This window comes from Lepus europaeus, chromosome 17 (assembly GCF_033115175.1).
Source record: "Lepus europaeus isolate LE1 chromosome 17, mLepTim1.pri, whole genome shotgun sequence".
Classification (NCBI taxonomy): Eukaryota; Metazoa; Chordata; class Mammalia; order Lagomorpha; family Leporidae; genus Lepus; species Lepus europaeus.
The window spans coordinates 71,914,258-71,983,489 of record NC_084843.1 but is presented as its reverse complement, the minus strand read 5'-3'; the positions used below and the strand labels follow the sequence as shown (position 1 = coordinate 71,983,489).

General features: G+C 51.4%; 3 protein-coding genes and 1 pseudogene across 6 annotated transcripts in view; 2 read left to right on the top strand and 2 right to left on the bottom strand.

Annotated features, from left to right (window-relative positions):
* Window positions 1-3,999: 3,999 nt before the first annotated feature.
* On the top strand, window positions 4,000-8,709 carry LRIT2 (leucine rich repeat, Ig-like and transmembrane domains 2). The gene is made up of 3 exons (XM_062214301.1): window positions 4,000-4,109; window positions 4,400-5,181; window positions 7,952-8,709. Exons 1-3 carry the CDS (start codon window positions 4,000-4,002, stop codon window positions 8,707-8,709), a joined length of 1,650 nt encoding a protein of 549 aa, XP_062070285.1.
* Window positions 8,710-15,697: 6,988 nt separating this feature from the next.
* On the bottom strand, window positions 15,698-40,229 carry CDHR1 (cadherin related family member 1). Of its 2 annotated transcripts, XM_062214267.1 has the most exons (17): window positions 40,152-40,229; window positions 39,568-39,663; window positions 38,517-38,662; window positions 37,670-37,720; window positions 36,370-36,459; window positions 35,166-35,252; window positions 33,220-33,336; window positions 32,234-32,377; window positions 30,598-30,676; window positions 29,512-29,612; window positions 27,075-27,278; window positions 24,808-24,960; window positions 21,764-21,928; window positions 21,232-21,299; window positions 20,415-20,643; window positions 19,485-19,745; window positions 15,698-17,803 (listed from the first exon to the last, which is right to left on the bottom strand). In XM_062214267.1, exons 1-17 carry the CDS (start codon window positions 40,204-40,206, stop codon window positions 17,261-17,263), a joined length of 2,589 nt encoding a protein of 862 aa, XP_062070251.1. In that variant the 5' UTR covers window positions 40,207-40,229; the 3' UTR covers window positions 15,698-17,260. The 2 variants fall into 2 exon arrangements, with proteins under 2 accessions (XP_062070251.1, XP_062070252.1); XM_062214268.1 differs by lacking the exon at window positions 24,808-24,960.
* Window positions 40,230-59,140: 18,911 nt separating this feature from the next.
* LOC133776258 (NADH dehydrogenase [ubiquinone] 1 alpha subcomplex subunit 11-like) lies at window positions 59,141-59,593 on the top strand (annotated as a pseudogene).
* Window positions 59,594-67,551: 7,958 nt separating this feature from the next.
* Window positions 67,552-69,232, bottom strand: part of GHITM (growth hormone inducible transmembrane protein) — a 12,385-nt gene continuing 10,704 nt past the window's right edge. For all 3 annotated transcript variants that reach the window (XM_062214216.1, XM_062214215.1, XM_062214214.1), the window contains exon 9: window positions 67,552-68,954. In XM_062214216.1, coding sequence (XP_062070200.1) covers window positions 68,870-68,954 — 85 coding nt within the window. In that variant the 3' untranslated portion in view covers window positions 67,552-68,869. The remainder of the gene's footprint in view (window positions 68,955-69,232) is intronic.

The following is a 69,232-nucleotide window of genomic DNA, read 5'->3' as shown; positions in this document are numbered from 1 at the left end:
TGATGGTCCCACAGCATACCACCCTTGAGGTTGGTTGGAATCATGACTTCATCAAGTCTTTTTCTGACTATGACATGGTGGTTGTGTTCCTGTTGTCGAGGTGGAGGGTAGATTAGTTACCTGCAGTTGCTTGTCTAAGTGCAAAAAGGCACAGAGCAGAAATTGTGTCCTGGAAAGTGGATGTAGGCTAGCAGTCAAATGGCTCCAAGGGTCCCTTGTTCAGTGGACAAGAGCTGGAAATTTTTACTTTATCCATTGTATTGTCTAGAAAGACAGCAATCAACTGACAAGCACTTGGGCTTGTTTTATTTAGTTGCAAGAGTCTTGTGGTCAGAATAGGTTAGGCTTATGCTTTAAGCTTCAGTGGCTTAACACGAAAAGGTGCATCTCTGCTCTCATAGTCTACTTGAGTTGGTGGGGGACATGGATGGAGGGAGGGTCCTGCCTCACCTGCTCAGGGACCCAGGCTAATGAGGGCTGCACCCTCTGGAGTGTCAACATTTGGTGTAAGCAGGAAAAAGAGAAACCTGGAGGATCATGTTGGGACTTTTCTAAGGTCATTTCCACATAACCTTTCTTTAGCTGGGCAGGAGTGAGGGGCCTGCCAATTTTAAGGGGGCTTGGAAGTGCTGTCTTCTTTGTGTTTCCCACAGGTGCCTGCAGGGTGTGGGAGCCCAGGGCCCATCTCAGATGTGGGTGGTAGCACATGGAGGGGTGAGAAGAGGCCGGAGCATGAGTGAAAGGGAAGGTAGCGTGTCTGCTCCTTGATGAGTTGCCCAGTTCTCTCCCTGAGTTATGCTGAAGTTCTGCTAAGACTGGGGAAGGGAGTGGCATTTTCCAATTGCATAGACAGGATTCTTTCTTATTAGAGTTGTAGTAAGACAAACGGGGGAGCTGCCTCCAGCAACCACTCACACCAAACTATTTCAAAAGCACAGAGTAACTCATCTCCCATGAACTCTAAGGGCCAAGTTTGTAAAAGCATCCTGCAGAGGAGAGAAGGGGACAATATTCTCCCTCTCTCTCTCTCTCTCTCTCTCTCTCTCTCTCTCTCTCTCTCTCACACACACACACACACACACACACACACACACAGACACCCCTGGTTGTTAGAGTTCTTGGGTTTAGCCTTAACCTCAGGTTAACTAAGCGAAATGACATGACCCAAGCTAACCTTAATTATGCTAATTTCCTGCCTTAAGCCCTAGCCTAGGTACCCTTTATGCCCTTGTGCCACATAAGGAAATCAGAGGATGGGGAGTCAAGAGAGAAGAAGAGGTCCAGAGATAGCCAGTAGTTGTTCTTTTTTTTTTTTTAAAGATTTATATATTTATTAGAAATTTAGGCTTAGAGAGAAAGAGGGAGAGAGAGGGAGAGATATCTTCCATCCATTGGTTCACTCCCTAGATGGCCGCAATGGTTGGAGGCTGGGCCAGGCCAAAACCAGGAGCCAAGAGCTTCTTCAAGATCTTCCATGTGGGCACACAGGGGCCCAAGCACTTGCATCATCCTTTGTTGTTTTCCTAAGACATTATCAGGGAGCTGGATTGAAGTGGAACAGCTGAGACTTGAACTGGCGCCCGTGTGGGATGCTGGCATTGCGGGTGGCAGGTTTACCTGCTATGCCACAATGCCATGTTGTTCATTATGAGCCTCTGGAAAGTTGAGAACTGGATTCATTTGAAAAGGTTGGCATGGGATGGACAGAGAGAAAATTGTAGGGGAGAAAGCCTCTCTAAGTGTTTGTATTTTGGGCGAAGGGGAAGGAAAGGAATTCACAGTGCTTAGTGATATCTGTAGGTAGAACAAAGTAGTTCCATGGAGCAAGCCTGACAACATGGCAAACTTGGCAGAAGACCCTGGAATAAAGAGTGCTCATCAGAGTTGTTCCCATCAGGCCAGACTGGCCAGGCCCTGTTGTTCTCCCCACCCTCAGTCACTGGATGTAGCCTGCCTTGGAAAGGGCATGGCTGGTGCCTACTTCTTGCTGAGCGTCAACCCATTCCTTTGCCTGCCACAATCTGTGTGCTCACAGAATTCTTGTTTTGTGTGTTTACCTCCATAGGAACTCCAAAGATCTACCCGGATTGTAGGGGAACTCAAGCAAACATATCTGGAGAGGGTGGAAAGCCTGGTGGGTAATCAGCTTAGTTGGTGACCCAATTGCCCCCTCACTGGTTGGCTACTAAGCGGATTTTATTCACTGAGGCCCTTTGTAGGGTATAATGTATATCATGAGCTTCAGGAACCCATGATTTTCAATATTCATTTGGAAGTGCCCCCAGTTAATGGGGAAGGAGGTGTTTCTGGTTTTGAAGAATCTGTTGGCATGGGAGGTGAATTCTTAGGCTTCTACTGTAAGCTGGGTGTTCTTATTTTATGTCATCTTAAACTTTCTGAGAAACACTGTGAAGTTTTATTAATATCCTCACTTTGTGGAGGAGAAACAGGCTCACCAGGTGGGCATTGTGGTGCAGTGGTTTAAGCTGCCACGTGGGACACTCATATCCCTTATTGGGGTGCCAGACTGAGTTCTACCACCTCAGCTTCTGATCCAGCTTTCTGCTGATGCGTGCTGGGAGGCAGCAGGTGATAGCTCAAGTGCTTGGGCCCCTTGACATCCACAGGAGAGACCCAAAAGGAATTCCAGGCTTGTAGCTTCAACCTAGCCTGACTCTGGCTATTGTGGGCATTTCGGGAATGAACCAGAGGGTTGAAGATCTCTCTCTTGCTCTGTATTTCAAATGGATGTGAATAGAAACTGAGGCGCACAGAAGTTAAATGACAACCCTAAACTATCAAGATTTGGGAGCATAAGCAAGAAAGAAAGAAAGAAGAAGCAGGGTCTATATCAGTTTCGCTCACCCCTGCATTCCTTGTGCTTAGCAAGTATGTGGCTCAGAGCAAGTATCCAGCATCACACGTATCTTTTTGTATGCATGTCTTTCCTTTTTGTGGTGTGAAATACACAGCATTCAGGAAAAATCCAAGCAAAGAAAAAAGCTCTGGTTTCATCAGAAAATGCCATCTGTGTTTGAAACTGCTCCATAGGCCTCTCTGACTCTGGTCATCTAAGCTGCAGGTGCAGCTGTCTTGATGCAGAAGAAGCAGAGCTATACCATGTGAGGTGCTGGGGAAGAACAAGTGATAGCAATGGTCACAGAGTTAATTGTGAGTCATCATCTGCTTTCGCTTTGAGAAGATGACTGGAAATGCAAGTGCCAGGAGCCAGTTGTGCATGATGACGTATCAGATGGACTCTGGACAAGTATCCCCTACTGTGGTGTTCAGTATAGCATTACTTGGTTATTTCTCTGACTTCTTTATAAGAGACTGAGGACAGACAGAACCAGGGTGACTTAGAGCTTGCTTTCCTGACTCATGAACCAGACAAAGTGGTGGCGTTGTGCTGCAGCAGGCGAAGCCACTGCTTTCAATACTGGCATCCCACATCAGGGTGCTGGTTCAAACCCTGGCTACTCTGCTTCCAGTCCATCTTTCTGCCATTGCATCTGGGAAGGTAGTGGAAGATGGTCAAAATATTTGAGCCCCTGCCACCCATGTGGGAAACCAGAATGCAGTTCCTGGCTCCTGGCCTCAGCTTGGGCCAGACTTAGCCATTGAAGCCCTTTGGAGGAGTGATCTAGCAGATGGAAGATCATTTTCTGTCTCTCTCCTCTCTCTCTCTCTCTCTCTCTCTCTCTCTCTCTCTCTCTCTCTCTCATTCTCTCATTCTTCCTTTTAGACAAATAAATAAATCTTTTAGAAAAGAATCAGACGAATGGTGAATTTTGTAGTCTTAGTTAGGAGACATAGCTCCCTCTGCATGCGTTTCTTTTGAGCTTGTGATCTGGACCATCACAATCCTCAGAGCCTCCCAGGGCTTTGCCACGGCTGTGCTGACCTACATCCCCAGGGATTATTCATAATAGGATTCGCTACTCAGAAGCTGGGACTAAACTTACTCAAAACACACAAGGTAGTTTCTTATGGAGAAATATGGCCTCAGTGTTTCGTGACTTCCTGCTGGTTCTTGTCTTGTTGGATACACAAGCAGCCCAGCCTTTCTGTCTGCGAGGATGCACCTGCTCAGAGGAGAGTTTTGGCAGGTGCGCTGTGTGGGCAAGATGCCAGAGGGTTAAAGGGGCTGGGAATTCCTTGGGGATGATGTAGAGTGGAAGCAGGCCTAGAATTGGTGGGAAATCAGCAAAGTACCTATGAGGGCCCTTCCAGTCATTGCTGGGTTTTAGTGAACTGTTCATTTTTACCAAAAAGGGCCTGACCCTTTTATCTCAAGTGAATAGTTTTCATCTAATTTGCATGTCTAATGCCAGAAACAGCCGATCCACTTCTCAGCTCCTTGATGTTCTTCTGAAAGCTTTTTTGGTTTCTTGTACAGGACTCTGCAGTGCATCTCTGTCTCTTTGAGTGAGCTCCCAGGGAACCTTCCTGAAGAGTTCAAGCGAGTGAGAATTGAAAACTCCCCCTTATTTGAATTGCCCCGAGGGTCTTTCATTAACATGAGCACCTTGGAGTACCTTTGGCTCAACTTTAACAATGTCACTGTGATCCACCTAGGAGCCCTGGAGCACCTGCCACAACTGAGGGAGCTGAGACTGGAGGGGAACAAGCTCCGGTCAGTACCATGGACAGTGTTCCGTGCCACCCCTCTCCTGCGTGTCCTGGATCTCAAACACAACAGGATTGATGTACTCCCTGAGCTAGCCTTTCAGTTCTTGGTCAACCTGACCTATCTTGACCTATCCTCCAATAGGCTTACAGTGGTATCCAAGAGTGTCTTCTTGAACTGGCCAGCCTACCAGAAATGCCGACAGCCTGGGTACACAGGTGAGGTTCTCTCCAGCATGGTGCTGGCACTGCATGACAACCCCTGGATTTGTGACTGTCGCCTTAGGGGACTTGTCCAGTTCTTCAGGTCTATTAGCCTCCCATTCATCCTGGTGAATTCATACATGATATGCCAGGGCCCTCTCTCCAAGGCAGGACAGCTTTTTCACGAAATTGAGCTCAGTGTTTGCATGAAGCCACGGATCTCAACTTCTAGAGTCAAAGTCACCATCCAGGTGGGACAGAATGTGACCCTGAGATGCTTGGCGCAGGCCCGGCCCTCACCCACCATTGCATGGACTTACCCTCTGAGCATGTGGAGAGAATTTGATGGTAAGTGACACGCACCATCTCAGCATATCTAGGGGGTAATGGACAGGTCTATAGCAACCTCACCCTCATTGGAGAAGCTCTAAGATGGCTCAGTCATGAAGCACAGTACAGGTGAGATTGAGTTCTGCCTACATTAATCTCATTGCAACACGTAAGATTCCAGGATAGTGTTCCATTGTCAGCATTATTTTAATTGTTTTTTTCCAAAGACACAGAGAAAAAGAGAGAGAGTGTGTGTGTGCTCCCATCTACTGGCTCACTCCCCAAATACCTTCAATAGCCAGGGTTGGCCTGGGCTAAAATCTAAAGCTTAGAACTCAATCTAGATTTCCCACATAGGTGGTAGAGACCCAACTATTTAATTACCTGCTGCCCCCAAGGATGTGTGTTAGCAGGAAACTAGAATCAGGAACAGAGCTGGAACTTGAACCCAGGCTCTTTGATATGAGATGTAGGCTTTTCAAGAGGTATCTTACCTACTGCTTCAGATGCCTGCTCATATCAGCATTATTTTAATGCATAGAGATCTCTCTAGAATGTATGTATATATACACAAATAAATACATATACTAGGCTGATTTAGCATGTTTTATAAATATTATAGATTCATATGTGAACAAGTTTTTTGAGTGTTTTCAAAACAATATACTACATATTTTAGAATTTCTGATTAGGATGGATTTTAGAGATTATCATCACTTATTTCCTAAAATTTCCCAGGTATAAATTGAGGTACCTACTTGAAATAAGATTTCTAAGCCTCTTCCTTGGAGATTTGAACTCCATGCGTCCAGGGTAGGAACTGAGAATACATATTTCAGTGAGTGTCCCCTCCCTGCCCCTGCTAATTATTACCAGCAGGCAAGGTTGGGAGTACTAGATACTGACTGCATTTTGACATTACTGGCCTGGAGTTGTAATGCTAGGGGAGGTCTGGGGAGGGGAGGTGAACTCCACGGGCCTCAGGCTTGGGACTCAAACCTTCCTCTCCTTCCCTGGAGCTCTGTGCTCTGCTTTCATCGCTCAACTGGAATCAACTTCAAAGACACCTGTAGGGTGGGCATGTCACAAAGCCAGGGATGGCCTCCCCAGGGTATCTCAAGATGCAAGACCTTTGTGGATTCCTACATCTTTTTCTGTGCCCCATCCAGAACACATCTGCCTAAAATGTGAGAATTGTAGCTGGTTGCCTAAGTAGTTGTTGTACATGGTTAAAAGAATACTCAATTAACCACATTTTTCACTCTTCCTCTTCATTTTGCTGAATTGAAATTAAATGCCAAAAAAAAAAAAAGGAGAAATGCAGGGTTATTGTCATAGTGTCTTTGAACACCATCCAGAAATTGTCTGTCTTTGGCAATGTGTTACAGCTATCCACCGCCCTCCACCCCCAGTAGTAACAGCAGCTAAAGCTTACTGAAAACTTACTGTCAAGCTTATGGGTAAACTGTTATCCCATTTTGTTGATGAGCAGATTAATGCCAAGAGAATTTAAGCAACTTGCCTAGGACCAGTATGCAAAGGTTCTTCAAAAGGTTTGTGGCAAATGGAATTAGGCAATACATTTATTTGGGTGCAAGCATTTTTTATTTATTTTTATTTTTTATTTTTTGACAGGCAGAGTGGACAGTGAGAGAGAGAGACAGAGAGAAAGGTCTTCCTTTTGCCGTTGATACACCCTCCAATGGCCGCTGCAGCTGGCGCGCTGCGGCTGGCGCACCACGCTGATCTGAAGGCAGGAGCCAGGTACTTCTCCTGGTCTCCCATGGGGTGCAGGGCCCAAGCACTTGGCCCATCCTCCACTGCACTCCCGGGCCACAGCAGAGAGCTGGCCTGGAAGAGGGGCAACCGGGACAGAATCCAGCGCCCCGACTGGGACTAGAACCCGGTGTGCCGGTGCCGCAAGGCAGAGAATTAGCCTATTGAGCCACGGCGCCAGCCACATTTTTTATTTTTAAACCCATGCAGAGTTTTTTCTTTTTCTTTTTCTTTTTTTTTTTTTTTTTTTTTTTGACAGGCAGAGTGGATAGTGAGAGAGAGAGACAGAGAGAAAGGTCTTCCTTTTTGCCATTGGTTCACCCTCCAATGGCCGCTGCGGCCGGCGCATTGTGCTGATCCGAAGCCAGGAGCCAGGTGCTTCTCCTGGTCTCTCATGCGGGTGCAGGGCCCAAGGACTTGGGCCATCCTCTACTGCACTCCTGGGCCACAGCAGAGAGCTGGCCTGGAAGAGGGGCAACCGGGACAGAATCCAGCGCCCCGACCGGGACTAGAACCCGGTGTGCGGGCGCCGCAAGGCGGAGGATTAGCCTGTTAAGCCACAGCACCGGCTACGTTTTTTAATATGTGTTTTTCATGAACTTTTTAAAGATTGCCTCAAATTGAGCAAGGAATAGGAGCCCGGGCACTTGGCTCCGAGGCACTGCATATCTGGGAAGTAGGACTTTACTCTTGAAATAAAGTTGTGACACGTTAGAAGACTATAGCATTAGGCTCAGCAAGGCCAAGGTAGTTTGGTGGGAGCAGCTACTCAAGCTGAAAGTCTGATCTCCAGAGGTCCGACTGGGTTCCAGATAACTTGCTGCCTCTGAGCAACTTTCAGTAAGGGAAGTTGGATGATTGCTTCGATCCTCAACCTCCCACATATGTGAGTTGAGAACCAACTGGGAGGCAGACACCTGGCATTACGTATGTGCTCAATCAGCGATTACATACACCTGGCATTGCTCGGCACTATCCCGCTGGCTGGTAACTATTTTGCTCTTTCCTCCAGTGGTGACCTCTTCTCCTGCAGAAGATGCTGCTCTGTCAGAGCTGACCATCCCTGCTGCCCACATTGTAGACAGTGGTAACTACACTTGCCTGGCCTCCAACTCCATGGGCAGGAGCACCCTCATCATCTCCCTCCAGGTCCTGCCTCCCCGGGCCCTGCCTGCACCCCTCTCTCCTTCTAGCCCCTTGGAGGGCAATGCCTACGTGGACCTGCGGGTCCTCAAGCAGACAGCGCATGGGATCCTGCTGCAATGGCTTGCGGTGGCTGACAGCTCTGAGGAGGAGTGGTTCACCCTCTACATCGCGTCGGATGAAGCTCTCTGGAAGGAAGTCGTCCACATCGGCCCTGGAATCAACACGTATGCCGTGGAGGACCTCCTCCCTGGCACAAAGTATGAGGCATGCATCAGCCTGGGCAGCCAGCCCCCGCACCAGGGCCGGTGTGTGGTCTTTGTCACCGGGAGAGACAGCGGCGGGCTGGAGGGTCGCGAGCGCCTCCTGCATATCACAGTGGTCCTGTGTGTTGTGTTGCTGGCGGTGCCTGTGGGCCTCTATGCCTGGGCAGCCCAGGGCTTGTGCAGCTGCCGGGAGTGGGGCCTGTACTGCTGTCCTCGCCACAGGAAAGTCCCCAGGTGCCCCCCTGCAGCCCCACAATGCGGGGACAGCTCCTTCCAAGACCATTCAGTCATCTGCGAGGACCCTGAGGGCCACAGAGACACTGAGGTGGATGAGGAGAGAAAAGAAGGAGACAGCGGCTGAATAACCCAGGCTGTGGGGTAGAAATGGTGTAAGCCTCTGGCCCTAGAAACCAACTCTCCCCAGCAGCTCAACTGTTTATTGAGCATCTACTGTGTTCCAGGCACTGAACTTGACACAGGGGTTTAACAGAGAAAGGGGAATGCAATATTTATCTTCATGGAACAAAGCCAGTGGCACTGTGTCCTGTTAAAACAAAGCCTTTAGGGCTGGTGTTGTGGCACAGCTGGTTAAGTTGCTACTTGAAATGCCAGCATCCCCTATGAGCATTTGTTCGAGTCCTGGCAGCTCTGCTTCCCAGCCAGCTCCCTGCCAATGTGTAGGGAGAGAGTGGCATAAGATGCTCAAGTACTTGAACCTGTGCTACCCAGTGGGCAATCTAGATAGAGTTCCAGGATTCTGGCTGTGGCGTGGCCCAGCCCACGCTGATGTGGTCATTTGGGGAGTTAACTGGTGGAATGGAAGATCTCACTCTCTTTCTCTGTGTCATTCTGCCTTTCAAACAAACAAACCTTTAAATTAGTTGTTTTGTTATACACAATGGCTGGAAATGAACAGGTGCTACTCTTTGCATAAACATAGCCCTCTAACACCCCTAATATTTTAAAGAATATTTATTTTATTTATTTGAAATAGTTACAGAGAGAAGTAGAGTCAGATAGAGACTTCCGTCCGCTGGTTCATTCCCCAAATGGTCGCAGCAGCTGGAACTCAGCTGATCCGAAGCCAGGAGCTTTTTCCAGATCTCCCATATGGATGAAGGGGCGCAAGGTCTTGGGCCATCTTCTACTGCTTTCCCAGGCACATTAGTAGGGAGCTGGATCAGAAGTGGAGCAGCCGGGACTCGAATAGGCACTCATATGAGATGCTGACACTGCAGGCTAGGGCTTTAACCTGCTGTGCCACAGCGCCGGCCCCTACCCCTAACATTTATGCATAATGTTTTATATCTATTATCTTGTACGGGAAGGTGGAATTCTACTCCTTTCTATAGGTGAAGAAGCTGAAGCCTGGAAAGTTCCAGCAATTTGCCCAGCATCACCCATGTGGTAGGTGGTAAGGAACCACTCAAAGTTCCAATCCCACTGATTCTGCAGCTGTCCCTTTTGTTCAGAGTACAAATCTGAGGCCACTTAAGTGTGATGCTCCCAAGAGTTACCCCGTGGGGTGAGGAGAGTGGTGGGTGCTGTGAGTCTCTTCCTGTGGGTGTTGCCCCTGTGAGCAGCTTGGTGCCATCAGCACCAAGAACAAGGGATGAGTCGCAGCCCAAGGGCTCGGGCACTGGGGGCTTCTGGAAGGCATAGTCGCAAGGGGCTATTCCTAGAAGGAAAAGAATTGACAAAAAATCAGATGAATCTATCATTAAAATTTTTAAAAACTTATTTTCATTTTATTTGAAGAACAGAGAGCTAGAGCTAGATGGATGGTAGATACATAGACACAGCACAAACAGAGAGGAGTCTGCCATCCACTGGCTTACAAGAGCCATGGCTGAGTCAAGCCAAAGCCAGGAGTGCAGAATTCCCTCCAGGTCTCCTATGTAGGTAGTAGGGGCCCAAGGACTTGAGCCATCATCTGCTGCCTTCCAAAGCACATTAGAAGGGTGCTGGATCAGAAGCAGAGCAGCTAGTACTTGAAACAGGCACTTCGATGTGGGACACAGCATCTCAAGTGGTGACCCAAGCTGCTGCACCCCAGGCCTATGTTCTCACTTTTGTTCACAAAAAGGAGTCTACACAGTCCTGATTCTCACCTCATCCCCTAGGATTGTAAGCTCTGGGCTTATGTTTTTCAGCCCTATGTCTCCAAGCCTTAGTGCCGAGTGTGACATGAATGAGGGAGTAAGTCTTCCTTCCTGTTGGTGCCTGAAGCCATCCTGTGCGACCCAGGAGGGGTGGACGGTCCCTCTTAGCTGTGCTCCCACGGAGTCAGGAGACCCCGCAGATCCTGGAGTCCGTTCACCCCTGCCTTGGGCAGCCCTGAGGGTGGAGATATGTTGCAGGATCTAAACCCACGTCTGCCTGCAGTTTTTCCCACCAGCCACAGCAAAGAGCCCTGAAGTGTGCATGGATGAGCCGGCCTCCTGGGACATACCCAAGGCGTTCGCCCTTCTCGCCAATTCTGCTCATTTCAGGCACCACTTCCTCCAGGGAGCCTTCCTTGACTTCTCACCCCTGGGGAAGAGGAGCAGTGAGTTGAGCAGGACAGCACCATGTTCCTATTCTATGCGAGTCCTTGGGGCAGAGCCTGACCTTCTTCACAATGGCCGTGCACAGCCTGGGTTGCACTGTGGTCGATGTTGGTTAAATAACTTTCTACAAATTGAAGGCAGGGCCAGCGCTGCAGCACAGCAGATCAAGCCACCGCCTGTGACGCCAGCATCCCATATGTGTGCTGGTTCCTGTCCTGGCTGCTCCACTTCCAATCCGGCTCCCTGATAATGCACCTGGGAAAGCAGCAGAGGATGGTCCAAGTGCTTGGGCCCCTGATACCCACGTGGGAGACCCACATGGAGTTCCGGGCTCTTGGTTTGGGCCTGGCCCAGCCCTGTCTGTTTTGGCCGTTTGGGGAGTGAACCAGCAGATGGAAGAGCTCTCTTTCTCTCTCTGTGTCTTTCTCCCTGTCTCTCCCTCTCTCTCCCTAACTCTGCCTTTCAAATAAATAAATAAATCATTTTTAAAAAAGGAAGACAGTTCTAATATTTGGATCCACCATCCCCTGATTTCTTCACTGATTTTCTTCTGATCATTAGAAGAAATTTTTATTTTTTAATGGAGATTTCCACTCATCAGATATGAAAGAATGTAAAATCTCCCTTTTGTCAACGTTAACAAATTTTAGGATCTTGTTGTTTTATTTCATCTGGCCCTTGCCCTGAGCTATTTAACTAAAGCCAAAGCAAAGCTTCACACCAGAATGTCCATGAAAATGAGGGGAGTGTTTTTTTTTAATATTTTATTTATTTATTTGACAGGTAGAGCTTATAGACAGTGAGGGAGAGAGACAGAGAGAAAGGTCTTCCATCCGCTGGTTCACTCCCCAAATGGCTGCAACAGCTGGAGCTGCGCCAATCAGAAGCCAGGAGCCGGGAGCTTCTTCCAAGTCTCCAAAGCGGGTGCAAGGGCTCAAGCACTTGGACCATCTTCTACTGCTTTCCCAGGCCATATCAGAGAGCTGGATTGGAAGAGGAGCAGCCGGGACTAGAACCAGCGCCCATATGGGATGCTGGTGCCACAGGCAGAGGATTAACCACAGCACCGGCCCCAGGAGTTTTTAAAAACATAATCACAATGTCATTGTCACTCCTAAGATCACACATTTTAAAATCGTATGTGCATATATGCATATTCACATATGCACAATGTGTACACCACACATGCATAATGTGGTAGAGAATTTGCTTCTGTGAAGTTTCCAGTGGGGAATCCTGGAAGGAGACTGGTTAGAGCGGGGCAGGTGTTGTTACACCCAGTGGCCTCTGGGTGTCTCCTTTCCCCGGAGCTAGGGTGGTCACAGCAGTCTGGAAGCGGGGAGGGGGGACGCGCGTCCTCACCTGAGCTCCAGAACAGCCAGCTTGGCAGTGGGCACAGGACGGAGGGCACAGGGGAAGGGAAGGACCACGCGACAGAGCGAGCACAGCGACGAGAGGCAGGGGCACACTGGTGAGGGCAGTGTTCAGCTGCGCCTGGGCATATGGAAATTTAGGGGGAGGGAATATGGTCTAGAGAGGATTTGTGGGAATCTGATACTTGTTAGGACACAAGGGCTGCCTGGATGGTCCTTACCTCACGCCACCATTTCACCTGGACAGTGGCGAGAAAGTGATGCACCTTCAGTAGAAGTAACACTTTTAATTTGGATCTTTTCCCAGGCGAGCGGCCATGCAGCCGATCCTCTCACCGCGCTGGGAGTGGCAGTGAGCAGGGTCGCTCCGCCGTGCGCTGTGCGGCTAAGCTGGGATGGGATGCCGGTTAGGTGGATCCAATGCATTTGAAACAGGATATTTTCAACCCAGCGATGGGTTCATCAGGACACAACCTCACCATACATTGAGAAGCACCTGTACTCAGATCCAGCGGACGGATTTAAAAAAAAAAAAACAAAAAACAAAAAAAAACAGGCTCTGAGACCCTGTGCCAGGGGCTTCCGTTTTGATTTTGCTTCTACCTGGCTTTGAGACAAGTTACTAAGTTTCCTCACCTGTAAAATAGGGATAATGATGATGATGAATTAATTACATATAAAGCTCTCCGTGTTGGGCACATAATAAACCTTTGGTAAATGTCACGGTAATCATTACTGCTATAGACTGGGGCCATCGGGAGCATCAGGTCTTACCAGGGTTGCATGTGTGTGGACATTTATCCAAAGTGGCATGATTTCTGTGTTTTTCACTCAGGACACATTTGTAAGGAGGGCTAGTTGCTTTTTGAATAAAGCTAGCTCTGATCCCAGGCTTCTGATATCAGCAAGTTGAGGGAGGAATTTTGTTCTTTTTCTCCTTCCATCTTTTTTTTTTAAAAATGTCCAGTTTTCTTCTGTTTCTTTTTAAAGATTTGTTTATTTGAAAGTCAGAATTACACAGAGAGAGAAGGAGAGGCAGAAAGAGAGATCTTCCAACTGTTGGTTCACTCTCCAATTGGCTGCAATGGCTGGAGCTGTGCTGATCTGAAGCCAGGAGCCAGGAGCTTCTTCTGGGTCTCCCACGTGGGGGCAGGGGCCCAAGGACTTGGGCCATCTTCTACTGCTTTCCCAGGCCATAGCAGAGAGCTAGGTCAGAAGTGAAGCAGATGTGACTCGAACCGGTGCCCATACGGGATGCTGGCACTGCAGGTGGCAGCTTTATCCACTATGCCGCAGCGCCGGCCCCCCTTCTGTCTTCTTAGAGTCTAACTAACACCCAAGAGAGGGCCTGGCATAGATGATACACTGCAAACATGTGTCGCCGCAGGAATGACCGAGTATCTGAGTAACGGACAGCCGAAGGGGTGCACTGGCACAATTTCAGAATGTCACACAGATGTCCCCAGCATCAGCCTGCCGCTACTCCATTTTGCTGATCGACTTCTGCTGGCTTAAGCCACGACCACCTCATCCTGGAAACTGGACCCTTCAGAACCCCTGGCAACACCCCCCAAGTTATTTCTGTGTCTTCTAAGGGGTCCTCCATGTGTTCCCACACCAGTCTCCCTGCCTCTGTCCTCCCAGTCCAGCCTTCCATGGTCAGGGAGGGGCTGATGTTAAGCCTCTGCTCACGATGCCGGCATCCCATATCGAAAAGCCAGTTGGAGTTCTGGCTGCTCTGCATCTGCAGGGGAAAATGGTCCAAGTACTTAGGTCCCTGCCACCCAGGTGAGAGACCTGGGTAGAGTTCTAGGCTCCTGGCTTTGGCCTCGTCCAGTCCCAGCTCTGGCCATTGTGGCCATTTGGGGAGTGAACCAGTAGATGGAAGCTCTTTCCCCCACTGTCACTCCCTCTGCCTTTCAGATAAATAAAATCTTTTTAAAGAAGACTGTAAGAGAAGTGTCACTGGTTTGCCAATAGAGACCGATCTTCATGTCAGGTGCACTGGTCCAGGATTCTCTCCAAGCTTCCAGTGCTCAGAGAGAAAGAATTCCCGAAGTCCTCAGTGTGGCTCCTCCCTGCTCCTGCCACACTTGGACAGCAGGGCTGAGGGCCAGCTGCTCAAGACAGAGTCCCACAGGTTCCCCCCAGGGACTGCCTGTCTCTTCCTTGTTCCTCGGGTGAGGACACCCACACTCAGGCTGCAGGCAGTGCAGGACCCAGGTGCTGTAGCATCTGCCCCACTGCCCTCCCCCACTGCCCCATATACTCTGCCCTTCTCCTAACACAGGCTCCCAGGACTATGGATAGGTGGAAGCATGGTGGGCGAGGCAATGGGAAGGAACCTTCAGTGCTCGGGTATGTGGGCCATGGCCAGCCATCCTCAAATACCCTCTTGCACAACTAAGAATAGCAACTCTCTGGGCCATTATCCGGAACAACAAAGCTGGTGCTAGGTGCTTTGCATATATTAGCTCTTGTCATCCTCACAGCCATGATTCTTTGCACCCTGTACTGATTATAAAAGTGAGGCCCAGAGAGACTGGATTTAAAATCACACTTAAGTGGCGAAACCCAAATTCAGACCCAGGGCTGTGAAGCTGTAAAGCCGTGTGTTAGTTCTCGTAATTAGAAAGTCTGAACTCAGCCACAGGGTGGTGGAGCCACTGCAGATTTCTCTGAGTCATATGGGCTAATGTTTCATTCTCAGGGGCCAGGAGAGAGGGCGTCTGCCCAGGTTGCTATTCCTGCCTCCCTGCCCCTTACCTGGGCTATGACCTCCATGCCAGCTTATAGGTGGAGCCGTGGCCCAGTGTAATGGAGGAAGCAGTCCCTCAGTGGCAGGATTCGCTAGTGCACTGGGACTTGGCTGGCCCCACCCCAGGGCAGGCTCCCTCCAGAGCTGACCACATTTGCTGGGTCCATTCGGCTTGGCCAGATCCCCCTCCTTTTCCCAATGTGGCTGATGCTGGCCACTAAATTTCCAAGGTTGGCTCTGCCTTGGTTCCAGTTCCGGGCTTGTCCAGAAGTGCCTCCTGCCTCTCAGGGACCAGGGGGTGGGCTGAGCTTCCAGCCCAGAGCTCTTTACAACCACTGTCCCAGAGACGACACTGCTTGCCCAGCCATGCACACACCAAGCCTCCCGGTTCCTGCCCTTGCCGGTTGCACTCGGAGGCAATCCCCTTCCACTGGCCACGCTCCGGCAGATAAGCCTGCAAACGGGCTGGGTCTGAGGTGGACACGTGGCAATGTGGACCCCATTTGCAGCCCTCCTTAGCATCAGGTCTAGCAGGCAGGGGATAGATCCACCTACCAAGGGAGCCAGCAGGCAGACTGAGCCTGGCTGTGTTTCGGGAAGACTGAAAAGATCGCACAAGTCAGAGCACAGAAACGCAAGCAGGGAGCAGGAGAGCGGCTTGCCCTTTGCTGAACGGATTTTATTTGCCATTCACACAAGATGTTCTGTTGACTGCATGCAAGTCCTAAGGATGCTGCGTTCCCTGCAGCAGCCATGCCTGATGCACCACAGCCTCTCCTGAAACTCTGGCTGCAAAGCACCTGTGTCTGCTGACACCTCTCAGTCAATACCATCTGGGCTGGGAAATGCAGACACCTGGCAGGGGGTCTACACACTGGCACACCTGAGTAACCCCTCCAAACACAGACTCAGAAACCAGGAAGAACACACGTGCATAGAAGCTGCTCGCATAAAAATCCGATGCATCCTAGACAGGTTTTCAGCGAGAGCAGGCAAAATGCAAAGAACCAGTCCACTTGTCTATCTGTGGACACAGCTGGATCTCCTTATAGCAGGGTCCTTCAGGGGAGGCGCTGGGTGATTTCAGTCCTGGGGAGACTGGCACACACCAAGGATGAGAGCCCTGGCTGGAGGGACACGCCCAGGAGCCTCGAATGCTCAGACTCCATCCCTGCTACCCACCTGTTGCGCAGCCTCAGGCAAACCACTCCTCTCTTGGGAACTCAGTGAAGCAGAGCCTTGGACTGGGTGCTGCTGTGCAGTCCGGTTCTCTCTGACAGTGGCATGGGGTGGTGAGAGGAGAATGGAATGGGAGATGTGTGGTTCAAGCCAAGTCAGCAGCCAGCTCTGACTACTGAGGACCTGTGGCAGCTCCCACACCCAGCCCAGCGCTTCTGGCGGGCACTCTGCAGAGCAGCAGCGAGGCTCCTGATGTGTCCTTGGAGGAGCTGCACCCAGAGGCTGGTCTGCAGGAACCACGTTGCTTTCTTGCCACTTTGCACTCTCACAGAGGGCCCCTGATGCTCTTCCAGATGCTTCTGGGGCTACCACTGTGGTTCCAGCTCAGACAATTTCTGGGCTCAGGGTCTTCCCAACTGGAGGCCCATCTCATGCCTCTGAGTCCCTGGTCCCACACGGGCACAACAGGAGCCTGCCATCTCTCCCCATGTACACTGCCTCCCTGTGCTCACAGCTTCAGGCACGGTCCTGCAATCTGCACAAATTTTCATTGCTTCCTTCCCCTCCCTTTGCCTGCATTTGCTCTCCTGTGGCTGCAGGGCTCACTCACCTCCAGCCTTATGCAGGGCTGGACCCCCATTGCCTGCTCTTCCCCTAGCTGTGTTTCAGGATCTGGGCGGCAGTTGGCCTTGTCCTAGGCAGCCCTGACCCTGCCCCTTGGTTAATGTTATTCAGATCCCAGCGGGACACGAGGGTCTGGGTGGTTTGGGGTTGGTGAGTGAGTAGGAGATGCTCCTTGTCAATTCCCAGTCTCTAAGGGATAGGGATCATTGTAGCTGTGTCCAGGATTTAGGGAATAGGCTAGTATTTGTCAAGTGGATCCCGTTGCTCAAGAAATTGTCTGCCCAAGGCCCTGTCTAGAGCCCTGTATAAGGGGGGGGGGGGAGGGTGTCACAGCATTGTACAAAACAGGGGTAACTTTCTGGAGCGGGATGTGAGGACACAGTAGCAGAGTGGACAGAGTTGGGGGGAGAGGAGACTTCAAGACAGAGTCTAGAAGTAAGCCTTGTTGTCCCTACTCTTCTTCTCAAACTTTTGCTTGAGCTCAGAGACCAGAGTTGACCGGATGGGGCTCCCCGAGGCCTTGGGTTCTGGTGGTGATTGTTGAGGTTGCTGGGGGGTCAGGGATCCAGAGACTGTAGGCACTGTCCAGTGGGCTGCACCTGTGTCGGGTGCCATACTGGGAGGCGGAGGCAGAGCTGGAGCTCTAGGGGGCAGTGAGCTAACTGGGCCGTGGTTGTCGTCGCTCTCATTGGGAGGATCCTCCTTGAGCATGAACTTGGTTGCAGCTTTGGCCTTCCTGGACTTGAGCCACTCGACACGGACAGCGTGGGGCGCAGGGCTGGGCCGCTTGCGGATCACACGCCGCACAGGCAAGACCTTGTTGGATTTCTTGTTGCGCCAGAAGGTGGCGGTGGAGATGAGGATGGTGATGGCCACGACGATGGCCATGATGCCGGCCAGCACACCCACAGCTTTCATGGGGTTGTCCTTGGTCTGTATCAGGAAGGCAGCCATGGGATCTCGGGACAGCGTCTGTGAGAGAGAACCGTGCTCTGTATTCAGTTGTTCCTGCCTGGGCTCTGGAAGACAGAGCTCAGACACAAGCTTCCTTAAGCCTGATGGTTTCTAAACCTTCTGGAAGCAATGTGGAAGGAAGTACACAGAGCGAGAGCATGGTACAACTCACTGTCTAGAACAATACACTCCAATAGAAGGTAATGCAAACAACCTCTATTGAAGTCAAAACTCCGGCTTTACTGGACTCTGGCCTTGAGACAGTAGAATATTATGTGCTTTTGATTGGGGGTGGGGGAGGGGAGGCAATATCTGCCTGAATAGAGCAGGTGCCCTTTCAGGGTTGACTTTATGCCAGACTCTGAGCTTGTTGGGTAGGAAGTTAGAAATTAGCCTCTGTGTGTGTGTGTGTGTGTGTCTGTCTGTTTGGAGCCCAAGGGAAACATAGCTCTGCAGAAAGGAACGGAGCAACCTTGGAAGCAGCCCTGTATTTTACAGTACAAAGTCCCACCCATACCCTGATAACCTTCCAGGCGGTCCCAGCCTTCCCCCCAAGGAAAGCTCCCCAGGAGAATCCTCTCTGCCCAGCGCCAAGTGGCCTACCCAGCCTGATGACAGTGGCAATAAAACCTTCACAGCCTTCTCCCAAGGCAGGCACCCTAGGGGCAGCTCCTCTGCCCAGCTCAAGATGGGCTACTTGGTCTGGTAGCACTGAGTACTGAAACCTCGGGAGGAATTTTACCTAATTTGTCCAGGAGAGGTGGGGGAGAGGAGAAACAGCAAGAAGAACAGGACCCCACTGCCTTATAAACCCCAGTCTAAACGTGAACTAGGCACTCTCTCTCAGATTCCATCTGGAGAGGTGCCCATCTGTTCTGACGGACGCCCTACCCCACTGAACCTTGCTACCTTGCTGAGTGCTCCTCTGTCTCATGTCTCAATTCTTTTTTTTTTTTTTTTTGACAGGCAGAGTTAGACAGTGAGAGACAGAGAGAAAGGTCTTCCTTCTGTTGGTTCACCCCCAAAATGACCGCTGTGGCCGGCGCGCTGCACCGATCCGAAGTCAGGAGCCAGGTGCTTCCTCCTGGTCTCCCATGCGGGTGCAGGGCCCAAGCACTTGGGCCATCCTCCACTGCCTTCCCAGGACACAGCAGAGAGCTGGACTGGAAGAGGAGCAACTGGGACAGAATCCGGCGCCCTGACTGGGACTAGAACCTGGGGTGCCAGCACCGCAGGCGGAGGATTAGGCTAGTGAGCCATGGCACCGGCCTCAATTCTTTCTTGGATGAATTTTATTCCACTCATCTCCGCTAACAAGCTCACAGCTACATAGTCACGTAATGATTTCATTTCTGGCTTTCGACACCTATGCGAGGGAGGCATCATCATTGCTGTTACACAGGAAACGTACTGGTGACTTTAAGAGCAGAGGGCGGGGAGCATGGTGGGAGCAGCAGGATGATCAATCAGGTCTGGAAGCCCCACCAACATCACAAGCCTCAATGTCACATCCTTAAAAAGCATTAAAGCAAAGCAGACATTCTGATTCCAAAGTTTGTGTCTGCTGGCACGGGTGGCCTTTGCTAGCATGGAGCGTCCTTTGGAGCAAGTGTGGAGATGACGGCTTTGCCTCTCTGTCTTTGCTGCAGGTCTGAGCTGGCCCTCCGCCCCCTTTCCCGGACCAGGGCTTTACACCCACCTCCGTGTCTGTAATGTCAATCTTGAGCAAGGCCGTGGTGCTGAAGGATGGTGAGCCGCGGTCCTTGGCCTGCACCTCCAGGGACCACGTGCAGTCCTCCCCGCTGGGAGTGATGTTGTGCAGGACATCCAAGGAGCTGATGGAGTTCTTGAGCCGGATCTCCCCTGTGTGTGCGTCAATGTCGAATACATTGGCCGGCTCGGCATGGGTGATGGAGTAGTCCACCAGGTTGTTGGGTTCCTCTGCATCCTGGTCTATGGCCTGTGCACAGGGAGGGACACACAGCACTGGGCTTTGGGGACAATATCCAAGGAAAGCAGCTGAACTGACATGTCACGTGGGACTTGCTGGGTTGATGGGAAATTGTCCAGATCCTATGAGGAGTGGGACAAGTTGGAAAAGGAAAAGAAGGTGTGCCCTGGTATAAGTCAGGGTCTATGCTGGGTCCTCTCTCTGGGTCCTATGATCCCAGACTCAGGACAAGTCCAGGAAGTGGGTATTGGAAAAGCCATAGTATACTTGCAAAAATGAAAACTTGGATGCTAAGTGACTTGCCCAAAGATGCAGAGGTAGAAGCTGGGATTCAAACTCAAGTCTGTTGGGTGTCAGGGTTCAGGTGTTTTTCGGAAGAGAGTGAAGTGCAGTGGGAAAAGCATTGTTCTGACAGCAGTGGCGCAGCTACATGAACTAAGCAAGTCAAGCACTTAGCCCCTGTGAACCTCAGAGTTTGCATTTGTAAAGTGGGGATGTCTTCCTCCTCAGAGTTACTTTTGGGTTGGGGTGGCAATGGGGATATATAAAGGACCTTGAAGCCCTTTGCCCAAGCCTGGAGTACAATATTTTATTTTAAGTGAAATTCCTAAGCCCCAGTGTCTCTCGCAGCCACTGGAACCAGACTTTCGGGGGAGGCGAGCTGCCTCTGAAACCCACCTCAATCCTCACGGGGGTCCCCAGCACCATTGTCTTCTCCTGGATGCTCTTTCCAAACTGGGGGTAGTGGTCATTGACGTCCAGCACAGTGACACACACCTCGGCCAGACTGTACCTTCCCTCCGTGTCCTCTGCCTTCACATAGAAGTTGTACCTGGAAGTGGCCTCGGCGTCCAGGCTGGCCCAGGGCTGGGTGTAGATAAGCCCAGTGGATGAGTGGATCAGGAACCTGCCAGGCACAGAGAGCAGAGGCACGGTGTGTAGAGCACACATGTGTGGATAAGCATGCATGTGTGTGCATGTGCATGTACACACACTCACATGCACACATATGCTCACACGTGCACGCACACACACATATGTCTGCAGTGGCGAGCTGCCTCTGGGAAGGAGCAGGGAGGCATCATGCAACTTCCTCAAGTTGCCCCACCTGCTCTCTCCCACTCATCCTTGCAATCTGATGAGGGAGGCAGATCCTCCCATCTACTCACCCATCAGTCACTATGGAGTTCAATAACCCAAATCACAGCCCTTCGCGCTGCAAGGAAATGGCCTGCCTCCTCCCCAGCCAAGACCCGCTCTCCTGGCTCCTGAGGCCATGGGTCTTAGCTCCAGGCTGTGACCATGGCCTCTCCAGCCACCTGAGTGCATCCCCGACACCTGTGCATCAGGCTCGCCACTGCTTCCTACACCCTGGAGACGGGGATGTGTGCCTCCTCTACCCAGGCTCTGATCCTGCCTTTGCACAGACCCTCTGCACACGCAGCCTTCCAAATCCCTTACCCAAGGCCATGTCTAGAGTTCTGGATCTACTTACAGGTCTGCCTCAGTCCCATAGATGGAGTATTTGACTTCGCCCCAAGGACCTGTGTCTGGATCCACTGCCTGCAAGAGAGAAAGCTCCCAGTGGCACCTGCCCAGGGCACTCCGCAGTCCTGTGTCTGTGTGTTGCTTTCAAGGGCAAATCCAGGGGAACCTGGGGTTTGCCCAACTTGGGGGATGCTGATCTGGAGGCTGCCCTGGAGCCCTAGTTTTCCTCCAAGGTCTTAAGCTTTGGAGGAATCAAAAGGCTTAGAACAAGAATGTATTTATTGCCCCTCGATAAATGAGGGAGGAAAAGGGGCTGGGTCTTGGGCCTGTGCTTGGGGTTTGCACATACGTCCTCACTGGAGACATGGGTGGGAGGGTTGTTTTCCCCACTGTATAGATGAGGAAGCTGAGACTGAAAGGGCACGGAGCTTGTGCAAGGACGTAGCTGATGTGGGTTTTGCAACCGAAACTGGAGCCCACATCTGTCCCACTTCATGAGGGCCCACACCCTCCAGCCCCTGGACCAGTCCCCAACCCACTGTGACAGCCACCACGTTGGTGCTCCCTGGGGCATTCTCGGGGATCCTGGCAATGTAGTAGTGGGAGGTGAACTTGGGGTCATTGTCGTTGGTGTCCTGGAGCTGGATCACAACATCTGCTGTGGAGCTGAACTTCTCTGGGGTGTTCACTTCCACGGCCAGGAGCTGCGGAAGCAAAGAACACGAGGCCTTGTCTGGGTAGGAAGTCACCTAGGGCATACTTTCCTGCCTCTTGGCCCCACAGAACTGGTCGAGCACCCGCCTGTCTTCTCCCAGCTGCCAACTCGCTGCTCCTCCACCCCCTGCAAGGGTCTATTGGGCCCCACACTGTTCCCCCATGGGCTTGCAGGAACAGCTTCCTTGTCATTTCCACTGTATGAGGGACTTCCAAAAGTTGACAGAAAGATATGGAATTAAAAGTATGAGTTTATTTTGGTGCAAAAAATGTTTTTATGGTTTGAAATTTTTTTTTTCGCAAAACCCAGAAAATGTATATTATAAAAAAACCAGGTATGGATCTAAAATTTTATTTTATTTTTTGAAATAAAAAAATTATTTTGGGGGCTGGCACTGTGGCATAGCAGGTAAAGCCACTGCCCACAGTGCAGGCATCCCCTATGAGTGCTGGTTCAAGTCCCACTTCTGCTCCACTTCTGATCCAGCTCCCTGCTGATATGCCTGGGAAAGCAGTGGAAGATGGCCCAAGTCCCTGGCCCTGGCACCCACATGGGAGACCTAGAAGAAGCTCCTGGCTCCTGGTTTGGATCAGCGCAGCTCTGGCCATGGCAGCCATTTGGAGAGTGAACCAGCGGATGGAAGATTCTCTCTCTCTCTCTCTCTGCCTCTCTGTAACTCTGCCTTTCAAATAAATAAATAAATCCTTTTTCTTTTTTTTTTTTTTTTTTTTTTTGACAGGCAGAGTAGACAGTGAGAGAGAGAGACAGAGAGAAAGGTCTTCCTTTGCCGTTGGTTCACCCTCCAATGGCCGCCGCGGCTGCGGCCTGCACACTGCGCTGATCTGAAGCCAGGAGCCAGGTGCTTATCCTAGTCTCCCATGGGGTGCAGGGCCCAAGCACTTGGGCCATCCTCCACTGCACTCCCGGGCCACAGCAGAGAGCTGGCCTGGAAGAGGGGCAACCGGGACAGAATCCGGCGCCCCGACCGGGACTAGAACCCGGTGTGCCGGCGCCGTTAGGCGGAGGATTAGCCTGTTGAGCCACGGTGCCGGCCAATAAATAAACCTTTAAAAATTATTTTATTTTACTTGAAAAGCAGAGCAGGAGAGAGAGAGAGAGAGAGAGAGAGAGAGAGAGAGGGAATTTTCCATCTGTTAGTTCACTTCCCAAAGGACTGGCCAGGGCAATGCTAGGAACTCAGAATTCTACATTGGTCCCCTACTTGGGTAGCAGGGACCCGAGTACTTGGGCCAACATTTGCTGTCTTCCCAGAGGCATTAGCAGGAAACTGGACTGGAAGGGAAGCAGCCAGGATTCAAACTGGCACTCTGATCAGATAGGGGGTGATGGCTTCATAAGCAGTGCCTTAACCCACTGTGCCACATGCCAGTCCTAAGGTTTGTACTTCTTATTTTGTTTCTTATCCCAAGAACAATGTTATTTCAGGAATTATGTTCAATAATAATGGGTTAGCAGGCATCCCTCTTTTGTTCCTGATATCCTATGTTGTAGTATTTCATTTTTAAGTGTGATCCTGGATATAAGCTTGTGTGTATAAATAATGCTCATTTAAATAATATCAATGAAATATTTATTTTTCCTTTTTGTTAGAATATAACTTGTATGTTATAATATAAATGGGTTTCAAAAAGTTCATGGAAAGTGTGTTTTAATTCCATTTTCCATGAATTTTTGAAGTCTCTTTGTACAATCTGTATTATTTATGTACATTTATAACTTAATGGAATTACAAATTATATCAAAGGAGTACTCTCCCCCTATTCTGCTAAGACTGTTATCAGATCAGATGACAGGTGTCAAAGGCAGATGAGACAGCATCTTGACAATCAAATAGTTTCTACAAACAAGGCAAAGTATATGAATAATTTTCCTTTGATAACATTCCATCCCCTTCCCTGAACTTTGCATTCCTGGGTCTAGCTGTAGTTTAGAAGCTGGGGCTCAGAAGCAAGTATTTTTTTTTAAACCTTGCAGGGTGAAGGTCAATTAATTGTGGTGTATGATTCTCATATGCTGCAGTGTTTTTTGTTTATTTATTTATTTATTTTTGACAGGCAGAGTGGACAGTGAGAGAGAGAGAGAGACAGAGAGAAAGGTCTTCCTTTTTGCCATTGGTTTACCCTCCAATGGCCGGCGCACCGCGCTGATCCGAAGGCAGGAGCCAGGTGCTTCTCCTGGTCTCCCATGGGGTGCAGAGCCCAAGGACTTGGGCCATCCTCCACTGCACTCCCGGGCCACAGCAGAGAGCTGGCCTGGAAGAGGGACAACCGGGACAGAATCCGGTGCCCTGACCGGGACTAGAACCCGGTGTGCCGGCGCCGCAGGCGGAGGATTAGCCTATTGAGCCGTGGTGCCAGCTAGAAGCAAGTATTTAGAACAGTGGTTAAGACCCCTCTGGGGATGCCAGCATCCCACGTTAGAGTGCCTGGGTTCAAGTCCCAGCTCTGTTCCTGATTCCAGCTTCCTGCTCATGTACACCCTGGAAGGCAGCAGATGATGGCTCAAGTACCTGGGTCCCTGCCACCCTCATGGGGGGGATCAGGATTGAGTTCTAGACTCCTGGCTTCTGCTTGGCCCAGCCCTGGCTACCATGGGTGCTTGAGGAGTGAACCAGCAGATGGTTCACTCATCTCCATCTCTCTGCCTTTTTGCCTTTCAAATAACTAACTTTTAAAATATATGAGTGGTTCACAGAAGCTCTGTCCGTGGATGGCTCTTCTTCCCTTCTGGTCCATCACTTGCTCCCCACATTAGCAGTAAGGCCAGGGCGTGACACAGTGCCCTCAGGAATGAGTGCTGGTGTGAGCTCCTGGGACCCCATTCAGGGCAGGGCAGGGCAGCACCCACCTTGAAGGCTAACACTTTGTACTTCTCAAAGTCAATGGCAGCTGAGTTCTCCACTATGATGGTGACTTGGGCTTCATTCAGGACCGTCTGTGGCACCACTCGGAAGATGCCTCCTGGGCCCACCAGCCGCAAGTTGAATTTGGCATTGGCTCCCTGGGCAGCAGAGTTTGAAGAACAGAAACAGCACAGAGACATGAGAATAGAAATTTATAAACAGTAGCCTCCGTATTCTCATAGTCCCAAGCCTCCCTTGGGACTATGTTCCAAGACCTCCATGGATGCCTGACTCCTCAGAGAATACCCTGGTCTCCCATCCAAGAACTAATCAGGCCTGACCCTGCTTAACTTCCGAGATCAGATCAGAGATCAGGCACCTTCAAGGTTGTATGGCTGTAGACATAGCCTGTGTTTTTTCCTGTGCATCCATTGCTGTGCTAAAGTTTAAGGTCTACCTTAGGAGCAAAACCTTACAATAAAATAGAAAAATTACAGTTGCTATTATAAAAGGTATTTAAAATTCAGAAATTGCTTACTTCTAGAATTTTCCATTTAATATTTTGGGACTATAGTTGGCCTCACATAACTGAAAATGCAGAAAGTGAAAATGTAGATAAGGAAAGGAGCTATGGCATTGTGGCACAGTGAGTTAAGCTGCCGCCTGCCGGCCAGCATCCCATATGAGCACTGGTTGGAGTCCCAGTCATTTTCCATCCAGCTCCCTCCTAATGCGCCTGGGAAAGCAGGGGATGATGGCCCAAGTACTTGGGCCCCTGCACTCATGTAGGAGACCTGGATGGAGTTCCAGACTCCTGGCTTCGTCCTGGCCCAGACCCAGCTACTGCAGCCATTTGGGGAGTAAACCAACAGGTGGAACATCTCTTTCTCTCTGCCTCTCCCTCTCCTCTGTAACTCTATGCTTCAAGTAAATAATTTTTTTTTTTTCACAAAAAGAAGGAATTACAGGATTTGTGCTAAGCAAGGCGCCTCCATATGCTCCAGGCCCTGGGAGGTGAGCAGTCTCACTTCTTCCCACACATGAGCTGCTCAGGATCAGGAAGACTTAGCAGGCTATGGGGATTAAGCAAGGTCACAAACACATGATGTCTAATCCTGCGCTAGACACAGGAGGTGGCAGGACTCACTCACGAATGCCTGGCTGGCTGGCTTTTACTTCTTTATGTTTACAGATGTATTTATTTGAAAGGCAGGAGGACACAGACGGGGGGGAGAGAGAGAGAGAGAGGAAGGGAGGGAGGCTCCACCTGTGGTGCCAGCATCCCATTGGGCACCAGTTCAAGTTCTGGCTGCTCCATTAGAAAGCAGTGGAAGATGGCCCAAGTGCTTGGGCCCCTGCCCCCGTGTGGGAGACTGGAAGAAGCTCCTGGCTCCTGGCTTCGGATAGGCTCAGCTCCGGCCTTTGTGGGCATTTGGAGAGTGAACCAGCAGATGAAAGACCTCTCTCTCTCTCTCTCTCTCTCTAACTCTGCCTTTCAAATAAATAAGTAAATTTTTTTTTTTTTTAATTTTTGACAGGCAGAGTGGACAGTAGAGGGAGATAGAGAGAAAGGTCTTCCTTTTTGCCGTTGGTTCACCCTCCAATGGCCGCCACGGTAGGCGCGGTGCGGCCGGCGCACCGCGCTGTTCCAATGGCAGGAGCCAGGTGCTTCTCCTGGTCTCCCCTGGGGTGCAGGGCCCAAGAACTTGGGCCATCCTCCACTGCACTCCCTGGCCACAGCAGAGAGCTGGCCTGGAAGAGGAGCAACCGGGACAGGATCGGTGCCCCGACCGGGACTAGAACCCGGTGTGCCGGCACCGCAAGGCGGAGGATTAGCCTGTTAAGCCACGGCGCCGGCTGGTATAAGTAAAATATTTTTTAAAAAGTACCCAACTACTGGGGTCATTAAGTAACTGGTTCTAGGGTCTGCATTAGCAGGAAGATGGAGTTAGGAGCTGAAGATGGGGACTGAACCCAGGCACTCTGAACTAGGGTGTGGGCATCTTAACCAGCGTCTCAACTGCTAAGCCAAAGGTCCATCCTGGCTTTTACTCGTTAATTGATTTATTAATTTTAATTAATTTAAATTTATTTACTTGATTTTTAAATTTATTTTAATTGATTTACCTGTTAATTGGTTAAGGCATTTAAGCAGCTATCCTTTCTCCTCTCCCTCTCAGCTGTATGCTCTTGGCTCATTCCCTCTGAGACCCGCCTGGATCCCAGCGAGGGTTCCCGCAGACCCAACTATTCAGAGGGCAGGGCCAGGCACCTGGTCGGAGTCGTTGACGGTGATCTTGAGGCCCCGCAGGATCTCCCCCTGCGGCGGATGCTCATACATGGACAGCTCAAACCTGTTCTGGGGCCCGCTCTCTCCATAGAATGTCGGTGGGTGGTTGTTGAGGTCCACAATCCTGATGGTGACGGGGACCATGGCCTGGGCAGCTGGGCTCCCTGCAGAGCTGATCTCAGTGACCTGGGGTGGAGACAGGGGGCTATGGCTGCGTGGCAGGTAGACTCTCGTTAGTCCCAATGATCCAGTGACCTGGTAGTCACACCTTTGTACAATCCCAATTCCTTAAGTGATCCTTGGTCTAGCAGCTTGCTTCTAACTGACAGCATATGGCAAAGATGAGCTTTCCCTTTATGATCAGATGACAAGCGTTTGTAACTTCTGCCTTGCTAGAAGACTCTCTCCCTTGTTGACTGTGGTGAGGCGGGCAGCTGTGTTGGAGAAGCCCATGTGACCCCTAGCCAACAGCCAGCACAGAACTGAGGCTCTCTTGGTCTAAGATCCCCCAAAAGAACTGAGCTGCACCGATGACCAACCCGTCCCCAGCTGAGACTCCTGGAAACCCCAGTCTTGGCTAACAACCCGATTGCAGTCAGACACGAGACCTTGAAACTGAAGACCCAGTCAAGCTAAGTCTGGGCTCCTGACGCACACAGCCCGTGAGAATGCATGAGTGTTGCCGTAAGCCACTCTGTCTGGCGGTAGGTTGTCACTAATACAGGCTGCAAAGCCAGGGCTGAGGGTCCATGGGCACCTCATGAACCATGTGGTAAATGTCACAGGGGCCCCTTCAGGGATCTCCTGTCCCTAGTTCTCCAAAGACACCCTAGTTCTGGAAGGTCGCTCTCCCACAATGACCCTCTCTGCACTCAACTCCTCTATGCCCTGGCTGCTCTTATGTTCTCATTCTCAGAAGCTGATGCCTGCCGTCCCCACTTCCAACTTTGCAACTTTGCAACTTTTCTCACCATCCCCACATGGGCACTTCCCACTGTACTGCATGCTGCAGCCACACCACCATCCTTTCCCCTGCCCAAGGGCTCTGTTCTCTTTCCGCTTCTCTGATTAGCCTCTCTGATCCCCCCGACTCTCCTCACCTGCCCTTCCTCTCCCCCTCACTCACAGCCCCTGCTGCTTCTGCAGCTGTGGACTTGGCCACCGGCCATTCTGTCCCCATAGCCATCCTCTGGGTGACCTCATTCCTTCCCACGTCCATCACAGACACCTGTTTACTGACGTCTTCTCCTGTAAAGGTCAATCCTGGTTGCCCAAGTGTGGATGTTTCACCTTGAATGACCCCAGGCACCCAGGTCCATCACTCCCCTCCTATTTAGCTTGCTTCCTCTGCCCTGCTCCCGATGATGCGATACCTGGGCCTTTACCCACCCCTCCTTCATCCCTCTCTCACCCCTCCCAGACAATCAACAGCCATGCTATGTGCCATCTGCCTTCTTTTATGTTTTGCAACTTGCCCCTTTCTGCCATGCCACTTCCCTGCAGGCCTGCAGGCCTTTTTCCTCTGCCACCTTGGCCATGGCTCTATCTCCCTGCCTCCCCCTAAGCATGACTTGACATCAGAGTTCTCAGATGCCAGGCAGAGCCTACTGCCAGGATAACGCGCCGAGTCCTGGGTTGACCCTGGACACAGGGAATTCCCATTCCCAGGAGTGAGTCCTGGAAAGCTTTGTTGACCATGCTGTCCGCATCCAAGAACTTTAGTGATCTAGGGAGCAACCAGAGAGAGCTTTCCCACAGGTACTTCTAAGCCTGCTCACAACCTGTCAATGGAACTGCATTGCTATTAAGAATTTCAAGAAAGCAAACAGCAAAGTATTCAGTTTAACATGGGGTCCTTTTACATGTAGCTCCTAGGTGACCATGCAAGTCACATGCCTTGCTCTAGAGAGAATGCATAGCTTGCATTTCAGGGCCTTTGTTTTCTCCTCCAGCCCAGCCATGGGTTTCAATGGTCCTCCTTCTAAGAGCCTGCTCCAGCAGGCTCTTGGCTCCAGTCTCCCCTATTTCCCGGGCATACTGTGTGCTCCCACTTCCAGGCTGCACCCAGGGTTTTCCTGGCTTGGAAGCCTTCACTCTGCTGCTGCCCACCCCCAATTCATCACTCCCCTCTGCCACCCTCTGCCTGTTGGAGCCTGCTCTTAGCAGAGGCGTTGCTGCTTCAGTCCTACCTCCTCCTGCCTTTTCGCAATTCTGCCTGTGACTTCATGGCTCCTCTCATCACGGGCTGTGTGTACCTCTGCTGCAGCCTGATGCTGCAGGAGCTCCAGGAAGCAACATCCAGCTTACTTCCCAGACTGGAAGGAGGCCCCCAGATGGAGGAGGCCCTGGGTCTCATCACCTCGGTAGCCTTCCAGCGCCGGAGGAGGGAGTAGGGCAGGCCAGTCTAGAGGGGCGTTACCTGCACATACAGCTCATACATCTCTCTCTGCAGCTGGGCAGGGCTCTGTGTGAGGAAGATGGCTCCAGATGTCTCGTTAATTTCAAAGGCTCCCTCGCTTCCTGTAATAGACACATGCCCTGCAGTTCTGTAAAGGGCCACAGGGGGTGCAGGTTCCTAGCGCACTGCCTTTTAGAAGTGTTCCCAAAATTGTGACACGGTCATCTATTGCATTGCCAATGAGGAAACCAAGTCTCAAAGGGGCTCAGTAAGCTGTCTAAGGTCACACAGGAAGCACAGATCTGGGATTTGGATTTTTGCCTGGCTCCCGGCTTCCATATTGTGTCTTTTTCTTCATGCATAATATTCTGTGTGTGTGCACATGTGTGTGCACGTGCACAAGTGTGCAAGGAGGGAAGAGAGAGATGGTGAAAAAAGAAGGCGGGAAGGGGAGAAGGAAAGGCGAGAGGGAGAAGAGAGAGGTTAGAGAATGAGGGGGAGAGCGGAGGGGGGTTGTCTTGTAATCTGGCACAGGTCTGCAGTGTGGTGGGTCAGGGAGGCAGTCAGGGGTCTGTGTGCTTAAGTGTGACAGTGGCACTTTCATCCACACTGGAGCAATTGCAGGGCAAGTGCACATCAGGTGAATCCTGGTGCAGGGGTCTCTGGATGACAGCATCTAGGATGTGTGTGTGTGAGACTGGGCACCAGGGTGATGACCTGGTCTCCCAAGGTTGCCACAACAGGCTCAGTTGCTGCCCCATTGTAGAAAGAGCAGAAATAAAAAAAACCCCAGCATTTTCACAAGTGTAAGAAATACTGCCATCTGCTCTCATCAAGGGGATGCCCAGGGTGGCAGAACTCAATCCGGGCCACCCAGGCTGCTGCTGAGCCCTCAGCCCAATGTGCTCTCCTTGCTGATGGACATGGTGACCACTGGAGCCTGAGCACACGCCCTAGGAGACCAGCTCCTCGGGGTGGGGGGTCAGCCCCTCCTCTCCATACTGCTGGTCCCATGGGGGGAGGGACCTGGGACCCAAACGGTTGATGAACCTTGCTGTGGTCACCCCCAGGGTCAGAGCTGCTGCCCTGAAGCCACCCCTGACTCACCGTTCACGAGGCTATAGAGGACACGGTTGGGATTGCCCCGATCGCCATCCATGGCCACCACTGTCAGCACCTCAGAGCCCTGGGGGGAGCAGAAGCAGCTGCCTAAGGCTCTAGGGCAACTCTGGAGCACTCCCTCCCCTTCACAGAAGGGAGGTTCCCCCCCACCAGGAAAAGAGCCAGGCCTCTGCATGGCCCTGGAGAGCGGCCCCTCTCTGCTCTGCTGGGAGCTCTCTCCAGCTCTGCGGGGAGGGGGACAGCCTGAGCCTCTGCTGGTCCAACGGGGCCAACTGTGTGCTGCCCAGGGGGATGCCCAGGTCTGCTGACTGTCTCCTCAGCCCACTGCTCCCCTGCTGTCCCCTCCAGCTGTTACCTTCACCCCACTGCAAGGTGCATGGGGGAGAGGTGAGAGACAGGTGGGACAGGGGCTGGATCACCAGGCTTTAAACGGAGTTCTGGGATTAGGATTTTATCCCCAGGCACTGGGTGCCATTGGAAAGAGTCTGGTAGGGAGGGGCCACAATGGGACAATCCAGCTGACACTGCTGTCCCCTTCCATTCTCACTGCCAGGCCCCTCCCTGAGACCACACCCTCTGCTCTTTTCTCTACCCTCAGCTCCTTCATGGGGTGCTTGGAGCCTCCCCGGCCCGGCCTGGCAGCCCCAACCCAGGCAGTCCGGTGTTTCTGCCTCCCTCCCTCTGAAGTACTTGTTTCACTGTCAGGAAAGTTGAGAATGTGATTCAGTCACAGTGCTCCCGAGCTACGGCAGAGTGAGGTCTGGCTTCAGCCTGGTCTCTACTTGCACGGAGCTCTTGGTCTGTGTGGGGGCAGCTGATGCCCAGAAAAACATAGGGGAACCCCAGGGAGGGCCAAGTTCGTGCCAAGGGAGCAGAAGGAGCTCCCCCATTTCAGAACAGGGGATGGGCGCCCGAATGAGCTGAGAAGCATGGGGGCATCGGGACCGTGGGCTCAACTCAGGCAGAGGACTAAGGGCTGTGTGGTGAGACCTGGTCGGGTTTATGAGGAGGGAGAGGGCCCTCGGAGGGGATGCTGGGCCTCAGAGGCCAGGGGTGGAACCTCTGAGGACCTGCTGGGAGGCCAGAAGGCAAGCTCAGGAGCTGGAACACCGGGGATGGAGGTTTGGTTGAATGAGGACTGAAGCTGAGGCCAACCCTCCAGCTGCACCTGTGGGATGTCTGAGGGTCACGGTACTTCAGGCAGCAAATAGTGGGGGAACTGCTGGTCTGAGGGACCCCAGGCTGAAGGTCTGGGGCCTGGGGATGCACCAAGGATATTCCCCCTCCAAATGAGGTGACAGCCTTCTGTCTTCTCTCAGCCTTTTGGAGGGGCTATAGCTGGACTGGCAGATGTGTGAATGCAGAAATGCCAGAGACTGGTGGGCACCCAGAAGAAGCCCCTGCCCCACATGAGCCTGGGCTTGCTCTGCCTTGTACTTCTCAAGGCAAAAGGAGCTGTTCATGGCCAGAGCCCTGGGAGACTCAGGAGCCAGCCAGTGTGTGCAGAGTGTGACCTAGCTGGGACCAGCTATGCATACCCTGCAAGGCACCCTGGGCAACCACCCAGAACAGGGCCAGAGGCAGCTGGAGGGGACGCTGGCAGAGGGGTGCAGCCACCCACCGGGAGGGTGTCCTCATACACGTAGCCATAGTAGGGTGTGCCCACGAAGACAGGGGCCGTGTCCTGAACATCCTCCACGTTGACCGTGACCGTGGCAGTGGCTGAGAACATCACATCGGCCCCACGGAGCCTGCCCCCACCATCCTGGAGAAGAACCGGGGGCCACAGAAGCAGCATGAAGACAGGCAGGGCTCTGCGGTCAGACAGGTTCCCCGCACCTGTCAAGGCCAAAGTCCCCCTCCCACCAGGAATCCAGGCTCAAACACCTGCCATTCTATTATGTGCTCAGCCTGTGCTGGGTGCTGTGGAGCCAAGAGAATGACTTAGCACCCTGTGTAAACACCTACAATGGTGTGCACCCTGTGTAAACTCCTACAATGGTGCCAGGCACCCTCCTGTAGCCGGCAGCTGGGTCTGTCTCAGGCCTCCTAGCACAGGCTGGCATGGATGGCCTGAAGCCACTAAGTGTCCTGCAAGGGCCTTCCTGTGCAGGAAATGCTGGGCCTGGAGCAATGGTGGCTGGTGTTGTCTGCTCTCTGGGGGAGGAAGCCTTGGCTGAGCCCCTGCAGGCTTCTAGCACCAGGCACTTGCAAAACTTGGGGAACTTTATTAAGCTTCCAGGGTGAGTGAATGAGGAAACAGAGGCTCAGAGAGGGTCCCCCAATGAGGAGGAGGTGGGGTGAACAGGTTTGACCAGAGAAACGGTGCCCATTTGGCCACACTAAAAGGAATGTGTGGGATACATGAGTCCCCATATGGTGGCCAGATAGAGGACACTGACCCATTAGTCTTGGGTCAGAGGAGACTGTGTCCTCCCCAAGCCCCCTGAACACCAGCTCCCCAGAGAAAATGTCCATGCAGCTGCCCCTCCCCCTCTGCCCACTGCACCCCCTGCTCTCCTAACTGCCCCACCCCTTCACAGCTTCCAGCTCTGCTCCCACCCCAGAGCGGCCTCCCACACTCCTCCCTTCCTCCCTTTCTGTTACCTTGGCGACCACGGTGATGAAATGGGTCCGGGACTTCTCGTAGTCCAGGGTGGCCCCAGCCTGCAGGCGCAGCACACCACTGTGGTGGTCCACAGCAAATTTGCTGGGATGCAGATTCTGTAAGGGTGGGGCACAGCTGGGCCTCAGGCAGGAGCCCTGGGCCAGCCTGGGAACAGCCACCTGCTCACTGCCCCTGAGGCTGAAGTCAAACCTCAGGGCAGCCAGCCTTTCTGGCCCCAGGTCACCCTTTGGAGGGCTGCGGGCTTGCTCTCCCATACCCTCAAGGTCCATGGCTTCTCTTTCTCTGCTCTGCTGGAAAACAGATTGGGCTAAGCTCTGGCTACAGTTGGCAGTGGTTAGAAACGCCTGCAGAAGGGCCGGCGCCGTGGCTCACTTGGTTAATCCTCCACCTGCGATGCCGGCATCCCATATGGGCACCAGGTTCCAGTCCCAGTTGCTTCTCTTCCAGTCCAGCTCTCTGCTGGCCCAAGAGGGCAGTGGAGGATGGCCCAAGTGCTTGGGTCCCTGCACCCACATGGGAGACCAGGAAGAAGTTCCCGGCTCCTGGCTTCGGATTGGCGTAGCTCCGGCTGTAGCGGCCATTTGGGGGGTGAACCAATGGAAAGAAGACCTTTCTCTCTGTCGCTCTCCCTCACTGTCTAACTATCTGTCAAATAAATAATAATAATAATAAAAGAAACACCTGCAGAGTGCTCTCTCCTACAGGGAATGGGGTTTAAAAGCCATTCTGAAAGGGACCAACATTGTGGTGCAGCTGGTTAAGGTGAAGCTGCTCCTTGCTACGCCACCAGCATCCCATATCAGAGCACTGGTTTGAGTCCCAGCTGTTCTGCTTCCAATCCAGCTCCCTGCTAATGCACCTGGGAAGGCAGCAGCAGATGGCCCAAGTGCTTGGGCCCCTGCCACCCATATGGGAGACCCCAATAGAGTTGCTGGCTCCTGGCTTTGGTCTGGTCCAGTCCAGGCCATGTGGTCATGTGGCAAGTGAGACAGCAGATGGAAGTTATCTCTCTCTGTCTCTTCCTTTATCTCTGCCACTTTGTGTTCAAATACATAAATGGAAAAAAATAAAAGCCTTTCTAAGGGAGACAAGCTGAGGGACCTCAAACCCACCCCAAGTAAGTGGCTGTGGGCCAGTGCTAGGCAGCATCTGATGAGGGAGGGGTGGTAGATGGCCACTGTTTGGAGAAGGCTGGCGAGGAGCTCCTGTCTTGTGGTGGTGCTCAGGGGGGCCCCTCCAACTGGGAGGCATCAGGCTCCAGGTGCTAGGTGCTATTGTTGAGTGCCCTAAGTATTTGAGCCTCACAATAGCCCACATGCTTTTCTCCTTCCTGTCTTACATCTGGGGAAACTGAGCGGGGTAAGGCAGGTAACGCATTGAAGGTGGCACAAGAGCTAAACCAGGGATCGCCCCAAGACCCACAGAGTCCCAGCAATCTCCCTGGAGCCTGTGGTTTTAGCCACCAAGCTGTACCGCTTTGAAGAGTGTGGGTGTAAGTGAGTGGAGGTGGGAAGAACAGAAAATGCTGTGGGAGGGGCAGCAGGTATAGGGCTGGGGCCTCCACGTGGTCAGGTGCAGGGTGGGAGGCAGCGGGTCACGGCTTTGCTTTTTCTGAGAGCTGTTGCTCTGGTTGTTTGCTAGCGGCCATCGCAGGCCCAGACAGGTTTCTTCAACCCCATGTGGATATGAAGTGCTGGGGGCCTGGGAAAGGGGCTGGGGAAGTGGAGCCTGGGGACACTCAGGGTGGGGCAATCAGGGGAAGAAGGCTTCTGCACCCCTCGGATCCCTGCCTACTGCTCGCACCCTGTGTGGATTCTTTGGGACCATCAAAGGCACTGACCCAAGGGCCTTGGTGATGAAGGTGGGGACCATCCAGTGTCCCTTTCAGCCCAGGTCCCTGGTGACGTCCTGTGTGCACTCTTACCTGCAGGAAGTAGGTGACACTCCCTCCAGAGCCTGTGTCCTTGTCCACTGCACGGACCTTAAAGATGCTGCTCCCAGCAGGTGTGTCCTGAGGGGTGATGGGGTAGTGACAGGATGCTTAGGGAGCCGTAGGCATGGGGACCATGGAGCGATGCAGTGAAGGGAATGGAGGGCTAACATGTGTGTGAGCAGCCAGCATGGGGGAAGGGCAGCAATGGAGGAGACGCAGGACATGGTGCAGGAGGTGCCACAAAGAGGTGGCTCAGGGGTTCCCTTAAGGAGGGAATAGAAGGAGAAAACCAAGACCCCAAATGGGTGAAGGGTTTAAACAGGAAACAGCCATGCACAGACGAGGGCATGGTTCATCCACATGGACGTATCCGGGTCACCAGGGGTCACACGCAGGTGCACACAACTCAGAACAAGCATAAGCGTATTTCTCCTGCTGAGTTAGTGAACATCTGAGACTCTGAGAATCTGCGGTGTGGGCATGAGAGAGAGGGGAGACATCATCTCCCCAGTGTTGCAGGGCAGGGAGTGAAGAGATGCCATTCTAGAAAAGCCATTTGGTAACACAGGCATTCATGCTTCTGACTTGCTAATTTCATACCCTGCATTGACCCTTAGGGAAATAACCTTAATTAAAGAAAAAATACCCTTGTACTCAAAGGTTGATGTTTCTCACAAACAGCAAACAAAACAGAACGGCTCAGTAAGCGATGGAATGTTCCCTCAAGAGAAACTGGTAAATCAGTGGTTATTCGAACTCCACAATAAAATGAGGAAAATCCTTATGTTATACATTGAGTGAAAAACAGGATATGGGACACATGTATTTAGTATAGCCACAGCTATGCTAAACAAGCAACAACCCTATAATCACAAAAAGCCTAGAAGGAACTACTTCAACACTGAACAAAGTTTTAAGTTGGAGGGACTGAAGGTAACTTTAAAAACTCTACTTTTCTATCTATTTCACATTTCTACAGAACACATAGACTATGATTACAGTGGAAGATAATAAATGGACCGTAATGAAAATGAATGTGGGGGGATGGTGACAGAGGTCAGGGAGGGAAGGGCATGGAGGGTGGGGCATGGTAGACAGGTGCTCTGCATGCCAGTGCTGGGGCCAGGTCCCTGGCAGCCCCGGAGAGCAGGCCATGGCCCAGGTGGGAGTCTCTGCCCAGCAGCTTCTCACTCACCTCGGGGACCAAGACAACGTACGGCTCCTGGATGAACTGGGGTGCCTCGTCGTTGGCATCCGTCACCAAGACCGTGACTTTTTCTGCCACCTGGAAAGAAGAGATGGCTCAGGAGCTGGGGCAGTGAGACCTTCTGGGAGATAAACGGATAGTGGCTTCTAGCAGCCCCAGGTAGGTGTCTCTGTCCTGCCATTCTCTGTCTCTGTCTCTCTCTCATCTCCACTCTTCTCTCTTCTATGTGTTCATCCAACAAATATTATTAAGAAGCCACATGAAACAAAGCACTGTGTTCCATGCCAGTGATGGAAGGCAGCCTGCAGGTGTGCTATTTTGCAATGGTCTGGCAAGGGATAGCACATAAAAGAACCCAGTGATGTCACTCAGGAGATAACAGGTGGGCCAGGCCCTGCATTGCACCTGCCTGCCCCCAAGCCAGGGGTACCTCGGGCATCCCTTGGGCTCAGGTGTGCAATCCAGAGGCCCTGAGAACTGACCCCACCCTGCCCCCCAGCCTGGCCTGTGGTGGTGGACAGCAGGGAGGCCGCCCGGAGGAGGAAACGCCAAGCCCTGCAGCAAGTTTGCCTTGAAGGAAAGAAGTGGTGGGCCAGGTAGGAGGGGCCATGTGTCCAAAGAGGAGTGAGGTGGCTGGTGAGTTCAGAAGACAGGAGATGCATGGCTGGCTGGGTAGGTGGTGGGGTGGATGAGGGAGAGAGCTGGAGGAAGCAGATGCTGACTGCTGGGGGGTCTGTGGAGGGCAGATGGCAGCTTGGATGTCATCCCGAGGGTGGCAGGGCCAGCTCTGGGTGCTTTCTGAGCCCGGGATGGGGGCCAGACCTATGCTTCACAGTGACAGCTGCGGTGGCACTCTGTGGGTGGACTGGGGTGGCCAGGGAGCCCCTGGGGTCTGCTGCAGTAATCCCAGAATGCACTGGTGGGGGCTGGGGGAAATGCTGATTGTGCAGAAGGAGGACAGGGAGCACACCTGTGTGCCCAGGTGTTCAGCTTGGGTAACCTGGGCGAGGGGCCAAGACCCAGGAGGGAGGAGGCAGAGGGGGAGGGCAGGTCTGAGGAGAAGCTGCGCAATGTGTTTGACACACTGGAAGTTCCTCAGAGAGAACTTGGCCTCCGTTCTCCTCCCCTTCTCTCCCCCCATCTCTGGTTGTGCTGCAGCTCTGTCCTGTGGGCACTCTGGGTGGGTTTTGCTGGGCCCTGGGAGGGCTGGGGAGGAGCCCTGCCAGCCTCCTCCTTCTCTGGCCTGAACGCTGCAGGCTGCCAGGGGCCGGCTTGGGTGTGCACTCACCAGATTCAGTCCGTCCGAAATGCTGATGATGGCTTCAATCTCATCCTCCCTCTGTGGAGCACAGGGACTGAGTGAGTGTCTGGGAACACCGCGGGGAACCCCGAGGCTGGGGAAGCCCTCCTGGGCGCATGAATGGGGCGTGGAAGGTAGCCTTAGCATATCTGGCACAGCCAGATGTCGCCTCCCATTGTGCCTGAGACCTTCTTTTGGGGCTTTGTGTTCTCCTAGACCCCTCCATATTCCAGGGTTCTGCTGTGGTCCACATCAAGGGTGGCTCAAGTTCAAGTGCTCCCCAGGACATAATGTCGAAGGTCATTAGAACCCCGTGGGTACCAGGGAGGAGGTGCTGGGGGCCTACAGCTGAGGTCCAGTTATATGGCCAGCATGAGGTCTCCAGAGGGAAGCAGAGCCTGGTGCCCTGTCACCCACAAGTTCAGAAAGGTGCAGATGGGAGGACTTTGAACAAACTCAGATCCACACTTTCAATGACTCTCTGGCCCTGATCTGCTCTCTGAGTTTCCTGGCGCTGCCAGGACCTGTCCAAGGACTGGCAGGAAAACCCCTTTTGGAAGGCTTCTCTCAGATCCCTCACAGCACACACAGGTTTATTTTTAATTGATCGTGCTTAAAAGATTAGCAGGGCTGGTGGGAGCTCACTAAGGAGCCTCACGACTCAGCCTGCCAGTGTAAAGCCTGCGGGTAGCAGCCCAAGGTCCTCCGGGCAGAGGTGCCGGGGCAGCCCCTGTGGGCGTCCCCTCCTGGGCAGTGAGCGTCTCACTCAGAGAGACCTTCTAGCCCTCAGAGGTCGGTCTGCATGCCTGTACAGGGCTCCCAGCATCTCCCATACCTCTCTGTCCAGTTCTTCCACCAGAGTGATGTTTCCAAAAGCGGGGTCTACAGAAAAGACGCTCCTGGCACTGGGGTCAAAGCTGATGTGGTAGGAGACCGGTTCTCCCTCGGGGTCTGTCCCATTCAGGGTGTACACGTGAGAGCCTGGAAGGAGACACGGGGGAGACCTGGGACCTGAGACCTGGTTTCTCTCCGCTGCTTCAGTCCAAGAAGTCAACTGTTGGGAGGGTGGAGATTCCATTGTGCGCCAAAGCTGGGACCCTGAACTGGGCGCTGGCTGCTGCCCCCCGCCCCACTGCTCCCCACTTTTTATCTCAGTTCTTCACGGCTGTCAGCAGTTGTTATCAGCCACTTCCCAGGCTGTAATCTGTGCAGATTATAGGGCTGTTTCAGAGTTCTCTGCCTGTGTTTCCCTCTGCCTGGTGTGATCCTCTCTCAGGAGCCAGCTCTGGGAGGAGAGGGGGAGGTTGGCAGGAGAGGCTCCCTGGGTGCAGGCGGGGTGACCCATGGTGCAAGACAGCACCCCAACGCCTGGGATTCTGGATCCAGGAGTCCCTGCTCACTCACCCCCCTCCAGGTCCCAACCCCCACATGGAGAGGGACAGAGAGGGCAACTCCAGCCTCTCTTCCTTCTCTCCCTGTCCATCTCAGCCAGCTGGATGTCCATGGGTCGTTTTAAAGTCCTGAGACTCACGGCTCAGAGAGGCAAATCCATTTGCTCAAGGCACACAGCAGGCATGCGGCAGCGCCTTACTGTTCTGCTGGACAGCTGCCTGCCGCAGGACAGACCTAGCCTCTGGGCCAGTATGGCCCTGGTCCCCAGGCCTGGCTCTGCTTAGGTCGCCATTGTAGCTGTGACTTCCTTTCCTGTCTTTGCCTCCCTCCACCCGACCCCGGGGTGGGGGTAATTCTGAGCAGAAACGGCCGGAGCCCGCGCAGCCTGGCGCTTGGCGTTGGCACGGGCTCAGAGGAGTCACGGGTTTGGTCCCCGCGTCCCAAGGAACGCGAACCTCTCTCCTCTATGGGATGTCCACACCAGGGCTCCTCACCTACAGGGGTGTCCTCTGGGAGACTGAACAGAGCCATGTTTCCATTGGTGCTGCCGACCCCGTTGTCGAAGAAGTGAGGCGCGAAGTTGGCTTGGGCTAGGGGGAGAACAGAAACAGGACAGATGGACACCCAGACACCCGGGGAGGACTTCCCACTCGCGGGGTCACGGGTGAGGTCGGCAGGAGGGCGCTCTGCCTCTCCAACCCGAGCGCGCCCAGGCACGTCGCCCAGAGGGTCTCCTGCTTCCCCGTGGGCTCGGACTGGGCTCACGCTTGTCAAGGACACAGAGCTTAGACCGCACGAAACGCGCAATCCCGCCCGGGACGGCGCGCGGACGGCGAGAAGATGCTCCGAAAGGGGCAGTGCACCTGCAAGGTCACGTCGCGAGCCGGCGCGCGCAGCCCTCACAGCCGCCGCCACGCCTCCCGCCCGGCGTCCAAAGAAGCGGAGGGTGGCGGGAGTCAGGCTCCGACCGCGGGGTCCCAGGGTACCGGTCTCTAGAGAAGCGCCCGGGCTGGGCAGCTGGTAGGATCCCCCGCCCCCAGCAACCACCCCTTCGTCTTCCAGACCCGGGACCACTCACCGAGGCTGAGGAGCAGCAGCCCCAAGGCCAGGGCGGCCCACGGGCTGAGCCTCATGTCTCCGCGGGGGGGTGGCGTCCCTTGCCGCCGCCGAGGCCGGGCGCAGGAGCGCGGAGCATGCCCTGGGCGCGCGAGCAGAGCACAGCCGACTGCTGGGAGGCGGCGGCGGCGGCGCCGGCGGGAGGGGCGCGGGGCGGTGCGAGGGCGCTAAGCCGCCGCCGCGGCTCGGATCTGCGCAGTCTGAGCGCTCTGGCCCGCAGCCTAAAGAGACCAGTGAGTGGGCGCAGGGCTCAGGGACCCGCTCCTGGACGCGGGCGGGGCAGAGGGCGTGGCGAGACTGCTCCTGCCACACCCTCTTTGCCCTAGTCTGGAGCTCCGGAGCCAACCAAGGGCTCCCTAGGCCCCGAAATAAGGTTGGGGCGCGGAGCAGGCCGCTGGAAAATTGAGGCTTTCCGGGGTCTCGAAGTCCTTGAGTGGGTCCCGCTGCCCCGAAGTTTTCCTTTTGCATAAGCTTCCTCTGGGGTTTTTAAAGGAACTTTGCTACCTTCTCTGAGCCGAGCCAACAGCCTGAGTCAAATGGGAGAAGAGGGGGCGGAGCTGCTGGGCTCCGGGGAGGGCGCTGCCTTAGCAATCCGGGCACTTATTCCCAAGGGGCTTTGAGATGAGACAAAAAGACAAACAGCGAGGAGGGCAGGTGGGGAGCGGTTATCAGCACCTGTTCTCTGAGATCTCAGCCCATTCCCGCCCAGCGCTCCGGGAGGCTCTGACCCCCTATGTGCTGGGCAGCAGGGAGGGCCTGCACGACTCCTGGAAGTTCTCCAGGCAGCAGTCCCCTTCCCCCGTCACCCCTGGAGGAGCAGCACACCCACCCTTCGAGCTGCCCAAGGAGGGGCGAACCCTTTGAAGGCAGATTCTTAAGCCTCATGTTGGGACAGCTATGCTGATTGGAGCTGGCCAGCACAGGTCTGGACTGCCCAGCAGGGAGGGAGTGCCCCGTTCCTGAAGGACCTTTAGGCAAAGCAAAGGACCTTTTCTTGGCCGGGAATAGGAAGTGCCCAATCCAGGGCATTTCCCAGGATGCCCTTGAGAGGCTATGTTCCCCAACAGAGGAGACCTCTTTGTGTGCCCCACCCCAGTGCCCTCCCCAGCTGGGAGCTCAGCACTTCTCAGGCATTCAAAGGAGCACAAGGTCTCCCAGCCCCTGAGCTAGTCTTTCTTGATCAACTGTTAGCAAGAGTCAGGGGCTCAGAGAGGGTGGGAGACGATGAATCGGGGCTCCCAGCATGTTCAGCACTTTTCGAGTGTAATGACCCAAACCCTTCTTGTTGAATCTTCCTGCAAGAACCACACACTGGAGGTTGCACAGATATTTCTGCATCTTTGCTTCGCAACATGCTGCGGGGGGGGAAAGCCAAAGCAATTGCTCCACGGGCTTGCTGTGGATCCCCTAGGGAGCTGGAGGCAGAGCTGTGGCATCCGCCTGTGGATGCCTTGGTGCTGTGCTGGGAAGGAGCCAGCTCCCCTGTGTCCTGCACTCAGTCGACGGACTTGCCCTGGTGTGTGTGCATCCACTCTCATCCTGCATAGCTCTTCCGTGTGATGGTCCCCGCTTTATGGAGGAACGCGTTCAAGCTCAGAAAACAGGTAAGTCGCTTGCTCAGGCTCATGTAGCTGGTGAGGGAGCTGGGCTTGGATTCACACCCAGTTTGTGCTGGCTTCAAAGCTGGAACTATTCCCAAGGCAGGGGTAGGTGACTGTGAAACTACTAAAACTGCAGCCTTCTGGTGCCTGGTTAACACATTACTTCTATAGCCTTAATTTCATATTTGTGCTTGATATCCTTCTTCTTAAAGAGACTGCCTTTCCCTTCATCTGTAGATGGCTCAGATCTGCTGGCGCTATCTGCTTCAGGACTTTGGATGCTAAAACCAGGAATGTCCAAAGTCCAGAGTAACCTGGAATGGAACCATCACCCTTGGTTTGACCCTGTTGTCAAGGACCTGGGAACAACAACTCTTTGTGCTGGTTTCACCATGAGCCCTAATCTTGACTGTGCAGTGTGGAAGGTCTGGAAGCTACCTGGAGGCTTGATTTGCCGTAGCTGGGAAATGCTCGCCTGCTGTGAGATATGGGACTTGTCCCCACCCACAGACCCTGGGCAACCTCAGCTACATCAGTCACCCTTGCAGGGTGCTCTCTCTCCTGGAACCTCCTTGCCATGGCACCTGCAGCACCAAATCAGGTCATCTCTCGGTCATGTTCTGACAGCTCTTCCCCTGGTGGATTTAAGTCAGCTGGTTCCCCTGTTAAGTGAGAATTGGAGTGTCAGCTGCCAGCCTGGGCATGTATGTGTGTCTAGCTCAGTCTGCCAACATGCCAACCCAGGTTCATGTGCCTGTCCATCACCTTTGCCTTTATCACTAGCCCGTGTACACACACACACACACACACGTTCACACTGCTACCCATAAACATATAAGTGAATTCTCCCATTTCCAGGCCCATCTGCCCATACATACATATCCGTCTACTGGAGAATCTGCTCTTACCTTCCTTTCAAGTGTAAACATGCATATATGCACACACACCTGCACTGAGAGACACTGGGCAAGGTGTTCTCTATGCTCCCGCTGGGAGTGAGAAAGGAAATGGTGAGCAGCAGGTGACTGCTCTCCAGGCTCCTCTTCAAGGGCAGGTCAATGGTCACAGCAGGTCTCCAGTGCCCCTGCTGCAAAGCCCCACTGTCTGAATTTGGCGACACTGCCTGGCAGACTGACTTCTGCTCTGGTAGCTTGGTATCTTGCACTGCTCTGTCCACTTGCTGAGCCCCAGGGTGGGATTTGATACTGAGTGTGATGGAACAAGGTCGGGGGATCCAAGTGGGCCTGGATGTGTCACTGCGTATGTGGATATATCCTCTTTGAATGTGGCTCTGGCAGGTGCTATCTATCTCAGGCCTGAGAGTTGTCCTCTGAGGTAAGCAAGGTGGACCCACCTGGCTGGAACTCACGAGTCCCTTCTAATAGCACTGGGCTCTTAAATAGTAGCTCAGCCCTGGTGTGTGTGCTGGGGGAGCCCTTGATGCCCATCTTCCCTGATATGTGACCTACCTCTGACCCTAAGGTTCCCAAGCTAGGTGTAGGGTGTCTATCTCAGTTTCCTTTGACGTGAGGATGGGATCCCTTCTCTAGGTGTTTGAGACCCTGCCTAGCTGCTTAACTGAGGGGCCCTGCACATGCCAGTGCCCCTGGAACCTGTCTAACCCACTCATGTGGTGAGCAGAATTGCTAGTCCTAACTCTGCCTATTGTCACCCTACAGTAGTTTCCTTTGCCACCTCCACCTGCTGCATGGCTGTCTCCGTAGGGAACATGTCAAACAATGTCTCTTCCTCCACTGTATTTTTTTCCTCTCCATGCCTCTGCCTCCAAGCAGAACTGTCTCCTCTTTGAAGTCTCAGCCGAGCCAGTATGAGACTCGATGCTGTGACCTGTCTGCCAGGGTGTCTCCTTCAGGGGGCTGTGACCCACCCAGGGAAGAGGCTGTGTTTTGTTCATTGGTTGTGATAGTGCAAGCATGGGATCTGGAGTATTTTAGGTCCTCAGTGGGTAGTTGTTGAGCAGTTGAATGAATGAGGGGATGAATGAATGAACACAGAGGCATCGGACAATGTCCCAAGTCTTGGTTCCTGGTCCTCACCAACAACTGAGCCTCTGCATGCCTTTGGCTTGCTCCTTCCCCATGTATCCATAAATTGCCCGAGTAGAATAGCCAGCACACAGGAGCCAGCCAGGAAATGGAGATGTGTGCAATGATTGGGTAAACGCCAGTAGGGAATGGTAGAGACTATGAGCTCCTATGTAAGTGTTCCCGTTCAAAGCATGTTTAAGCCTGGAGGTGAATGAGCAAAAATAGTTGTATTTTGATGTGCGAAGGAACTTTTCAGTACTGACATCTGTAATACCCACCTCCTTTCAGTCCGTACTTTGCTTGTGCTGGTTTCATTGATGGTGATGGTAGTGGCAGTGATGAGGTGTCACTGAGGTTAAACAGCAGATGTGTATCGAAGGCCTTTTCCAGGGATGGAACAGGTGACAGCCAGCCTAGTAGTTGCTTCTGGAGCTGTGCATGTGTTACCAGGCTGCTAGCAAACAGGCCAGCTTCAGCCACCACGGGGAGACCAGACTAGAGCACTGGACACATCCAGTGCTTGATGGTGCTTCTGGGGCAGGGAGAACGGCCATGCAGTCAGTAAGGGCAGTCACTGTGTGAATGTTAACCGGGGAGTGGCCTCTGCAGGGCTCTAGAGGGTGGCTTCCCTGGACAGCTGGCCCAGAGAAGAGCCGGGAGAGGTGATGGTCGGTCATTGAGGTTCTGCAAGGTCACATGACTCCCCAGTGTCACACAGCAGGTGCAAGGCAGAGTCATCATTTGAACCCCAATGGATCATCAAAGCCCTGTTCCATCAACTACACCAAATGTCCCACACACTGGCACATTTCAGTCGTCCTGCCTGACCTTGCTGTGCCCTGACTTCACCCCAACATGCCACACACACACACACACACACAAGCACACACACCTGTAGCTGGAACTCTCACTCTAACTCCATGCACATGTCAGCTTCTTTCTTTGCTTTGCCTCTCCTGCAGCCCTGGATCTCCTTTATCTCAGTGTTCACACCTTTGTGGAGCCCCAGATGCCTCCTCTCAGACACAAGGGCCATGTCTGTCCTTGTCTGAGCCTCAGGACCTAGCACGGGGTCTGGTTGTGCCCACTCAGGCCTGGATGATGGAGGGAGTGAGTGCATGAGCCTACCCCTGACTGAAGCTTGTGAAAGGGACAGAGAAATCTGGCCCATCTCCAGGTAAAGACTTCTGACGGGCCTGGGTACCCCCTATCCCTCAGAGCCCTGTACCAGGAAGCCTCCGGCCATCAGCCTTGCACCTGCTAGGCCTGGTGTCCTCATGAGCAGCTGTGAGTGGTGCAGGAATGGGGCTTCTCACCTTGCTGGGAGAATCGGATCAGGAGGGAGCTGTGTGGAGAGATAAGCCTCTTAGACCCTGAGCCATCTGTCCCTTGGGAGCCTCAGCTCAGCAGCTCTGTGCTCACTGTGGCTTGAACACTCCCAGCGGAGGGCAGGGAAGCCAAGCCCCTCTGTGTGCCAAGCCTTTGCCCACCATGGAATCTGTCACCTTCCTTGCTCTCTGAGGAGGTCCTGTGATCTTCACTTTGCAGTACCTGGGTGACTCAAACTCCTGGGCAGGCTGGCTTTGTGTCCTGGTGTGTTGGACCCAGACGCCTGGCTACTGGCCCTTTCCCTTCATGGCTGGATGGTTTTGTGAGGAGAGAGTGACATATGGTGAGGTGTCAGGGACAGTTTTCTTTAGCAGAATGTCCTGCTCTGGCCCCACCACTGACTTTCTCAAACAAAGGTGCTCCATGCATGTTGTTTCTTTATTATTTGTTTATTTTGGATGTTCTTTCCAGCAGACACATGGTGGGACGTTAGGAAGGGGTTCCTTCAGGGGTCATGGGATGCAGGGGTTAAATGCCAGGAGACTGAGTGTCTCTGAGGTCAGCCGAGACATCACAATCCTGTCGTCTGCCTTGGGTGCTTGGAACCCTGCACCCTAGCAGGTTTGGAAATCTATGGATTTGTGGCTGTCACAGGTCACCATCAGTGCTGGAGGGGTCATGTGGGGATGAGGCCATGTGGGTAAGTCTGGCTCAGGATAATGCTGAAGGTTGGTGGCAGGACTAGGACCAGGACCTGGAGTTCCAGAACTTTCCTGGGACTGTTGCTGCTGGAGATGAAGCCCTTCAGCCACACAGAACGTGGCTGTGAAGTTTGGAAGGGGCAACCGAGGCTTCTGGGCACATGAGGTGCTGGCCAGAGGCTCTCCCCTGTGTGGGGCCTCGCTTTCGGAGCTCTACACCTGTGGGAGTGCTCCAGGCACCACCCAGCGGTAGGGGACAGATGACTTGATCTTGCACGGTCTGCAGATCTTCGTATAGTGTCCTGGAAGGAGCAGTAGGCAGCCAAGAGGAATGGGTATGGGAAGGCAGAGAAGAAGTGGGCCGAGTGGGGGGTGGAGAGAAGGAGGAAAATACAATTAGGATTCATTTCCAAACAACAGGACTATGTATAAGTCAAAGCAAGTATCAGATTTTATCCTTGTTCCTGGAGGCAAAGAAGGGCACTGCCATGGCCAACACAACCAGCCCAGACTATGTGATTTACTGGCAGAAGGTGGGGAGAAGGTGGCTTGTCTTAAGCAGGCCCACTTGAGTTGCCTTGGGCCTGGAGTGGGGAGGCCTGCCTGATAGCTGGGGTAGGAGGCTCTGCTACAGGGTATGTATGCAGACTCTCAGCCAGCCAGTGCTCTGCTGACAGCATGTATCCCACCACTACGTTTGTATCACTGGACAAGCCAGTCCCATTCACAGGAGGCAGACCCATAAGAAAGAAAAAAATTGCATGCATTCAGCTGTTGTTCCTACTGTCCTAATTAATTAATTAATTAATTTATCTAAGACTTATTTATTTGAAAGGCAAAGTTACAGGAGAGAGGGAGAGAGGGAGGGAGAGAGATCTTCTATCTGCTGGTTGAATCTCCAAATGACCAAAATGGCCAGGGATGGACCAGGCTGAAGCCAGGAGCCAGGAGCTTCATCCAGGTCTTCCATATGAGTACTTGGGCCATCCTCTGCTGCTTTGCGAGGCACATTAACAGGGAGCCAGATCAGAAGTGGAGCAGCTGGGATTGGAACCAGTGCTTATACGGGAGGGAACTTAACCTTGCTGTGCCACAACACCGGCCCCTTTCCTATTGTTTTCAATAACAGAAACAAAATTCTGGGGCAGGTGATGCCCTCATCCCATATTTGAGTGCTGGATTGAGTCCCAGCTACTCCACTTCTGATCCAGCTCCCTGCTAATGTGCCTTGGAAACAGCAGACGATAGCTTGAGTAGTTGAGTTCCTGTTCTCCACATGAGGGACCTGGATGGAGTTCCTGGTTGCTGGCTCCTAGTTTCAGCCTAGCACAGCTCTAGCTGTTGCAGCCATTTGAGGACTGAGCCAGTGGATGGAAGGTATCATATTCTCTCTCTCTCTCTCTCTCTCCCTCTCTCTCCCTCTCTCTCTTTCTCTGTCACTCTGTCATTCAAATAAATAATACGTCTGGAAACAGTCTGAATGTCCTACAATGGAGAGACAGTTAATTAGTAATGAAGAGAAATGCTTATGATCTAATGTTAAAATTTGAAAAATTAAAAGAAGAGGTACAGTAAAACTAAAAATGGATCAACATAATTGTATGGGAAATGAATCAGAAGATCATTAAGGTGTGGTGATGAGATTATCCTTTTTTCTCCTTCTGTTTCCGGATGGTCGCCATATGCAGTGTGGTGAGGTAGTTAAGAGCACAAAATCTAGAGCCAGATTATCTGGATTCGAAGCTCTGCACTAGTGCTTATGATCTGTGTGATCTTCCACAAGTTGCTTAACCTCTCTGGGCTTTGATCCCTCATGTGTAAAAAGGGGAGAGAGTAGTAACAGTATTAACTTTTAGGATTATCGTGAGGGGTTAAATGAGGTCGCAGATGTAATTGCTGCACCTAATAATTTCAGTATAAGCATTAGCTACACAAAAAATAAATTTAACTAGCTAGCACAATTCATCCATGGTCTCATGCCTTCATCATAAATAAGATCATAAACCTGACACTGGTGTAGTTTCTTTCTATTTCTTTCCCACTTGAAAGTGCTTTTATCTTCCCACGGTGATAATCATGGTAATTTACAGCGTAGGATACTCTCTGCCATTAACACTGTCGTGAGAATCTCCCACCCCCATTTCTGATGGAGGCTCACGATTTCCTGACTGCTGTTTGCCCTGTCCCTGTCCCCACTCTCAGATCCCAAATGCTTCCCTGGCTCCTCCAACAAATATGTGGTTGACTGGTTGCAAGAACACTCACAGTTCTCTGCCCCTCTTTTGTAAGTTTCTCTCATCAGGATACGGGGCCTCTGCCCCTGCTCCTAGGGCTGAGCTAGAAGACAGGTCCAGCTGACCAGTAGACTCATGGAAAACAACAACTGCCCACTGCTCTGGGTCACTGAAGTTGGGAGTTTATCGAGCAGGTGTAGCTAATGGATACACAAGGGATCTTCAAAAAGCTCATGGAAAAAATTTATAGATTCTGAATTTTTTTTCCACCCAAATAAACTTATAATTGAGTCCTATTTTTCTACTAACTCTCTGAAGTCGCTTCATAATTACAAGGAGCAAGGCCATGGCATGAGGCCCCACTGATTAGCCCACTGGGAAGCAGGGCCTGCCAGTCCCTCCTCCTCTTCCCCATCCAGGCTCTGTGATTCCATGCCCTTGTGTCTGCCCCAGCACCACTATTGCCGAAACCAAGCCAACCCTCAGCGAATAACCTTTGTCCCTGCCTCTGAGCTGCTTCTTGAAGACAGACAACCTTGTGGTGAGGGAGGAATCTCTCTGGGTGCCTTGCACCCTGAGTTTCCCACTGTGGTTGTGTCATTTTGCTGGCCTTGGAAGCAGGGAGGCTGGCCCAGTGCTCCTAGGACTCGGGTGGTCTCTCAGCTCCAGGGCTCATCCCTCGGCACCTCCCCAGTCTTCCCCAGGGCCTTCCTTGGTGGCAGCCTCGTGGCATGTTGGTGAAAGGTGGCCCAGTAGAGGTTCCAAGGCTGCAGAACCTTTCCCACTGGTGGGGCCTAGACAGCCATCGGTGTGACCCCCACGTGAGCCTGAGCAGCTCCCAGGCTCAGAGCCAGTGCCCAATGCCCTTGGAATGCCAACTGAGTCAGCTGATCGAACACTCATTAAAAAACAAAAAATGCCACTGTGACAATGCTACTTAGAGATTGCTTGGACTTTGCAGGTACTTCAGACAAAGCCCTTTTTTCAAAATGTAAACGGTGGCAAACTCAGCAAACTGGCCCTTGCAGCACATTGATCTGTGAAGACGGTTTTGTCACATGGATCCAGAGTCCTGAGCCTTGCTTCACACACTGTCATCCCCACGGGCCTTGCACAGGGTTCAGAGCTAAAGAATGCATTGGAAAAGTCAGAAGGAGGAGTGGATGTCACTTGGGACGATGCTGTCAGCTCAGGCTAACCCTGGGTCAACGTCTCTTCCTATGGACAGAGGCACTGGCACCCTCACGCTGGGTAAGCTCCAGCACACGAGGCTGGATGGCCTTGCACAACCCCACTGTGGATCTCACAACACCTTGGGAACGCTGATGCATCTTCTCCCTCCTTTCTGAATCCCAGTCAGCCCTGCAAGATGACAATGCGCCGGCACCGCAGCTCAACAGGCTAATCCTCCGCCTTGCGGCACCAGCTTCCTGGGGTTCTAGTCCCGGTCGGGGCGCCGGATTCTGTCCCAGTTGCTCCTCTTCCAAGCCAGCTCTCTGCTATGGCCCAGGAGTGCAGTGGAGGATGGCCCAAGTGCTTGGGCCCTGCACCCCATGGGAGACCAGGAGAAGCACCTGGCTCCTGCCATTGGATCAGCGCGGTGCGCCAGCCGCAGCGGCCATTGGAGGGTGAACCAACGGCAAAAGGAAGACCTTTCTCTCTGTCTCTCTCTCTCTCACTGTCCACTCAGCCTGTCAAGAAAAAAAAATGACAATGCACCACCAAGCCTGGGCAAGAATGACCAGGCTTTGGTTTTCAGAGTTGGGATTGCTGGTCTCCTGTCACAGCAGCCTCTGCAGGGCCAGCTTTGCTCCACGGTGACAGTGGGTGCCAGGCTAGCTGCCAAGTGTGTCACACACATGACCCCGTCGACTGCTCATCATGACAGGAAAAGACAGATTCCATTATCAAACCCTTTTCACAGATAAGGACACTGAGGCTTAGCAATCCTGGTGGCCGGCTCAGGGCACCCAGCTCCTAGGGATGGAGCTGAGATCCCAACAAGATGGCACTTTCCATGAGGAAAGCTGTCCTGCTCCAGTGTGTGCCTTCATGCACCTGCTGCAGAGAGTTTCTGCCAGGAGCAGTCTGTTGCCATGGAGAGAGGCAGGCAGATCCTGGTTTCTGGCTCTGCCTCAGTTTCTCTCTGAACCTCACTTTCCCGGTCTCCACAATGGAAATAAGATCTCCCTAGGATGGTTTCAAGGACTGCAATGAGATCACACAGTGAGCGCCCAACAGACATGTCTGCATTGTTCTTCTTGTTCTACAGAGTTCTGTAAGGAATGTTCTTAACCGTAGAAAGGAAAAGAAATCCACTCTTGACATAGGAGCCGTGGACCTGGATGACTCTCCCGAGGCAGAGTGAGACTAACGCAGGGCTGCCCTCACATTGGGCAAAAGGGATAACCTGGCCATGTTTCCTGTACACTGTGTGTCTGCACCTGATCCATACCTGAGTGTGGGTATGTCCACGTGTGTGACTGTGTATGTACCTTTGCCTGTGTTGGTGTGTGTGTCTGTGTAACTGTGTGGTATATCTATGTAGATTGTGTATATCTGTATGTAGTATATTTTGTGTGTGTCTGTGTGTATCTGTGTACAGCATGCATCATGTATGTCATATGTATAGTGTATATTGTATTGTGTGTATAGCATATGTATCTGTGGTGGGTCTCTGTGTAGTGGGTGTCATGTGTGTAGTATGTATGTGTATAACATTGCATCTGTGTATAGTGTGCATGTCTGTGTGTGTGTGTATATAATGTGAGTATCTCTGGGTATAGTGTGCGTTTAGTGTGCTTTTCTGTGTGTGTAGCATGTATGTGTGTGTAATGTGTGAATAGTGTGTGTGTCTCTGGGTATAGTGTGCTCTGTGTGTACATAGTGTGTGTAGTGTGTGTGTATCTTTGTGTGGTGTGAGTGTGTGTAGTGTATATGTATGTTTAGTGTATATATGTCTCTGGGTGTAGTGTGTGTGGTTTGTGTATCTCTAGGTGTACTGTGTGTATCTCTGGGTGTAGTGTGAGTGTGCACACATCCTCGCCTTCCTTGTCAGCTGAGCGTGTAGCTGGAGGCTGGCAGAGGCGAGGGAGACAGAGCCACAGCCCTCGGCCCCCACCAGGGTTGGAGCCAGGCAGCGGCTCACCTCCCTCACCTCCGCCTTCCCTGGCGGGGCTCACACCCACTCAGCCTTTCGAGGGGCGTCTGGCAAAGTGGCTATTTTTATCAGGGCCCAGCTGGCTGTGATGCCACTTGGGGAGGAGAAACAGCTGAGGGGGTAGCCATGGGGTCTCACCGCCTCCCTCCACCCCCTGTCATTCACACCTGAGCTTGCCCTCCGCTGGACAGGATTCTTGGAGGCTGCGAAGTGCACAGAGTCTCTGGTTTTGATCTCTGAATTTTTGGGCCTCGGCCGTGGAGGAGGAACAAGGAGTGCAGGGTTCTCCCAGGACGCCTTAGAGAGCCTTGGAGCTGTAGAGAGGCCAGGCAGAGCCCAGGTGGGCATCAGGCTCTGCAGCCTTCCCTTGGGGCTCTTCCTGCCCCCATGCCCCACCTCCCTCCCTCCACACAAGCCTGCACAGTGCAGGAAGTCCTGGCCTCACAGCCTGGCCAAGCATCCCCAAGTGTCCCTGAGCCAGGGCCTGCAACCTAAACTCTTGCGAGCTGGGAGCCTGCAGCCTTTCCTGGGGCTGGGCCTGTGCCCTTCACCGCCCCGCACCCCGCCAGGGCCTTGGGAGAGGTCAGCCTTGATCTTCTGAGTCTCACCCTCTAGGAGCTTCTATGCTGCCTGTCTGCATCTTTAGGGGTCACCTTATCCCCCACCATGCCGGGCTCCCTGGAGCTGTGCGCCCCATGGCCTTGCTGGCGACTCTTGCTGCCGGCCTGTGCATCAGGTTATGGCTTGCAGGCAGCCCGGGTTTGCCATGCCTGAGCTCCTGTTTGTCTTCTATGTCTCCCTGTGGCCCAGGGCTTCGCCCCTGCCACCGCCTCTGCCTGCCCCACCCTCCTCCACCCATGCAGGCTCTTGGCCTTGGCTCAGGTCTCCTCTCTGCCACCTCCTCTGACACCTCCCACCGAGTGAGGGGTGACCCCTGCACCATTTCCTCAGTGCACCCTGCTCTTTGCCTTGATAGAATGTGTTCGGTTCGAAATGAGCAAGTTAAACAAACAAAAAAGAAAAAGAAAAAGAATGAGCAAGTTGTTGCCTCAGCTTCCCCCTCAACTCCATGAGGCTGTGATGCTACAGCTTACAGCCTTGCTGTGCTAACAGCTGCTGGCAGGTATAGGCAAGGGGTGATCGTCCGGCAGGGTGTGGGCACCTACCTTTCAGGGTTGTCCCATTAAGTCTGGTAACTAGACAGCAGAGCTGCATTTTCTGGGACCGGATATGACGTCTTCTCCCTGAGGGCACACACAGCGGAGCTAGGACCTTCCCTGAGCTGCCTGGGGACTCCCCTCCCTCTCCTCCCAGGAGCACCTTGACTGAGCTCCACTCCTATGACCCTGGGTTCCCCAATGTCAGTTCAAGGAAACCCAGGACCAGCCAGGCTGCAGGAGGGTCCAGGGAAAGAGTGGGCCTTTTTGTGACTTAGTTTTCAAAAACAAATAAAAAAATATTCAACAATCACAGTCAGTGGTGGTTAAGCCACCAGTTGGGACGCCCACATCCCATAATGAGAGTGTCTGGGATTGAGACCCAGCTCTGCTCCTGGTTCCAGCTTCCTGACAATACACATCTTGGGCAGCAGCAGGGGATGGCTTGTGTAGTTGGGTCCCTTCCACCCACATGGGAGACCTGGATTGAGTTCTGGGCGCCTGGCTTCCGCCTGGCCTAGCCCTGGCTGTTGTAGGCATTTGGGGAGTGAACCAGGAGATGGGCAATCTCTGTCACTCTCTCTCTGCCTTTCCAATAAACTAAATAAATAATTGTAAAAATTTTTAAAAAGAAAGAACAGTCAGTGCTGTGAGACACTATGCCCTAGAACATGAGGGGTCATCAAGAAGCTTATGGGAGGGGCTGGCACTGTGGAGTAAGTGGGTAAAGCTGCTGCCTGCGGCACCGACATCCCATATGGATGCCGATTCCAGTCCCGACTGCTCCCTTTCCAGTCCAGCTCCCTACTAATGCACCTGGGAAAGCAGCAGAAGATGGCCCAAGTACGTGGGTCCCGATGCCCACGTAAGGTACCTAGAGGAAGCTCCTGGTTCCTGGCTTTGGATAGACCGAGCTCCAGGCATTGTGGCTGTTTGGGGAGTGAACCAGCAGATGGAAGACCTCTCTCTGTCTAACCTTTTAATTTCCATTTTCCCTGCATTTTTTTCAAGTGCCCTCTTCTATTACCCTCAATGCCCTCATGTTCCAAGCAACCTTTCAGCTCTGTGGTTCAGAGACGTCTGTGCCATTTGGCATAGTAATACTCCTCTTGGCAATCTCGTCTAAGAAAAGAATCCTCAATAGAGGAAATACTGTATGTGTACATGTGCCTTTTACCACATATGTAAAATAGCAAACTTGTGAACCCTCTAAATGCTTATGCACATAAATTCACGATAGCACATGACAGTACCTGAGACCAAGTTAGACTTAACATGCAGGAATCTGCCAGAAATAGTCCTAAATGGAGAGGAAACTTGATGGGGAAAGACATTCATCCCCTTGAGCTGTCATTAGGGTGACACTGGCAACCTCAAACACATCCCAGCACAGAGGACTGACAAATGGCACGCTGTGGCCCATGTGTGCAAGGATTCCCTTGGCTGCTTTTCTTGTTATGTGTGTGGCTCGTTTTCATTGCAGGCCCTTCAGAAAACAACTGCTTCCCGTAATTCACTGGCCCACAACGGCTGCTGCTGACAGTCCGGTACAAATGCTTCCAACTCAACTTTAATCGTAAGTATTTTGGGTGATTCTAACAACACAGTGACAAGGGGCCAGCGCTGTGGTGCAAGGGGTTAAAGCCCTGGCCTGAAGCACCGGCATCCCATATGAGCGCCAGTTCTAGTCCCGGCTGCTCCTCTTTCAATCCAGCTCTCTGCTATGGCCTGGAAAAGCAGTAGAAGATGGCCCAAGTGCTTGAGCCCCTGCAACCACATGGGAGACCTGGAAGAAGCTCCTGGCTCCTGGCTTCGGATCGGTGCAGCTCCAGCCGTTGCAACCATCTGGGGAGTGAACCAGCGGATAGAAGACCTCTCTCTGTCTCTACCTCTCTCTGTACAACTCTGCCTTTCAAATAAATAAAATAAATCTTAAAAAAAAAAAACAACCAGAGTGACAAGTGAAAAAGGCTCAATGTGGAACATGCAGGGACACATCAATTAAAAATGCAAAATGCTGCATGCAAAATGCTGAAAAGAACTAAAGAAAACATTGAATAGAGAGAGATAGAGACAAAGTTAGATCTTCCATCCACTGATGCACTCCCCAAATGACTTAAATGGTTAGGGCTGGGTCAGGGCAAAGCCAGGGGCCCAGGAACTCCATCAGGGTCTCTCACATAGGGGCAGGGGCCCATGTACTTGGGCTATCCTCTGGTACTTTCTCAGGTGCACCAGCTGGGGGCTGGATCAGAAGTGGAGCAGCTAGGACTTGAACCAGTGCCTATATGGGATGCTGATGTTGCAGGTGGTGGTGGCTTAGCCCACTACACCACAATGCCAGCCCCTTCTCTCTTTTCTTCTCTTTTCTCTCTTTCAGAGGTGGGGGTGAGGGTAGGGCAGAGAGGAAAGAAGAGAACGCTTTCATCAATTAATTAGCTCTCTAAATGCCCATAACATCTGGGACTGGGAATTCAATCCTGGTCTCCCACGTGGGTGGTAGGCACTCAGCTGTTTGCAACATTCCCTGCTGCCTTCCAGGATCTGCATTAACAGGAAACTGAGATCAGTAGCCAGAGCCAGGACTGGAACACAAGTACTGGGATGTGGGAGGGAGGCAACTTAACTGCTAGGCCAAATGCCCACCCCAGCATGGCTATTTTTGAATCATGAAACTATGGGTATTTTTCTCTCTGTATCTTTTCTATATCCACAGGTCCAATACTTGTTACAATAACCATAGCTACTAAAGAAAAAAAAAAAAGAAGAAGAAGAGGAAAGTAGGTAGTTTCCAGGGGGTTAGGCAAGAGAAAAAGCTCAAAATACTCAGTGATGTGATTGAAGAAAGGCAGAGAGCTAAGTGCTCCCACAAACAGGGGGAAAGACCATGACTTCCACTTCCAAACCCACAGGAACACCCCTTACCCCTCACCACACACACCCTCATCTCAGGTACCCACTGTGCATGAACTTTGGGCACTCAGATTGTACAATTAGTTAACTCATCCACCGCACTGACTGTGCTGCAAACTTGAAGCAAGCACAGCAGAGTGGCTCGGAACCTCGACCTTGGCGAGCCCGTGGCTTCGCATCATTAAACACGCTGCTTGACTTAGCGCGTCCACATGCTCGGGGAAGCAGAGGCTCTTGACAGAGACTGTGGGGCCTCAAGTGCTTGAGTCAACGGTTGGGACCACCCCTGTGGTTAGCGGTGCTGTGTAGGGTCAGGAGAAAGAGCCTGGCTTTGGCAGGGCTCTGGGCTGCCCACAGAGGCTGTCCCCCAACAGTTCCTGATAAGAACCTTAATGGACCCTGGAATCTCTGCTCAAGGACTGGCACCCAGTGCTAGGGGTGGGAGTAGGGGTCGGGGACTACCTTACCTTCCACAGGGAAGAAGAGAAGCAGGATGCAGAGCAGGCTGGAAAGGACTAGAAGCCTCATGGTGAAGCGGCTGGAATCTCTCACGTCCTGGGAGAAGGCTGGGCTGCAACCGTCCTCCTGGGAGCCACCCAGAACATATATAGTGTTACACAGAGGGGCGTTTCTCATGGGTGGGGCTGCAGCAGCTTTAGAATTCTCCCAGAGTATAGTCAGCCCCTCCCAAGAGAAAAAACAAAACAATCAGCCTTTCCAGCAGCGGAGAGCATTTCGTGACCTGTACCAGACAGTTGTAAAAGCCTAGCCCAAGTACTCCCAGTGCTGCCTGGTCTCAACCATCAGGGCGGGAGACTCCTGCCACAGGGAAGCCAGTGTGTTGATCGTTAACTTTTAGTGTCAATAATAATTCCATCAAATGCAGATCTCCTTGCTTATGCCTTAGATATGACTGGAAGAAAGGCCATAAAACACATGGGCAAAGCCCTAGGGACTCTCTCCAGCAACCCCGACCATGCAGGGGGCACAGGCCCTGGAATCAAATGGCCTGCTTTGAGTCCTTGCTCTGTGGCCCTTATCAGCCGTGTGACCTTAAACTTGACATTGAATGTCTCTGACACTGCTCTTTGTCTGTGAAACAGGTACAGGGCTACTTCTCCGATAAGGTGCCCAGGGACATGTTGGAGAAGCCATCAGAACAATCAGAGAGCTCTTAAAAGAGGTGGGGCAGCAGCTGGACCTTGATGGGTACTTAAGATGGTGAGGAAGTGAAAGGGCACATGAGGGACAGGGTCAGCTGAGAAAGGCATGCAGCAGGGGGGCTTCCAGCCAGGGCAGGTGCAGAGAAAGAAGGTCCATGGAAGACCCTGGGCCTGGCATCAGGCTTCGGTAGCTGGAGGCAGCTGTGCAGGCAGGTGCCAGCCATGCACATGCATCGTCAATGGCTTTGTAGAGATGGCTGAGACTGGGTAGGGTGTTTGCAGAGAGGTTGCCAGGGTGAGTCAAGTCATGGCAGGCTTCCTGGGCCAACAGAGATGTTAGACTGACTAGAGTGTGAACGAGGGCAAAGTGGGGTGTTCCAGTCCATGGAGACTGATGATGTGGGTGCTTTGGGCTCCCTTTCTATCAGGGAGCCTTTAGTAACAGTGCATGTGTGTCTGGGCATGTGCAAGGTGTGCCAGCAGGTCCAGGGACCCCTGAGAAATGGTAGGCCGTGGGGGGTGTTCCCCACACACCCTCCGTGCTGAGCCTTTGCCTGGGCTCTTCTTCAAGCCCCACTCCCGGAGCAGCCCTTGCTCATTCTTCCAAACCCAGCTCCAGAATCTGCTCTATACACACAGCACAGATGCATGCTGGGACCATTAACCCTCAGCTTGCTGTTTCCCTCTGGGTGGCCAGCTCCAAGAGTCACATGGCCTGGGCCCAGGGGCCATACAGTAGGCAGAATCCCAGAAGATAGGGACAGGCACTGCAGACCCATCATGTTTTTATGCCCAGTTGTGGTGATCTGGGAGCAGTGCAGGGCTCTACCATGGCCTGCATGTAATCACCAGGCATTGTGGCACCTGCCCACCTGGCCCAGGAAGCTGTCATCCAGGGAGACAAGACTGGGACAAGAGGAGGCAACCTCACTGAATCAGAGCTGGTGTCACATGCCCGGACAGATGCCAGGAAAATGAAATGGCTTGGGGTCAGGCAAGGAGAGGAAAAGGAAAATGTGTGGGAGGGGGTTTCTGTGTGGTTAAGGGGGTGTGATCTGTCCCTGGCTGAAAAGAAAGGTGAGTCTGGTGTAGACAGACTGAGGGAGATGAGTCAGAAGGCGCCGTCTGGAATCCAGCAAGCAAAGACATTTATGTTTGCTCATACAGGGAGTTTGCATGGCCCCTTGCGATGGGATGGCCGTCTGTACTTTTGCGTTAATAACCAAGCCGTCTGGCCCAGGAGCTGCCGGCCGTCTGTACTTTTGCGTTAATAACCAAGCCGTCTGGCCCAGGAGCTGCCATGGCTCCTAACCTTGAAGGGCACAAGGAAGAACCAGGACCTGGTTCACCTCTCCAGGATCTCTCGACCACAGTGTACTTCCCTCTCTGGCTCTTCTCGTTGGCTGCAGGCTCCAGAAGCAATGTTGGCCACATGTGTGGTCAGTTAAGTGAGCAAGTCCATGGCCAGGGGTGGTTTTTCTCAGCCAGTCTCTGTGTGTTTTTGCATACGTGCAGGCACTGTACTAGATTTTTAAAAGAGATTTATTTATTTATTTATTTGAAAAGTAGAATTACAGAGAGGCAGAGGCAGAGAGAGAGAAAGAAATAATCATCCATCTGTTGGTTCACTCCCCAGATGGCTACAATGGCCAGAGCTGCAAAGCCAGGAGCCAGGAGCTTCTTCAGGGTCTCCCATGTGGGTCCAGGGGCCCAAGGACTTGGGCCATCTTCTGCTTTTCCAGACCATAGCAGAGAGCTGGATCAGAAGTGGAGCAGCCGGGACTCGAACTGGCACCCAATGTACCACAGCGCCGGCCCCAGACACTGTACTAGTAATACACATGAAGCAACTGGGTGGGGTGGCTGGGTTTAAGGATTCTGCATCAGGCTATGTTGGCCTCATTTGCAGCCTGATTCCCTTTGCAGGCTGTGCTCTGAGCCCTAATGACCACGCTAAGTGGGCTACAACACAGGGTGTGAGCAGGAAAACCCGGGGATCTAACAGGGACAACTCCAGAGCTGGTGCCTGGAGCAGCCGTTGTTGGAAGGAGGGTGAGGCAGAGGGCGGCCCCTGCCTGAGGCTGCCAGCACACTGTTCTTACTTCAATTGTGTGTTCCGAGCCAATCAACTCTGCAGAGCTGGTGTTCCTGGGGAATAGCTGTCCATTCATGCTCTGATCAAGGGCTAGCACCACTCCTTTATTTATGGCTGTCCGGGGTTGTTTGGGAGTGCCACCACTGAGTTCTTTGGGTAGTAGGTGCTCCCCTGTCGGCTTTTGTAACCCAGGTACCTTTTATGTTAGAATGGTTCCTTGTTACTTTCGGTAAGCCATCATCAGCTGGGGAAAAGCAACAATCTACCTAGCAGAGGAAACAGGGACAAGGTCAGCTCTTAGAGCTGAGCTCGAAATGGCTTAGCTGTGATGCAGAAACAGGAGCAGCCTCTCAGGCTGGTGAAGGGAGAGATTCGTCTGCATCCACTGACCAAAGAAACCATGGTCTCTTAGGTGACGGCCAGAGAGCTGGAAATAGACTTTAGGTTCTCCTCCCGGAAGGCTGCGCGCGCCGCCCGGGAAGTTTTGCGAGAGCCGGCGGCTGCTGTCCTTGGGCGTGCCGGGAGCCCTCGGAGTCCGCTGTGCGGGGCCATGGCGCGGAGGCTCCTGAGTCAGTACACGGACATCCCCCATGGCACCGACTGCCACCGCAAGGCCTACGCCAGCACCAGCATCGGCGGCGCTGCGGGCCTGACCTTCTCCGCCTATAGCCTTGCACCCAAGCCCCCAGGCTCCATCCTCGAGGGAGTGGCGAGGGCCGGACGGCACACGTTCACTGCAGCGGCCATCGGAGCCCTGTTCAGCCGCTAGAAACCCGACGACTCCCTAAACTACTTCATCGGAGGCTGTGCCGGAGGCCTGACCCTGGGAGCATGCACTCACAGCTATGGGGTTGGCGCCGCCGGCTGCGTGTACCTGGGCACCATGACCTCCCTGGTCAAGATGAGCCAGCTGGAGGGCTGGGAGCTGTTCGCAAGACCCAAGGTGTGAGCCCTCCGCCTGCGGCGCTTCTAGAAATAAACCTGCGTGTATGTGAAAAAAAAATAGACTTTAGGTTCTCAACACAGCGGCTTTCTCACGACAGAACAGAGCTGTAGGGGCATTGCACAGCCAAGAGCCAAGAGCAGGAGGAATCTGCTGTCACAGGTCTCTGTTCCTCTACATACTCACACACAGGATTCATACGTTTGTAGGTTTTCTTGGGACCATATGTTTCACAGTAATAACAGGTTCAGATGTCAGAATTCTACCTGCTTTTTTTGTTTAAAAATCTAATCTAAACATTTCTTTAAATTTGAACTTTTATTTATTTTTTATTTTTAAAAGATTTATTTATTTGAAACTCAGAGTTACACAGAGATAGAAGGAGAGTCAGAGTCAGAGAGAGAGAGAGAGAGAGAGAGAGAGAGGTCTTCCATATGCCAGTTCACTCTCCAATTGGCCACAATGGCCGGAGCTGTGCCAATCCGAAGCCAGGAGCCAGGAGCTTTCACGCGGTCTCCCATGTGGGTGCAGGGGCCCAAGGGCTTGGGCCATATTCTACTGTTTTCCCAGGCCACAGCAGAGAGCTGGATTGGAAGTAGAGCAGCCGGGACTTGAACCGGCACCCATATGGGATGCTGGCACTGCAGGTGGCAGCTTTACCTGCTATGCCACATCGCCGCCCCCCCCCCCTTTTTTTTAATTTGAAAGGCAGAAAGACAGACAGATGGAGATTGCCCATCCTACTGGTTCACCCACCAAATGGCTAAGGATCAGCCAGGCTGAAACCAGGAGACCAGAACTCAGTGTGGGTCTCCCACATGGGTGGCAGGGACCCAAGTACTTGAGTCAGCACCTGCTGCCTCCCAGGGTGTACATTAGCAGGAATCAGAAGTGGAGCCAGGACTCAAACCTGGGTGCCCAGACATGGGATGCAGGCATCCTAAGCTATGTCTTATCTTTTTTTTTTTTTAAAAAAAGATGTATTTATTTTATCTGAAGGACAGAGTTACAGAGAGGCAGAGGCGGAGAGGTCTTCCATCCACTGGTTCACTCCCCAATTGGCAGCAACGGCTGGAGCTGCATCAATCCTGAAGCCAGGAGCCAGGTCTCCCACGCGGGTGCAGGGGCCCAAGGACTTGGGCCATCTTCTACTGCTTTCCCAGGCCACAGCAGAGAGCTTGATTGGAAATGGAGCAGCCAGGACTTGAACCGGTGCCCACATGGGATGCCAGCACTGCATGCGGTGGCTTTACCCACTATGCCACAGCACTGGCCCCAACCCTCTTAAAAGCTGTACCAAATGCCTGGCCCCCACATGCTTCTTAAATGCTAATAAGAAAAGCACTGATGCAATCCCTGCTCACATTTTTAATTTAAATAACACCGGGCATGAAGTGTAAGTTCCAGCTCAACCCCGCTCCACAGGTTTAATCACTGTTCACAGATTTTCACCTGCTTTGAAAATTTCAAAGATAGCTATCAACTTTTTACTGTAAAAAAGGAAGAAACACCTCTGGGCTCTTTAGAATATTCACAGTCTCATGTGGAGCTGAGAGAGGTGAAAATGAGAGGCATTTTCACAGGAACACCTGTTTGTTCTAAGCATATGCAAATCTGGGTACAAACCCAAGCTTCTACTCAAACTTTCAATGGCTTCCAAAGATGATTTTGATAGCCTGGCAGCCTGCCTGAGAAAAGTCCCCAGAGACACACCTAGGACACCAGGGAATTTACAAGGAAAAGAAAGGTTTCATATCAAATTTGTCATTTCTAAGATCAGTTGGGAAACTGCCTAAGGCGTCCCCACCCCTTGTGGTTACAGCATTCTGGGGCTGTACCCCACACTTCTCTGTTCCTTTATGGGTCCTGCCATCCATCAGACTTTACTCTCCCTTCTTTCTTTGTTTAGCAAACTACAGATCCATTTATAACAGGAGGAGGTACACCCCATGGGGCACAATCCTTTTGTCCTTGAATTCTCAACCCACTTGAGGGAGGTGCCCATTTACTCTTTAACCTACTCAACAAAGGAAAGTGAAATTTCCCAATAAAAAAAAAAAGTTATAGGGATTACTCCACCAGAACCAAGTCTGCCTGACTCGAAAGCTGGGGTGCCTTCCAGAGTTCCATGAGAGCTCACGAATAGCTGAAAAAAATTCACTAGACTCACAGTATTAGGTTAAGCTGCTGCTTGCTACTCTGGCATCCTGAGTCTGAACACTAGCTAGTGTTCTGATTGCCCTGCTTCTGATCCATTTCCCTGCTAACGCACCTGGCAAAGCAGCAGAAGTTGGCTCAAGTGCTTGGGCCCCTGCCATCCACATGGGAGAATGGGATGAAGCTCCTGGCTCCTGGTTTAGGTTTGACCCAGCCCTGGCTGGCAATGGAGCAAGATCTCTCTATCACTCTGCCTTTCAAATCAATCAATCAATCAATCAATCTTTTAAAAACCCACAACACTGGGGATTAGCTTACACTTCACTCCCAATTACACAAAAAAGTCAGTTTCCTCTATTTGTTGCAGTCAATCTGAACTTGCTTGTCCATCTCCAACCCACCAGGTCTTTCCTCCCTGCTTCTGAATGTCCAGCTTTCCAAGTCAGGGCTGGGCAATCCTGGGTCTGTTCCCTCCACCTCTGCCCTTGCTGACTCCTTGGCTCTCACAGGTGCTGTGCATCTGTCTGTCTTAGTCCCTCAGTTGGTGTGCCTGCCCACAGATGCGGCTGCCAGCAGGGCTGGGAAAGATCCTGAATCTCTCGATGGCTACCACATACACACACAGGAACACTCAAAGAACCTTTTCTGTTCTCCTGTGGTCACCTCTGTCAAAGTCAGGGCACTTTGGAGCCATGATCTCTGAGGCTGTGTTGGGAACAGCCCCTTAGTTGCTGGCTTTTCGCTGTTTCTTGTCTTTGGCTCCCTCACACACCATGTTTTTTTGTGCAGTGAGGGCCTCAGGACTGTTGTATACTATGTTCCCTACTCTTGTTAAAAGCACTAACCGGCCAGCGCCGTGGCTCAACAGGCTAATCCTCCGCCTGTGGTGCCGGCATCCCATATGGGCGCTGGTTCTAGCCCCGGTTGCTCCTCTTCCAGTCCAGCTCTCTGCTGTGGCCTGGGAAAGCAGTGGAGGATGGCCAAGTGCTTGAGCCCCTGCACCCACGTGGCTCCTGGCTTTGGATTGGCGTAGCTCCGTCCATTGCAGCCACTTGGGGAGTGAACCAACAGAAGGAAGACCATTCTCTCTGTTTCTTTCACTCTACCTGTCAAAAAAATAAATAAAAATAAAATCTATATGCTGAAATCATAGTTTAAAAAGAAATAAAAGTACTAACTCTATTTCCCTATTTAATGTAAATTCAATTTACTATGCAATGTAAAATAGTAGCTGGGCTGGAGAGGAGAACATCCATCTGACAGGAGTGTAATGTTCAAGTGTTCAGTGGGTGTTTGGTCTATAGGTTAAGACCTAAGTCCCACACTGGAGTAGCTGGGTTTGAGTCCTGGTTTTGGCTCTTACCTGCAGCTTCCTGATTGAGTTCCTGGTTGCTGGCTTTGGCCTGGCCCAGCCCCAGCTATCGAGGGCATTTGAAGAGTGAATGAATGGATGAGAGCTCTCTGACTTGCAAATAAAGGTAAAGTGTTGTGCTTTGTGAAAACAGTTGTTTTATTAGGTAGCCAGTTTCTGGAGGTGGGTACATAGCTTTCCGTTTTTCTATTCCCCTCAAAGTCATGTTGACATTCTAGTGAAATTCTATTTAATGTCCATTCAAGATTCAGTATTATTTCCCAAGTTTTTTAAAAAAAATTCTGGATATTTTCGGTTCACCTAATAACTAGCTAGGATTTCCAGCTTCTGCAGAATTCCATTTACAACATGCTAATGTAGCTGTTCCTGTATTATGACAAATCATAATCACCTGTAACTATGGGATACAGTGATGTTATAACATGGAATGATCATATCAATCTACTTAACATATCAGTCACCTTATCACATTTTTCCCTTCTAAACTGTAACTTTCTACTCTTTGACCAACAAGTCCCATTCCATCATCCCTACCTTTTCCCACCTCCTGCTAACCACTATTTCACCCTCAACTTCTCTGTGATTAACTTTTTTAGATTCTACATTTGAGTGAGAACATGGCTTATTTTATTTAACAATGCTTTTCTTTCTTTCTTTTTTTTTTTTTTAAGATTTATTTATTTATTTGAAAGGCAGAGTTACAGAGAGAGGGAGAGATCTTCCATTTGCTGGTTCACTCCTCAAATGGTCCCAACTGTGGAGGCTGAAGCCAGGACCAGGAACCCCATCTTGGTCTTCTACATAGGCAGAAGGGGCCCTAACAAGTTAGGACAACTTTTGCTGTTTTGGTGCTTTAGAGGGAGTGGTATTTAGAGTGGAGCAGCTGGGAGTTGAACAAAAGCTGGCCCTTTAAGTTTATCCATGTTGTTGCAAATGACAGGTTTGCTCTTTTAAAAAAATATTTTCATCTACTTGGAAGCCAGTGGGGAGAGGGAGAGAGTGAGCGAGTCTTCCATCTGTTGGCTCATTTCCCAGTGTCTGCAACAGCCAGGGCTGGGCCAGCCTGAAGCTAGCGGTCAGGAACTCCATCTGGGTCTCTTATGTGGGTAGCAGGGACCAATCATTGAGCCTCTGTCTGCTGTCTCCCAGGATACATTGGCAGGAAACTGGATTGGAAGTGGAGTAGCTGGGACTCGAATGGGCACTCAGATATGGGATGCAGAGATCCCAAATGGCAGCTTAACCCACTGAGCCACAGTGCTTGCCTCTGGGACTCTGTACTTTATAAACGCTGAATAATATTTCATCATATATATCACATTTTCTTTATTTATTCACCCATTGATGGGTGCTTGGATTGATGGGTGATGGATGCTGTGTGAATAGTGCTGCAGTGAATGTGGGAGGTGCTGATGTCTCTTTGACAAACTGACTTCTAGTCCTTAGGATACCTACCCACAAAGCGGGATTGCTGGATCTCCCTCCCTTTTTTCAATGACTCCCTGTCTTCAAAGAACGCTCAGCCTCCCACTTGTACACAAGGATATCTGAAGCTTCTTTGATGCAGTGAACTTTCCTGCCACAATTAGGGGCAAACAAAAAAGCCCAAGCACACACACTCTGCAATTTAGGTCTAAAGGGACCCGTTTTCAAACGTGGATTTTGATGGAGAAAGGTGAGAGGACAAATGGGAGCCTACATGTAAGTGACTCGGGCAGGAGGCAGGGTGTGCAGAGAGGAGCAGGAACGCCAAGATTTCCTGCCTTTGCCAGCGCTGAGGGCTGGAGAGCCACAGGGAGGGGTCGGAGGGATCCTGTGTGTCAGCATCTGTTCCGTGCCTTGCAATCTGGCAGCATTTTCTCAGAAGTGTCACCTTGCTTCCGTATTCACCCCCACACTTAGCAGCACCAGGACAGGGCAGGGATGTGCAAGGTGCGGCAGCAGCTGTACAGTCCTGGGATAAACTTCAACCCCACCTGGGGAGTCACAGTCATCGCCGCACAGTGTCAAACTAGGAGGACCTTGAAGGCCCTGGACCCAGTCCCACAGGTTGGAGAGATGGTCTGTATTTCCCAGGTCTTCTCACTAGTTTCTAAGATATGAAAATCTTCTTGTCTAGTGTTTCAAGGATTTTCACTTTCCACATGTACTTTGCTTTTCAAAACGTTATTTAGAGGTTGCTGTAGCACACTGCAAGACACTCAACATCCCATTCTCTCACCATATGCTTATTTCTCCCTCAGCATTAACAACTGCAAGTTTTGTTCTCATTTCCCCCAGCTTCTTCTAAAATGATTCCACTTAAACGAGGCAAGTGATTGTACTTGCATCTTGAGGCCCCCAAGAGTGACATCATTTGACTGTGAGCTCAGAGTCCTGTGGGACATTTTACGGCCAAAGACATTTTGCTCAGCGTCCAGGGGGCAGAGAAGGTTGCATTCTCTGCAAAGTCCATCAAGGTAACGCCCCTTCCCACCCACCCAAGCACCAACCCTTAGATACTTGTGCGTGGACACATTTATCCCCTTAACTCCTGTAGCAATTACTCTGGATAAGCCTTTCCCCTTTTGTAGTTTCTGAATAATAACTTTATAATTAACGCTGAGTCACTGTTGCTATTTCTCATGATTTAACTATGCTATTAATAGAGAACCCAACAGATAGGTTGATCTCTTAAAACGGTTTCATTTGAAGATTAACACCATTGTTAGGGCCCTAGAATCTCCACTTCTTGTACAGGCTTCTGCCTCCAGCACTGCCCTTGCAAGTCAGAAGAACCAGCTGTCCCCCCTTACTAGAGCACAGTCCCTCCTCTGACCACCTGAATTCCTTACTCTCCTTGGAACAAACCACACTGAACCAGTGACACTCTCTCAACTTCATCTGTGTTGTTTGGGAGCCATTCTGCATTGCTCAAACGTCCATCCGACCTGTGATGCTTCTAAAGTACATGGCAGGCTGGGGCCAGCTTGTTTGTGCTTTCTCCTGGGAAATCCCGAGTCATCATTTAGTTGCCTGGTGTTTCAACCTGGCTCATTCCTACAGCACTCATCCAGCGGACCCTGGTGTTCTACATGGGGTTGCTACACTTTGGTCTCCCCTGGTTCCAGCTTCAGGGATGGCTGCTACACAGTGTAGATATTCATGTTTTCTGATTGATCATTCATCAGACACCATTCTAAGCAATGACCAAAGGGTCTTTAACTCTGTGTGACTGTTTTTAACCATCTCTGTTATCCTTTAACACTTCACATGGTATTAAGGAAAATATAAAACGGCTATCTTCCTTTCTCCCTAAAGGGTTTCAGTTGATAGGCCTTTACTCTTCCCTGTGAATATTGTGTGGTACGTTAACAGGAACCAAGAAACCGGTGATTTTTTTTTTTCTGTTGCTTTAGAACTATAAGTAATCATCACATTTTATACACTGATTTGAGGGGCAGAGGCATATAGATATTTATCTTCCATCTGATGGCTCACTTCTCAATTGTCTGCAATGGCCAGGCTGGGTCAGGTAGAGGCCAGGAGACAAGAACTTAATCTAAGTCTCCCAAAATGGGGACAGAGACCCAACTACTCAAGCTATCACTGCTGCTTCTCATTAGTAGGAAACTAATGAGTCTGCACCAAGAGCTGGGACTCAAAGCCTGATATGATTTGTGGGGATCCCGAGCAGTGTCTTAATGGTTGTGCCAAATGGACATTTGTATCTTAGAGTCTTCACCACTGTCTTAGCAAAGTCAGAAGTGCTATAAAAAAGTCACTGAATTAAAATTCCTTAATTTTTTAGAAAAACTTCTTCCTGATACTGCAGCTAAAAGCAGACTGTTTTTACATGATACCATTCGAAAAAGGACATACACCTCAGGTTTTAAAATGTGACTAGAGACAACTGGTCCTTAGACTTTTAAGATCACACTGAGGGGGGCTTTTTTGTGGAGCAGCGAGTTAAAATCCTCTCTGCTATGGCCTGGAAAAGCAATAGAAGATGGCCCAAGTCCTTGGGCCCCTGCACTTGCCTGGGAGACCAGGAAGCAGCTCCTGGCTCCAGATCAGCTCAGCTCTGGCCGTTGCAGTCATCTGGGGAGTGAACCAGTGGAAGGAAGACCTCTCTTACTATGACCAGGAAAGAGTAGGAAGAAAGAAATTTGGCATTTACACATTTAGAAAAAAAAAAAAAAAAAACAAACTATCAGCAGCCCAAACTTCCTGCTGATCAAGTGTCTATCCATTTAACTCAATGAAGTAGGTTATCTTCACTCTACACATGAAGTAACTAGGCAGAAGGGCCAAGTAATTCACTCCAGGTCACATAACGAGCAGAAGAGCTGAGGTTCAAATATAGGCAGTCTTACTTGCTACAGGTACCATGGTCTTTTCACACCATACTACATTCCACACTGGCAACAGACCAAGTTATTTTCTTGAAAAAAATCCCTACTTGAATGGCTATGATACACACAGTTCAGTTAAAAAAAAATCACACCAATTACAATGTTGCTGGAACTTTTATTATCTCAGAAATAAGCATTCTATGTACTTTGAGATGGTTAAAATAGTTATTTCTGGATTTCTGTAACAACGTTTCTCAAAAATAGCAATCATTTCAATAATCACACAGATGTTCCTCTATTCACTAAAGACCCCCCAAAATAACTCTTATCAAAAAACATACAAATGTCTCAAGAAAGCATACACAATGGTCTATATAAACAGAAGGAAAATTCTGCCAAAGGAAGCTAAGTTTTTTTAATTTTAAACATATTTCATAAAGACAGACTAGTTTTTCTTTGCTTTTTAGTGCTTACTCTGAGAGGGAATGCAAGAAACAGTTTCAGGAAAAAAACTGCTTTCATGATCTCACGTGTAAGCCACAAACAGACTTTTCTGATAAAGGCTTTAAAGTCTGATGAGATGTGAAAAGCAAGTTTCTATGCAATTAGACACTTCAATAAATATACAAAAAAAAAAAAACAGCTCAGTAACTCTGAACATATTCTTTGTATAGGTAACAAAAGCAACAAATCTCATGGTCTGTACTTTTGAGAACAGCTGTGTAAAGATACTTTGTTCTAGGAGATTCAGAAGTAAAACTCACATATACATAATTCCAGCAGGAAATCTCCACATGATACACATTTTTGGGTATCCCAATATTTTCCTGACAAAGAAGTCAGCCACAACCACACCTACATTGTGAAGACAGCCCTGCCTGAGAAGCAACAGCAGGAGAATCCACCCCCGGGGCCTTTGTTTCACTGAGGAACACAAAGGCTCCCATCACTTGCTTCTTTTCAAATACTGGGACATCTCTCATTGGCTCATCAGTCACACAAGTGCAACACTCAAGTATTCAAAACAAACTGTGGGTGACCCTTTACTTCTCCCTGGTTCCTGTACCAAACCTCTACATCAATTATGACATTGCTTGCAATGTTCTGCATTCTAAACAAACATGTAGGGAAAAGTCACAAGAACGCTGATTTTTACTTAACCTAGCAAATATAAAGATAGGTAAAATACTTAAATTCTTGTAATAGAATCTTACTTTCCACATTCACTAAAACATTTTAAAATTCAAACATGAGAATTGGAAATATGTGTGCTTATTTGGAAGAGAACTACTGAATTTATTCTCTAGAAGAAAAAGTGACTGGAAGCATGACATTACTGGAACATTTACACAGGCTGACATGTTATCTTCTGAACTTCAAAGAAAGCTGCTTGTACAAACTAGTTAATGAACACCTGCTCCTATTTAACAAGCAAGACATCTGATGTAGTGGAGAAGCCAGAGCCGAGTCACTTCACTTCTTTCTGTTGCTTCCAGTTGCTAGCATAGTTGCAACTCGCATAAATATATTTAACGTATCCATGTAGATCCCCAGCATGCTAGAAAGAAAATTATGCCATTATATTAAATGCAGTTCTAATAATTATGACCAACTACTTCTTACTATAGAATGGAAGAAACAATATAGCTTATCTGTTCTAGTTATATGAGGTGGAAATTTAGTAAAAATAAGATGTTTACTTTTCAGTTAAAGTCATAGACTAGAAAATAGGGCTTTATTTCTGCCAGACTAATCTTTTAAATGGTAAATGGCAATTTAAAAGATCATTATTCCATTCTCTGGCACTCATGAGCATAGCACTTTGCAAAAAATAAA

Coding starts and splice junctions, on each gene's coding strand:
- LRIT2 (XM_062214301.1), top strand. CDS start 4,000: ATGGCCTCAGTGTTTCGTGACTTCCTGCTGGTTCTTGTCTTGTTGGAT. Junction 4,110..4,399: donor TCAGAGGAGAGTTTTGGCAG/GTGCGCTGTGTG, acceptor TTTCTTGTACAG/GACTCTGCAGTGCATCTCTG. Junction 5,182..7,951: donor CATGTGGAGAGAATTTGATG/GTAAGTGACACG, acceptor TCTTTCCTCCAG/TGGTGACCTCTTCTCCTGCA.
- CDHR1 (XM_062214267.1), bottom strand. CDS start 40,206: ATGAGGCTCAGCCCGTGGGCCGCCCTGGCCTTGGGGCTGCTGCTCCTC. Junction 38,663..39,567: donor CCCAGAGGACACCCCTGTAG/GTGAGGAGCCCT, acceptor GTCTCCTTCCAG/GCTCTCACGTGTACACCCTG. Junction 21,300..21,763: donor CCAACGTGGTGGCTGTCACA/GTGGGTTGGGGA, acceptor TCTCTCTTGCAG/GCAGTGGATCCAGACACAGG.